We start from the raw sequence: 72,089 nt of genomic DNA on the forward strand, positions 1-72,089 counted from the left end.
TTTATTCTTTTATTGAATCACCATGTGGAAAGTTACAAAGCTTTCAGGTTTAAGTCTCAGTTATACAATGCTCGAACACCCATCCCTTCACCAGTGCACATACTCCACCACCAAGAATCACAGTATACCTTCCCCCCACCCCCCGCCCCCAGAGCCCCCCACCCTGCCTATGTCACTGTCACTGTCATCCCGTTGCTCATCGATTTGTTCGAGCGGGCACCAGTAACGTCTCTCATTGAGAGACTTATTGTTACTGTGTTTGTCATATCCAATACACACGGGTAGCTTGCCAGGCTCTGCCGTGCGGGCTCAATACTCTCAGTAGCTTGCCAGGCTCTCCGAGAGGGGCGGAGGAATCGAACTTGGGTTGGCCGCGTGAAAGGTGACCGCCCAACCGCTGTGCTATCGCTCCAGCCCACGCTGCCTGTGTAACTGATAAATTTCACTTTACTTTGATTACATCCAATATTTCAACAAAAAACTCACTATTATTGTTTGGAGTTTCTCCCCCCAAAGTCGGACCTGCTGAAAAGGAAGCATTTGATAATTTGTTTTCCATTGCTGAGAATGAAAAGATATGAGGTCAAGCGGCCGCACTAGCGGCCACACAGTTTTGGACAGTTTTGGATTGCTGTATTTTAGTATTTTAGTAACTAAGTCCAGAGAAATTTCTGCCAGAAGTTGCATCATTGCAAGCTTGTACATCTCAAGCTTTCAATTTTTTAAACAGTGGTTTTACCTGGAGAATTTGGAACTTATCAGAATTACAAACATGGTATTTGGTGTAAGCATACTTTCTGGGGTTGGTTGGTTTTAGACTTTGGTTGTGTTCTACTTGTTTAGCGTATAATCACTACGCTCAGAGGTGCTCAGGGCCACACTGTCAGGTGTGGCCCTGGGTTGTCTGCCTAAAGTGCTGTGATCTGATTGGTGGTACTCAGCCAGGATTTCACACCCTGTCATTTTCATGGGTCCGTGACTTGTTAGACATGTGTTACGCCACAAGTTATCTCCCTGAGTTCCTTCCCTAATTAGACTTATTTTATATATATTTAAATGGAGCGATAGCACAGCGGGTAGGGCATTTGCCTTGCACGTGGCTGACTAGCCCGGGTTCAATTCCTTTGTCCCTCTCAAAGAGCCCGGCAAGCTACCGAGAGTATCCCGCCTGCCTGGCAGAGCCTGGTGAGCTACCCGTGGCACACTCGATATGCCAAAAACAGTAACAAATGACGGTCCTAATTCCCCTGGCCCTGAAAGAGCCCCCAGTAGGCCATAGGGCTATAGTAGCACGTGACAGGGCCAAATGGAGACATTACTGGTGCCTGCTCGAGCAAATCAATGAACAACGGGATGACAGTGATACAGTGAAAAAGATAAATAGAACCTACTACCAAAATGAAACAAAACCAGTTTATTAGGCATGTCTATGTTTTATTTTATTTTTGGTCTTTTTTAAAATTACACTTTCAAAGAGTCAGCTCTTGCAAACAGAGCAGATAATTTTTCCAAAAATAAAATCCAGTATTTAGATTTTCAAAACTCACAAAACAAACGGAAATATCTATGTCAGCCAACAGTGTCATGCTTACATCAGTTTAACATCACATGGAATAATTCAGAACTAATTCCAATAGATAAGTTCCAACTCTAAATATTACTAGACACTACCATTGTTATCCCCAACCGTGTTGACAATTGTCTTATTGCTGAATTGTACATGATAAATTTTCTTTGGCAACTTTTTACACTCTCATTTAACACAACTGGACAAGTATAAAGGTTTCAGTTAACTTAGCAGTTCAAAAATTTCAAAACTTCATTGTAAGTATGTCTAATTTCACAATTCTAATGCTAGAATAAAAAAGCCTCCAAACACGCCTAGTGTGATATAATACCAAACAAAAGTTAACTACTATTACAAGCTTTTCAGTTGTATGTGTAAGCATATAATTCAACTTAAATACCAGTGAAATTATTATAGTGGTAATATTCTCTACCAATTTTCTGTGATAATGGACAAAAATTAAATGTAAAGACTAATGTCTGGATATGTGGCAAATTTTCTGGAAGGTTATTTCATATGGACTCAAATGGCCTAATACCAACATGAATAAATGAACTCTTCAGCACCTAATAAATAAAAGTGTAATTGATTATTCCATTTTATTCTTATTTCATGAAATAAGCTCATTTTGAAGGCTTGGAACAATATGCCTTCATGAAATTTAAACAGGAAGTCAGATACATAAGAAATGCTTTCTTCACATAACAGAATCACCATTAAATTATATTTTTCTTCTACTAAATATTACCACTTTGAAGTTCACATAAAGTAAACTAAGTATGGCAGAAAGTGCACACAGAAACAAGTTCGCACTACCAACATAACGATAAAAGTTAACCAGCCAAATTTTAAATACTTCAAATACTTGTATGCAGACTTTCATGAGTTAGGATATGACATGACTCATTTTATATACAACTTCTACACAACTAAAGGAACTAAAAAATGTTAAGAAAAAAACTGGCAAATGTAAAAAGTAATGTCTGGATATATGGAAAAAACTGGTAAATGTAAAGACTAATGTACAACAAATAGTAAAATTGGGACATTCTTAAACAAGGCTTAGTTATTTTTTCTGTTTGACGATCACTTATTTAAAACGACAAATTACAAAGTCCTCCTAAATTTTAACAGTCATACAAGCTGGTCTCTCAGCATTCAAGAGAATAGCTGAATAATATTGTTCTAAGAAATGCCCTCTTCTTGATCAATAATTTCTGATTTAACTGAAAAGACATCTGCCAGCATATGTTTTGGAATTTCTGAACCTCTGACTTTCAAGGCATAACAAGCATTCTCTACCTTAGCCAAACTTTGTTTTAAAGTATACAGCTTCTTAGAAACCTCATAAGGTCCAGTGTTGCCAATGAACGAAAACCCATCATATACCTGACGCAAAAACTGGCTCACTTCAAAGGGGGTGTCGATGTCCCCATTTCCCACACTATTAATGCACATCCGCATCAACTCTCCAGTCAAATCAGCCACTCCCAGAAGGTAATCAACAGGTGTGATTTTCAGTCTCCATGTACCACATGGTTTATTCTGTGCATCAGAGGCCTGGACAAAAACATAAAACAAATAGAACACATAACACATACAAAGAAAACACAGCATAGAAACAAGTGAATGTCCATACATCATATTTAAGGCATAAAGTTAAAACCACTGATAGTAATCTTCTATAAATAAAATGATTTGCCATGTTTCAATGACCATATTAAATGCCTAGCAAAATTTATACCCTGAAGTGGAAGTTGAATCAAATGACTTCAAACTAATGTTTAAATATAATATACTATACTTTATAAAATTATTTGCAATTTCATTTGACAAATAGTAAAGTTGGAACATTCTTAAACAAGGCTTAATTGTTCTTCTGTTTGACGATCACTTATTCAAAATAACAAGTTACAAAGTCCTCCAGGTTTATGATCCATACATGTTTTCTTAAGTCACTTCTAAGTCCATTTCTGGCATTTCCTATTCACACTCAGCTCTGACCATCATGACTTCTTATTCCTGACTGCATTCTGCTCAGTTCCTTTAGATTCATTCTTTTCCTATTGTACTTGTCCAGCAAACTCACAACACTGATATAAACTAAAATATTCTTCCTAGTGCTTTATTCAAACAGCTGAGTACTGAGTTAAGTAGTCACAAATATATGGTGTTTGTATCCCCTTTACAAATTATTCACTTTTATTCTTAAGACAGATCTTCCTTCAGTCTCCTCAAACACTTCCAAATCTTTACCACTCGCCTCAAATCCCTACTCAATCCCAAACCCCTTCGCTCTCAGTATACAATCTTGCCTACTTTCACTTGTTTGCTCATTATCTGATACAAGGCATCCCAATTACTTTACCCCTACCAAAACACAAACAAACAACATAAAACTTATTTAGAAGTCCACATCCATCTTTACCTTCTATCCTCCAGTCTCAGATGATGAGATGTCCCTCCTCTTGTCTGAGGTTAACTCTTCCAAATGACCTTGACCCATCTCCTCCCACCTCTTCCAGGACCTTGCTTCATAAGGTGTATGCCCTTGGGCAAGATATTTCATCTCTCTCTAAACCTCAGTTTCCTGATCTGTAAAATGGGATAACAGTACCTACCTCAGAGGTTTATTTTAAGGATAAGATTTACCAAGTTCTTGGCATAATGTCCAACAAAAAGTATGTACTCAATAAATGTTATCTGCTACCATCATTACCATCATCATGACAATCTCCTTATGCCACATCAATTTTTCTCTATTGAGTTCTTTCTAGAAGAGATGATGCCTAAACTGCTATTAAAAGTCTGCACAGTGGCAAGAGAGATAGCTCAATGGGCTGATAGCATAGTTTGTATGTGCAAGGCCTACGCTTAGTTACCAAAACCACACAGTCCCCGGCAAACATCACTGGGAGTTACCCTACTCCCAGCAGAGCCAAAAGAATCAGCCCTGAACTATCAAGTGTGACCCAAAGCTAAATAAAATAAAAGCAAAACCAAAAGTTACCAGGTGTGATAAAAAAAAAGTTGGCTATGAAGTACAATTACACTGAAGGACATTTTTTTTTATAAATTAACATAATAATAAATGCACTTTCTTTTTTTTTTTTTTTAATTTTTTATTGTGGAAAGTTACAAAGTTACAAAGTTTTCAGGTTTAAATCTCAGTTATACAATGCTCGAATACCCATCCTGAAGGACATTTTAGACACAGGGAATTGTAAAAGGTGTCTAGGTGCCAGTTAAGAACTGTGTTGTACATTGGAGGGATTAGTGAAGTGTTACAAGTATGAGCCACACCTGGCATATTCACAACCATGGTGCTGAGCGAGAGATGTAGTATTGGGGATCAAATGAAGGGCCTCATACATCCTAGGCAAGTGTTCAACCCTTGAGCCATATCCCCAGCTCAAGAAATACTTAGTCAAATTTAGAGTAAAAAATAGCACAGGATAAATCTAAAAGACAGACAGGCAGAAAGCTCATTAAAAATCTGAATTTCACAGTTCACAAAATCATTGAGAAATGAGGTCCAAGAAACACCCTAGGGAAGACAACAAGTTAACTTCAGAATGGAATAAATCACCCAAAGTCAGCTTAGCACCAATTATTCTCCTCCTCTTTTATTCTACTGAATCACTGTAGGACAGTTACAAAGCTTTCATGATTGAGTTTCAGTCATAAAAATGATTGAAAATCCATCCCTCCACCAGGGTACATTTTACACCACCAATGTCCCTAATATCTCTCCCACCACCCCCACCCAGCCCCACACTCCCTGTCTCTATGGCAATTTCCCCCTTTCACTCTCTACTTTTGGGAATTATGATTTGCAATACTGATACTGAGAGACCACCATGTTTGGTCCTTTATCTACTTTCAGCACATATCTCCCATCCCAAGCGATCACTCCAGCCATCATTGACTTAGTGATCTCTTCTCTATCCCAGTTGCCTTCTCCCCCAGCTTATATGAGGCAGACTACCAACTGTGGAGCAATCTTACTGGCCCTTGTCACTACTGTCCTTGGATGTTAGTCTCATATTATGTTACTTTATATTCCACAAATGAGTGCACTCATTCGATGTCCCTCCCTTTCTGACTCATTTCACTTAGCATGATACTCTCCATGACCGACCATCCACTTAGAAGCAAATTTCATGACTTCATCTTTTCTAACAGCTGCATAGTATTCCAATGTGTTGATGTACCAAAGTTTCTTTAACAAGTGTCTGTTCTTGGGCACTCGGGTTGTTTTCAGATTCTGGCTATTGTAAACAGTGCTGCTATGAACATACATGTGCAGATGTCATTTCTACTGTGCTTTTTTGCATCCTTAGGAGATATTTCCAGAAGTGATATTGCTGGGTCATATGGAAGCCCAATTTCTAGTTTTCTGAGGAATGCTCAGTTTTCCAGAGACTGGACCAGTCAGCATTCCCACCAACAAAGAGAGTCCCTTTCTCTCCACATCTGCACCAGCACTTGTCATTCTTGAATGTTCTTTTTGATGTATGCCAGTTTCTGTGGTGTAAGATGATACCTTATTGTTGTTTTGATTTGCATCTCCCAGATGATTAACAATGTTAGAACATTTTTTTCATGTGTCTTTTGACCATTTGTGTTTCTTTTTTGAGAAAGTTTCTGTTCATTTCTTCTCCCCACTTTTTGATGGGGCTGGAGTTTTTTTTCTTGTACAATTCTACAGTGTAATGTATATCCTGGATATTAAACCCCTATCTGATGGATACTGGGTAAATAATTCTTCCCATTCCATGGGCTGTCTCTGTATTTTGGTCACTGTTTCTTTTGAGGTGAAGAAGCTTCTAGATTAATGCAGTCCCATTTGTCTATGTTTGTTTCCACTTTCTTGCTCAGTGGTTTCACCCTTAAAGATGTCTTTAACTTCAATGTCATGGAAGGTTCTGCCTACATTTTTCTCCCTCCAATTATTCTTATACCTCTGAAACCATATCAAGATATATAAAAGTACCTACTACATTTTATTTCTCTTTACCATCACAGAACTGGGAACATTTTACAAAAGGCGGATTGTAAATCTGGTTACTTTATTTTAATCTTTATTTTTATAAGTAAAAATAAAACTTTTGCTTAAGAAAATATTTATCATTGGGGCTGGAGTGATAGCACAGCGTGTAGAGCATTTGCCTTGCACACAGCCAACCCAGGTTCAATTCTCAGCATCCTATATGGTCCCCTGAGCACTGCCAGGAGTAATTCCTGAGTGCAAAGCCAGGAGTAACCCCTGTGCATCACTGGGTGTGACCCAAACGAGAAACAAAAGAAAAGATCTATCATTAACATCAGACAGAAAGTTCACTTTGGAGATAAAAACATACCAAAAAATTAAATTTCACATTAACTATCAAGGAAATAAATTTGTTTATCAATACTTAGAGAATGAAGAAAAAGCTATTAAACTGCCGTATTTCAAATGCATCTGATTCAGAAGTAAAATATCATTACATCTATAAGTACTTAATAAGAAATATGTAGACAAATAGTTTTCAAATGTTTTATAACTACAGACAGTACCACACTTTAAACATGGTTGAAAAACTGGTCTAACTATAATGTCATTTAGTTTTTTAATGCCTATAAACCGGCACTTGCCTGCATACCAGCATTCAAAAATCACTGATTCAGAGTATGCAAATAAGGAAAACTGTTAAATATTGAATCCACATAGTGGGTCTCATATGTTTGTGTTATAATTATTTTCTACTTTTCTGCATGCCTGAAACTTCTCATAATAAAGTTTAACCAACCCATTTACAAAAGTTGATCCCTAGACTCATACCGCCGCCCTTGGAACATAGTGTGGGTCAACAGGGAAGGGGTATGGCATATGAGAAATGTTAAGAAATAATTCCCAGGTTGTAAAATACTGTTTCAGACAATATTCTTAAAAGCAAGTCAGGGCCATCTTGCCATATTCAACAGAGAAGAGGCCAGGCAGTCTGGTGAGCAACTCGGCCGGAGAGATGCTCCGGTCCTGAAACTGGGCCAGCAACACCGGGGATCCAGACAGAGGAGGTACAGCTGGTACACCTTCTCCAGATGGAGCCCTGGCGACACTGAGCAGCAACTAACACGGCTCCGGGTTGCGGGACTGGAACACATCCGAACCTTTTTTAGACCTTTTCTAAAAACTGAAAACATACAATCTTTTAATGGAAAACCAATTATCAAATGCTTCCTTAGCAGAGCTGTCTTTCTTGGGGGGAAACTCCAACAACAATAGTGAGTTTTGTTTTGCAATATGGAACGTAATCAAGGTAAAGAGAAAATGAAGTGAAATTCATCAGTTATACAGTTGGGGGTGGGGGGCGGGGGGTGTACTGGGGTTTTTGGTGGTGGAATATGGGCACTGGTGAAGGGATGGTGTTTGAATATTGTATAACTGAGACATAAACCTGAAAACTTTGTAACTTTCCACATGGTGATAAAATAAAAATTTAAAAAAAAAAGCAAGTCAGATCAAAATAACTTCCCCAAATGAATTTCCAGAATTTTCAGCATACATTTAATTATTAAATGTATATCCTGGAGCTATATACTTAAAATAGTTTATCACCTAAATTATAAAAATAGTGCACTTATTCCGTTTCTCCTTCCTTTTTTTGACCTGACATTCCTGTTCTTTTGTTTGTTTTTGAACCACAATGGTAGTGCTCAGGGCTTCTTCCTGGTTCTGTGGTCAGGGATTACTCCTGGCAGGTTCAGGTGACCTTATGAGGTGCCAGGGATGGAAACCCGGTCAATCACATGCCCTACACACTATAATATCACTCTGACCCCTGATAGTCCTATTTTAAATTAGAGAAAACCTAAAAGTAATGTGTGGTTTCTTCCCTAACATATTTAAGCAGATTTACTTCCCATCTATAATTTAATCATCTAACCAGACTCTGTCCCTGAAGAGGAGCACAGATGGCCAGTATGCATCCTGAAAAAGTGTTCATCATTTATTACCAGAGAAATGCAAATCAAAAGAACAGTAAGATATCATATCACACTAGTAAAAATAACATTTATCAAAAAGATAAAGGTGAGGAGGGATGAGATAGAAAAGAACCCTCATGGACAGGAACCATTTCTGGAATGTATCTGATTTAGTCTCTAGGGAAAAAAAAAAAAGGATGGAGATTACTCAAAAAATGAATAGAGCTTCCACATGACAGTGATTCCACTCCTTGGTATCTAACCCCAAGACACAAAAACATTAATATGAAAAGATATATGCACACCTATATTTATTAAAACACAAGTACAATAACCAGGACATATTAACAACCCAAATTTCTAATGACAGAGGCTGGGATAAAGTATATCCAATGGAACATAACAGCTATAAAATGAGATAAACTACAATTCACTGCAATTTGGATGGAATTGGAGGGTATCATGTTAAGTAAAATAAATCAGAGAAAAGGGCAAATATGGAATTATCTCATCCATCTATAGTACCCAGAGAAACAATGCATGTGAGTACACAGAACTCAATGAGTATAACCTTAGCCATGGGTACAAACTAGGATCACCAAGCAATATGGGTGATACTGGTGTTGGGGGTGGGAGAAATGAAGAGGTGAAATAGAAGGACATATAGGGACTAGAGAGATATAGCAGGTAGGGCGCTTGCCATGCACGCAGCCAACCCAGGTTTGGTCCCCCGCATCCTATATGGCATCCCTTCAAACAAAGGAATAGAAGGAATATAAGAAGTTGGTGGAGGGTATTTTGGTGATGGTGAGGTGTAATAATTGTGTACATCAAAACAGTGTAATACTACTGCAACCACGTTACCTATAAACTATAATTTAAAAAAATTAGCCAACCACTACATTAGTTAAAAAAAATACTTCTGCTTAACTTCATGTATTTTAAATATTAAGAAAATACACTGCCTCCTCCAAATTTTATGTATCATGCAAAATTAAGTATTCCTTTTTACTATTAATGTTTTTAATTACCATGCATGAAAACATTTCTACAATTTGTCTTATCTCCTGCATACGTGTCCTGAGAATTTAAGTGGTTTGGAAATCATAATATAAAAAAAATACATGATGCTTACAGAAATGCATCTAGACTGTGAACTGTGCTACAATTCCGTGCCGCCCGGGGATGGATTTTTCCTCTCCACCCTGTTTTTCTGCACGGAAAATGGCGGCGGCAGCAACAACATCCACATGATGAGAGCCACCTTCTAAGACTCCCAACCCAGAGGTATGAATTTTGCAGTTTTGTGGCTTATAGGTGATCATGGGAAGAGGGCGTTACCGGCACGCCCTCAGCCCAGATAAGATCTGGAGCTGCCCTGCGTGAAACGGACCCTCTGCTCCTAAAAGCTATGATCCAAGAGGCCTTCTAACCCATTTTGGCACCCAGAGTAGCTTCTTACAGAAATGCATCTAGACTGTGAACTGAGCTAAAATATCAGAAATCCAAAAGAGCCGCTGAGCTCATAGAGTCTTCATTGTCAGCAATGGAAAGAAATTATTAAATGATGCCTTTTCAGCAGGCCTGATTGTTGGAGGAAAATTCCAAACAATAATAGTGAGTTCTCTATTGAAATATTGAATGTATACAAAGTATAGAAAGAATAAAGTGAAGATCACTAGCTACTTAGGTAGGGGCTGGGTGGGAGGGTATTTTGGGGTTCTTGGTTGTGGAACATGTGCACTGGTGAAGGGATGGGGGTTCAATCATTATATGACTGAGACTTAAAACTGAAAACTTTGTATTTTTTCACGGTGATTCAATAAAATAAAAACTTAAAAAAAATACATGATGAAAAATAAAGAGAAATAAACTCTTTTAAGTCCACATGTATCTCCAGTGGTACCTAATACTCAAAATTCATCTCGCTGCCTGAATATTTATCTGGAAACACAGCAAAAACCCCAAACAAAACAAACAAAAAATATTCATGTAACAGTCAAATTGGCGCTGAAGAGATAGTCCAGAGGTTAAGGCGCTTACCTAACCACATGCACCCAACCCTGATTCAAACGCTAGTACTACATGCCACCCTGAGCACTACCAGATATGGCCCAAATCCCTCCATCCAAAGAAGAGCAATGGCCAGAGGCAAAGATCAAGGGGTCTGAGTGCATTTCTTCCACGTACAAAGTCTGAGCTTCCTCCCAGGCACTGCACATTGCTGTGCTGAGCTCTAATACTGAACTGACAGGCAATTTCAGGTACAACGTCAAGCATCAAATATCACCAGAAGTAACAGCTTGCCCCCAACCAATGCAACAGTGTAGGGGAGCCCCTTCACAAAGTAAAAGTGCAATCTTTTCTCTTAATTCAGAAAAGTTACATACATTTCAGATATAAGCATTATGAACTGAGTGAACATTTCACTATATGATTATTTTACATTAGCTCTATAACAATTATTACATACTTATATGTCATATATATATTGCCTAATTTGAAACCTGTATATCAAATCCTTTAAAACATTTCTTTGGTAAATACTGGCAAAGTGGACAAGAGTAGTAATGTGGATTCCAGATATCTGGTTTCAAAACTCAGCTCTGACATACTTAGTCATGTGACTTCTGATAAATTATTTAAGCCCTTTGCTTTACATAGGTAATAAAGAAAATAAAACACTGCATACAAAACACAGTGCATAGCAAAATCAAAAGCAGACTTATAACATTCATTTACTCAACATGTGTTAGATTAAGTATGATTCCCCTTTTCTACACCCATCATTATTCTTGTTCTATCTTTTAAAATATTTTCTCTGGGGATCAGAGTCAAAGTACAGTGGGTAAGGCATTTGTCTTGCACATGGCTGACCCAGGTTCAATCCCCAGCAACCCAGAATCCCAAGTCCTGCCAGGAGTGATCCCTGAGAGCAGAGACAAATTAAGTTCTCAGCACCTTCGGCTATGACCCCAAAACAACCAAAAATTTTGGTTTGGGCCCCACACAGCAGTGTTTAAAGGTTACCCCCAGCGATACCCAAGGGTTACTCCCTGCAGTGCCTAGGAACCAGTGCAGTGCTAGAGTTGGAACCCAGTCTTCCAACACATAAAGCATGCATTCATTCCTCTAAGCTATCGCTCCACCCTAAGTAAAATATTTTAAAGACCATTTCCTAGCTGTAAACTCAGAAAACCACACTTCACAAACGGTATTTCTATGTCCACGTTCTTAGGATCACGTGTATTATAGTTGTATCATAATCAACATAGTTATAACTTAGGTGATAAATATGAAATGATTTTAAATTCTTACAGTCTTATTTTCTTTCCCATTATCTTCTGCTGTAAATATCAACTGCTTATTAATTTCATCCATATTAATCAATGATCGTGTTTTGATGAAGTGTTGAAAAGAGACAGCTTCCACATATTCCTGTAGTCCTGAAACACCAAAAAAGTAAATTACTAGGAATAAAAGGAATAGACACTAAATTAACAAGTATGTCATAATAAAGAATATCATATTATCACCCCAACAAAAGTTTAATGGATGACTACTATTATGGTAACATTCAGAATGTAAAGAATCACCTGGTCTTAGATTGCAAATATCTTTAGGAGGGAAAACTATTAATGTGTCTATATCTGTCACATGTAATATTCTTTTACATTGTTTCACTTATTTTAATATATAACTCAACTTAAAATAAAAATTTAAGATTAAAAAAAAAAAAAAGAATCACCGGGTGACAGACAGATTGTGGGGCACAATCAACACTTCTGAGTGAACTTTGCACACAGCTAGATTATAAATCTTTCTATTTCTTCTTTGACGAAACATTTGAAGAAATAGAATGGTACAATATGAACCATGAATCTAAAAAACTTTTCTCTTTCCGGATCACACCCACATCCCACAACCACTACCTTGTGAAATCATAAGCCCAGTCTTACATATTCATGACTAATCTTAGAAAAGATACAGGCCAAGTCACACAAAATTCAATTACACTGTTGTTACAACTATAATCTCTGGGGTGTCTCTAGGAAAGGAGTGGGTGAGTTCCCACTTTAAACCCACATCCCAGAGCTGTCATGACACGCCAACAGCCCAACTACACTCTAATGAATAATCTCTGCAAAGACACCAAAGTGACGAAAATTCCAGGTACATGTTTTTAGATGGAAAACTCTGGGGTTTTCTTAAAGTGGAGGCGGGTAGTCTTCCCCCACACACATTGCAATGCAAGCCCCCAATTCTGGAAGCCCTAATAGCCATAACCACATCCCACCTGGGCCACCATGTAAACTCATCAGTCCAGACCCTGGAATTCCTGGAGCTTGCTGCCACATAAGCAGCCCCACAACACTTCCAAAGGAGATGGGAAAGTAACAGATGCCAACTAAGCTCAATAAACAAAAGCAGTAAGACAGAAGGCACAACTAGGAACACACAACTTAGTGAACCCTCAGACAGGGATTTAATGCCTCCATGGTAAGATGCAACAAATTTCACAATTTTTTTTTCACTAAAATATTTTTGGTAACTCCATTCTTCGCTTAGTTCTAACAAGCAATATAAAATAAATTATTTAGTGCCTGTTAAGAGGATAGGCTTGGTAGGTGGGTAGCAAACTGGGGACAGTGTTGAAGGAAAGATCACACATTACAGTGGTAGAATTTGTTCAACACTGAATGCCTGTAACAATTGTATTATGAACAACTTTGTTTAAATAAACACCATTTATTTTACTTAAATAAAGTAAAAACTAAAAACCTATTGTCTTTCCTACAGAGAAATGTTACAGAACTTTCTGGTGGGGAATTCAAAGCATTCAAAGACAACCAGAAAAGTTCTGTCTAATAGGGTCTAAGCGATGATACAGGAGGTAAGGTGCTTGCCTTGCATGCGACTGACTGTGGTTTGGTCCCTGGCATCCATACGGTCCCCTGAGCCTGCCAGGAGTGATATCTGAGTGCAAAGCCAGGAGTTACCTCCATGCACCACTGTGTGTGGCCCAACAACAACAAAAATATTTAATTCTATAAAGATATATTATTTTGTGTTTCCACAGTCAATGACTCAACCAAACTTGATAAAATTAGAGATCATTTTTATATCTTAGTGATAGAGCACATGCCTCATGAGGTCCTGGGTTCAATCTCCAGCACTACATAGCTAGTCTACCAAGTATAATAGTCCTGGTTTTCACTCAACTCCCCTAGCTCCCTCCCACCAGTATCACATTCTTTGACCCCAGAGTTTAGGGTATTGTCTAAGCAATAACAATAAAAATCAAATTATAAAATACTGCGTTGCTCCTAATACTTCCAAATATATCTAAGAATAGAGCTTCTGTCTTAGTAGCTTAAGTTAAACATATACATAACAATAATGAAATACCAATTTTGTACGAGAAGTAAATTCTATGAAAGTCACAATGAATTAAAAAAAATTTTGATGGGGCCGGAGTGATAGCACAGCGGGTGGGGCGTTTGCCTTGCACACGGCCGACCCGGGTTTGATCCCTGGCATCCCATATGGTCTCCCAAGCACCGCCAGGAGCAATTCCTGAGTGCAAAGCCAGGAGTAACCCCTGAGCATCGCTGGGTGTGACCCAAAAAGAAAAAAAAAAAATTTTTGATAAAGGTCAAAAATAGTACTATAAATATTTTTCAACTGTTTTACAACAATGAAATTGTACTGTCACATCATTTTAGTATGTCTTAAATCTTTTAATACTCAGAAAAAAAACTATTTCTTAAAATGATTATCATAGGGGCCGGTAATTAAGTGCTTGTCTTGCATGTGACTATCCTAATTTGATCTTCAGCACAACATGTGATGCCCAGAATACCACCAGGAGTGATCCCTGAGCAGAGTAAGAAGCTCTGAGCACAGTTGGGTGTGTCTGGTGCTACCCCTACCTCCACTCTGACCCCCAAAATGATTAGTCACTGTCTGGTTTAAAAAAAAAAAAATCTCTCCAAGACTTCTTTTGAAGACTTTAATGTAAAATATAGAGAATTCATTTATTAGGAAAAGAAAACTCAGAACTCAGTATTATGACTGGCATTTAACTTGTCAAATATCCTTATGAAAACATCCTACAAATCTACAACCTCCTAGGAGCTGACAATAAAAAACAGGCATAGTACCAATAGTAATAAGGAGGCTGACAACTGTATTATTATCACATTAAAAGCAACAGAATCAAAAACACAAAGGAAAATGAATGGCCTTGGTTTTGACAGCAATAAGAGGAAATAACTAAATAAAAATATCCTGACTAATTTTGAACCACAAATGACACTAAAGTAAGGTCACTAAAATTGGTGTCTTTTTTTAATTGCTTTTTGTTCATGAGGGATGGGGGTGAGGGGAGATGAAGGCAGGGGCACACACCCGGTTGTGCTCAGTACTTACTCCAGGCTTTGTCAGGCTCAGGAGATGATACGGGGTATCAGGGATCAAATCTGGTCTGAAAGTATTGCAAGGTCCTTACTGTCTGTACTATCTCTCCAGCCCCAGAAAATAGATGTCCTTACTGAAAGGACAATTTGTTTAATAACATATAAAAACTAAACGTTAAAAAAAGATTTACATTTTTAATAATAACATTTACCAAAATTTTAGTTTTATGAATAGGTGATCAATTACCCAAGTTCCTTCATTAAAGACTCTATTTCTCAGTTTAAGACACTTGATAAATACAAAAGTAAACATCGAAACTTAAGGACCATTCATCACATCTCTAAACCTGCTTTAATGTGATTAGTTTTGTGAGAAACAAGAAACATGTACACAGCTTTCTAATAAAAGATGTAAAAGAATATTTATGCTATAGAAAAAAATGGGCAAAAAACTACTTAAGATCAGTAATACAAGTGCCACTTGGGGTGTCTGTCTCAGCATCATTATTTCAGGCAATGGAAGCACGGTCTATTTACAAAAGTTTAAAACATTACTCTTTTGCCAGTTTGCATGGTTTTAAGCTTTTATAAGTAAAGGGCACTAGAATGACTACAAAGAAGGAAAAAAAAATTTTTTTTATTCCAAAGTACATCTCAGAGCAGCCTTTTAAATGTGAGGCAACCAGTTGTTCCTGCCGGTCACTGAGGGGAGAGAGATTTCCTTTGAATTCCACAGAACAACTCAGAAAGTATCTAGTCCAAACAAGGAGACTTTCACAGCACAGTACCTCCCCCAAGGACAGCATCCTGGGGAATTTCATCAGTGCAACATCTCAGCATGCATCTCTGTCATACAATGAATAAATCTTCAAGTGGTGAGGAAGGGTTGGGGTCAAAATGTGTGTTTTTTTTTTTTTTCAGATTTGTTCCTTCTTTGGATGGTCTGTCTCGTCCTGAGTAGAGCCTATTCCTTCTATATAATATCTCTATACTCCAGTTTTACTTTTCCTCTTACCATTCAACCCCCTACATAGTTAATACTTTATATTCAAGTTATATGGGCCAGGGAGAAAGGAAATACATCTGGCTGGGGCAAATTTTGCATCCAAGAGGCCCAGGTTCTACTCACAGTACTGCATGATTTCGCAAGTACTAAGCCAGGAGTAGTCCCCCAAGCACTTTACCACTGGGTATACACCCTCCCCCGACCAAACCCAGAAAACTAAATGCTCTAGTACCATTTACCTTTTCTTTGTAGTGGTAATCAATGCTATATTTAAATAATGTATAATTCCTCTTTGAATGTCCAGCTGGACACTATTATGACTATCCTGCATATCACCACATGCCTAAAATACCCTTTTTAACAGAGGTATATGATAAAATGTGGCAGATCTATTTTTAAAAACTAATTAGTAATATACACTGATTATAAGTAAAAGTCACTGTGATATTTCATTATAGTTACTTCAGATAAGTTGGCAATTTCTGTTGGCATGGAAATTAGGTTTCATGGTATGACAAAGTTCAAGGATACTGGGTCCAAAACACTGAAAAGCATTTTTGGTGACATCTAGGTAATAGGATATTTAAACAAGTCACATTTCAACTTGATGAAAAGAACATCCGATATTTTCTATGAATAATCCTCAAGGTGAAAGTTTTCAATCTACTGCCATATTTCATCAAACAATGTCTTCCCCTTTGCCTTTGCCTTGGATGAAATCCAGTAAGAATTATTTACAGAATCAGCTCCCAATAGAACAGAAAACTATAGGTAGCACTTATATAATTTGTTATTTTTCCCCTTGTTCTTCTACTAGAACACATATAAGGAACCCAATACACAATTGATTACTTTGCTTATTTTTATGAAATTTTAGCAATATATAACTAGTTCAAATTTCCACAAAGGCCATACATAAACACTTAAACAGGCAAAACAGAATTTTATTAAAAAACTGTCATTTCAGACATCAACTTTATTTTTAGGCTTCTCATGCTTTTTGTTTGTATGTTTCTTTTTTTGCTTTTTGGGTCACACCCGATGACGCACAGGAGTTCTCCTGGCTCTGCACTCGGGACCATACAGGATGCTGGGAATTGAACTCAGGTCGGCCGCGTGCAAGGCAAATGCCCTACCCACTGTGCTATCACTCCAGCTCCAAGGCTTCTCATGTTTTTATAAAATGTTTGTCCTATGAATAAATATTTGCATTTCTAGGTATATGTGGTTGGCTGAGCATTACTGCTTCCCATAAATTTCAAAACAATCCATGAGATAGCCATTACTGTTTCCATATTACAAGTGAGAAAGCTGAACTTCAAATAGATTGTATATTCTATTCTAAAATGACAGACCTAAGAAATATTAAGAGTAAACATGAGCTCAAGTCTGCATGACAGCAAAGTCCCCTTCTCTTTAACCTCACTGAGTAAATATTATTTGCTATAAGCAAAACCAGAATGAGAAGTTAATAGTAACCAGAGACACTTCTAATTCACTCAGGTGATTCTCATAAGGTCAAAAGATCACATTCTTTTCCTATCTTAATTCCTCCAGTAATCCTTTTGTTATTTTTCTCAACCTTTTCCAACTGTGACCCCACTTTCAATCTTGTTTCCTTCCTGTAGCTGTCCTGTCCTACCAATTGCCCCCTAGACTTGTGCTATGTGATTTACCTAATTTTCACTTCTTGCCCTTTGGAATACTTTATGTGCCCACAAGGAACACTTTGGTGATTTTCACCAGTTGCCCCCTTAGAATTATGTGTGCATCCATAGAACCCGTTTGAGAAACCCTGTCTTAAACAATTCTGTTGTTTCTTTGCCATACCTCAAGGCTTACTCCTGGCTCTGTGTTCAGGGATCACGTCTGGCAGAGCTCAAGGGACCAAACATGGGTTGGCCACATGAAGAACAATCACCCTACAAGCTGTATATCACTCTGGCCCTAACAATTCTTGTCAGCACCTTCAACTCCCTTGTCTCTTTGACTGTTACTCAAAAATTTTAACAGGAATATAAATCAATATGAGCTCTTTCCATATTGATATAATATAGTATAAATTATTCCTCATATTCTAGAACTCAAATAATTTACTATTTTTGAATGCATTAGAAATCATTCTTTTGTCTTTAACTGAATGATGCTCTTCTCGGAGTCATGATTTGACACTGGGCATATCATCATCGAATAGTTCCCATTGCTCCCTATGACTTATGCTCTACATAAACACCTGTTTATACACCCTGATTTATAATTATCAAGGACTTCTCACAAGCTATTTCTTTTGGAGGTTTAGATTAGAACATAATATAAACTAACCAGGGACCCTAGGGTGCCATGTGGATGTCTAGAAAATTCCAAGGATATTCGCCACAGACGAAATAGTGTAAATGAGGGTTACAGCAAAGATTAGAGGACCAAAGGGTAGGACAGAGAAGCCACAGGAAGAAAACAACGTCAGAAGGGGGTCAAAGATGGAAAAAGGTTGAGAAATTCTGAACCAAAGGACCACAACAACTTCACAATCTACTTCTTCCCTGGATTTGAAGCAACTCTTCCCAGTCTCCCAGCCAAAAATAATTTGTGTAGTTGCAGTGCACAAACTACGAAGTATCTGTATGATTATCACAAACTGACTACTATTGATCTGAGATTTGATAATTCTATTTGCCTTTGTGTTGCAACAAACAAGATGAAGTAAATCTATTTGTGCCTGCAAGGGAGTAGGCTAGGGTGGAGGGTGGGTAACAGGGGACATTGGTGGAGGGAAGATCACGCTGGTTATAGGATTCATGGTGAGATTGACATTGGAAAATGTAAGGTCTGAATCAACTGTATTATGAACTTGGCAAATCACAGTGTTATAATATTTTTTTAAGGAATAAATGAGGCAAAAAGTAATAACCAAAGTATCTGTATGGGCTGAATTATATATGTCTCCCCACTCCATCCAAAATTATTATATTGAAGATCAAGTACCTCAAATTTGACTATATTTAAAAATAGGTCCATTTAAAAGTTTAAATGTGGGGCAAGAGCAATAGCACAGCGGGTAGGGCGTTTGCCTCTCGATTCCCAGCATCCCATTACTCCTGAGCACCGCCAGGAGTAATTCCTGAGTGCAAAGCCAGGAGTAACCCCTGTGCACTGCCCAGTGTGACCCAAAAAGCAAAAAAATTAAAAAAATAAAAATAAAAGTTTAAATGTGGACTTCGGGGGAGGGGTGTCCCAATTCATCTTGTGTGATATCCTAAACACCAAGGATGGCCATACACCGAGGGAAGACCATGCTAGCACACAGAATTAACAGCCTTAAGAAAAAAAGAGGGATGAGGCCAGAGCAATAGTTCAGTGGGTAGGGTGTTTGCCTTGCACGCAGCCAACCTGGGCTCAGTCCCTGTCATCCCATATGGTCCCCCAAGCACCATCAGGAGTGATTCCTCAGTGCAGAGCCAGGAGTGACCCTAAGCATCGCTTAGTGTGACCCAAAAAAGGAAAAACAAAAACAAAAACAAAGAGGGACTTCACAAGAAACCATTACTGCATTGTAAATCTCAAAATCCTAAATAAAAAGAAATAGAGGGATTTCAGAAAAATACTGTTTTTGTACTTCAAATCTCCAGAACTGCAAGAAAATTAATTTCCATGGTTTAAATCACCTTGTCTGTGGCATTTTATCATAGTCATCCTAGCAAATTAATACAGTAATGTGCACCTGCCGCCAAGATGTGATTCCAGGGGCCTGTCCCTCCCTTCCCCTCCCTTCCCCTCCCCCCCTTTCTCTCTCCCTCTCCCTCCCTCCCTCACTGCTGGGGGTGAAGGGCGTGGTGACCACCATATTATGACGACCACAGATGGGATTTACAACTGCAGCAATAAGACGCGAGGGTGCTCTTGGGAAGGTGGCTGGCACCGGCCCCACCCGCCGCCAAGATGTGATCCCGGGGCCAAGACCACAGATGGGGTTTACAAGCTTGCAATGATCCAATATCTGGAAGAAATCTCCCTGGACTTAGTTGCTAAAATATAGAAATCCAAAACCGCACAGCCGCGGTAGCGGCCATGCGACCTCATACCTCTTCACAACAGGTCTGACTAGTGGGGTACTCCTAACAATAATAGTGAGGTTGTGTTGAAATATTGAATGTAACCATAGTAAATAGAAAGTAAAGTGAAATTTATCAGTTACATGAGGGGGGGTGCGGGGGGTGCAGGATGGAAGGTGTGCTGTTTGTTTTTTCTTTCTTTTTTTTTTTTTGGTGGTGGGATATGGGCACTGGTGAAGGGATGGTTGTTCCAGCATTGTATAACTGAGACTTAAGCCTGAAAGCATTGTAATTTTCCACATGGTGATTCAATAAAATAAAATTCTTAAAAAAAAGATAATACAAAATAAAAGATAAGTAATGTGAAATCCAAGTGCATATTTGACTTCTCAGATAAATAGATAAGCTGAATTTGTCCTACTAAGTTTATCACTTGTCATAGTTAATATATTCTTTACTAACACACATAAGTACGCTAAGTACGCTTTTATTTAACAATTAAAATAGCACCCAACTTTATTATTTTACCCTATTTGTCTACAGATAATTAGCAATATTCTTTTTGTTTGTTTCTGGGACATACCAATTAATGCTCACGGGTTACTCCTGATTATGTACTCAAGAATCATTCCTGGTGGTGCACAGTGAACCATATGAGATACCGGGAACTGAACCTGGGTAGGACATGTGCAAGGCAAACTTTCTAACCACTATACTATCTCTCCAGTCCCTAGTAAAATTTTATTTTATTTTTTATTTATTTATTTATTTTTTGCTTTTTGGGTCACACCCAGCAATGCACAGGGATTACTCCTGGCTTTTCACTCAGGAATTACTCCTGGCGGTGCTTGGGGGACCATATGGGATGCCGGGGATCGAACCCAGGTCGGCCGCGTGCAAGGCAAACGCCCTACCCGCTGTGCTATCGCTCCGGCCCCCTAGTAAAATTTTAACCATGAATTAATCTAATCCACTTCAGTCCCACTGCTATACAAAAAAGATGATACTTATTGATCAGGTAATCTTTCGAAAGTGATTAATAAAACAAATACTCCCTTAGAGGATAAAAGTGATAATACTGTGGGTAGGGCATTTGCGTTCCAAGCAACTGACTTTGGGTTCAATCCCTGGCATCCTGGATGGTTCCTTGAACCTGTCCGGAGTGAATCCTGAGCACAGGGCCAGGAATAAGCCCAGAGCACTGCTGAGCCAACAAAACAGACAAAATGTTCCTGGTTGTTTTCACACTTAATCTTTTATTTTGGGTTTTTTGTTTTGTTTTGGGCTCACACCCAGCGGTGCTCATAAATTGCTCCTGAATTAGTGTTTTCTTTTTTTCCCCCTTTGGTTTCCATGCACACCTGGCGATGCTCAAGGCTTACTCCTGGCTCTGTGTTTAGGCATCACTCCTGGTAGGGCTCAGGGGACTATATGGGATACAGTGAATTGAACCCTCGTCCACCATGTACAAGCAAGTGCCCTATCTACTAAACTATTGCTCATGCCCCCTAAAAGTTATTTTGTAACTCCATTTCCCTAGCAATTCTAAACAGCTGCCTTACCTTTCTCAGCACAAGAAGATACTTAGCAAGAATTTTCTCAATTGCCTACCCACTTGAGAAGAGGTTGCTTTTCTCACTTTCAAAGGCTATCAATCCACCTAAGCTCTGTATCCCATCCTCTCTCGATTCTTTGGAGATGCTGTTCTATAAAGACTCAATCTCGACTTTTTTTCACACACTATACTCTTTCCAAATACTACTCATATTTACAATTCAAATTACTGGTAATAAGCTTAACTGCATAAAAGGCTGAAGCTACATACAAGGTTTGTACTTCATTCTCAACACCATATGCCCAAACACTTGTTACATAGTTACATGGATGCTTCACAAGCTCCAATTAATCACATCCAAAATCACAGCTTCTCCCTGTTTTTCTTTCTTTTTTTTTTAGGAGTGGGAGGGAGGTGCACACCCAGTCACTCCTGACCATATGGATGCCAGGGATTAGGGATCAAATCTTGGTTGGCCACATGTAAGGCAATACCTTACCTCTGTATTATCTCTTCAACCTCCTTCTGTTTTCTGTTATATTTTTTTTGCTTTTTGCTTTTTGGGTCACACCTGCCAAAGCACAGGGATTACTCCTGGCTCTGCATTCAGGAATCACCCATGGCAGTGCTCAGAGGACCATATGGGATGCTGGGAATTGAACCAGGGTCGGCCGCGTGCAAGGCAAATGCCCTACCCGCTGTACTACTGCACCAGCCCCTCCTAATCCCCCCCTTTTTAGAAAATATGTAGAGTAGGTACAAAACCTACTCTAAGTAATGTGCATGAAACATTTATCTAGAAAAAAGTCTACAAATAATACTTTCTTTCATCTGTCACTGTCATCTCAAGCGGGCACCAGTAATGTCTCCATTGTGAGACTTGTTGTTACTGTTTTTGGCATAGTAGGTAGCTTGCCAGGCTCTCCAAGAGGGGCGGAGGAATCAAACCTGGGTTGGCCACGTGCAAGGCAAATGCCCTACCCACTGTGCTATTGCTCCAGTCCACTTTCTTTCATAATCACAATATTCACAGAATTTTACAGCATGATATGAACAATTAAACTGTCACAAAAATACTAATAAAAGCTGTTTACCGCATCATTTTGCATGTAAACTCAAATCCAAATTCAAATTTTACTAGGTAAGCAGAATGTAGGGCCTTAGATTTTTAAGATCTTTGGGTCTAGAGGATACAACAATATAAAGCACCAGATACTAGCTATATGAGAGGTGTTAACAGTAATAATTTTAGAGACGATGATGCTAGTCAGATTCCAAATCCAAAGCACTCCAAGTTCATTTACGAAATGAGGCAGTGGAACTAGATATCTGTTCTGACTCATTCAGTGGTAAAATTAATTTCAGCTTAGGTTCAAACAAAATGAAACTATATTCAGGAAAGATGTTTAGTTCATCAACAAGCACATACACGAATTTCCCACTAAATCAAGTATCAAATTTTCACAGAGGAAAGAAAATATTATTCATCTAACGTAGTTCATTGTCATTACTACAGGCAGAAAAGAGCCATAAATTCCAAGTCTCCACTGGATTAAAGTATGGTCATGAAACTCACAAGAAAATATGGGTAAAAATTGGGGGCCGGAGCGATAGCACAGCGGGTAGGGCGTTTGCCTTGCACGCGGCCAACCCGGGTTCGATCCCTGGCATCCCATATGGTCCCCCAAGCACTGCCAGGAGCAATTCCTGAGTGCAAAGCCAGGAGTAACCCCTGTGCATTGCCGTGTGGGACCCAAAAAGAAAGAAAGAAAATATGGGTAAAATTGATGAGTCTCTTCATAAACTCAGTACCTCAGGCATCACCCTGCATTTCTCTTTTCAACACCAGCTATATGTTTATGTCTTGGTTTGTCATGGAAGCTATGGACTGGTAACAGCAGATGGCCATGATTCTTGGTCCTTAATTAAATGATTAAGTGGGCAGAACATACTCTACTACCACAAAGTCTGGACTGGACTTTCAGTGAGAAAGAAATAACTCTATTTTGTTAAGACTCTAAAAGTTTATTTTTTCCCAGCATTTAGTTTTATCTTAATTTAATTAACATCTCTGATACATGTAATCTCACTCATAAATGAACATATTTAATTTTTAGTTATATCATTCTCCTCACTAAATACTTCTAGTATTCTAAAAGACAGACTTTCACAGCTTATTCCTTTTTTTTACATAAAGTCTTCTCAATTTTGCTAATATGTTGAGCTTAACTTCCCTAAATATTTATACTGATCCTATTTCTGCTGTTATATCAAAGTAATAATCCCTGGAAACTTTTTTGTTTCTAAGAATAGAAACAAAATTTTGCAAAATTAAATAATCAGATAAAGGATATGAAAACGACTCCAAAATTGCAGCCATGCCCCCAGTCAGACTTCACTGTCTCAGGACAGAGGCTCAGTCAGAAATTAATCTGTTGAAAAATTCAGGTATGCGGGTTTTGTGACTGAAATCTCCAGGCTATTGCGGAGTCAAGGTGGGCTACTTCCCCCCAGAATCTGGTACTTCTGGAAGCACCAGCAGTCACACTCACCCCAAAGGTGCCACACAGTTAAAAATTGAATTCCAGCTGTACAACCCTGTTAAAAATTCTGGACTTCTTGGAACTATCAGTAGTAACACCAGATTGGATGGGATGTAATGCAGAAGGTAACCAATCTCAATTAACAAAACATAACCCAGAAGGCTTAACCTAACGGCATCTTAGTAATCTCTTATACAAGGACTTTATGTCTCCATGGTGAGATACAACGATTTACACTTTCTTCCTTTCTTAAAGAAAGCTTTTTTTTATCATTCTGTTAGCAAATTATTGATGATAAGCAATAACAATTATTAAGAGCCTGCTATGCGTAGGCTTAAGTGGTGGCCTTGATAATTAAAGACAATGGTGAAAAGAAGGTGCAATTCTGGTGGGATTGGTTTTGGAATATTGAATGTCTGTAACAAATTATCATGAACAACTTTATATAAATCACAGTGTTCGTATAAAGTGTAGGGAAAAATTTTACATATGCAGGCCTTACCTATTCCATGTGAATTCCAAAATACATTAATAAAGAATGGCTTTAAAAGTTTAAGTAATGACAGGTAAGACATGGTTACTACATGAGATACGAGTATAAAATAAAATTTAATGTAATATACGTAAGATCCCAGAGTTAAAAACGTATGTATGTAAATGAGAATAGACATTTTGTTATATTGTATTAAATGGTTTTAATTTTCTTACTTATCTAGGTCAAAAATCATATAGTAATCACAAAATGACTTTTACTGATTTTTTTTACTAGTCATTCTATTTGCCATTTCTTAGAGATTTCTTGCAATAGAAAGTAAATTTGTAATATGCCTAAGGGGCAGGCTGACACTCAGAGGGAAACTGGGGATATTGGTGGAGGGAAGGTCACACTGGTGGTGTTGGAACAGTAAATACTTAAAACAACTGTATAATGAACAACTTTGTAAATCATGGTGTTTTTAATAAAAATTAAATTTTAAAAATGAATATAAAAAACAAGAGCCCCCTTAAAAGGATATATTACTGTCAAACCCCTTAATAATGTCTGGAATACATCAGTGAAGAAAAGAACTTTGGTAGAGACAGAGTCTACATTCTAGTGTAAGAAAAATAACAAGAAAACTCTATATAAGGATACAGGTGCTACTGGGAAAAAAAAAGTATATATACCTGGTTCATAAAAAGTCTTAATATGTAAGGAAAAAAAGAGATTAAGCAAAGTAAGGTTTGTACTAGAACTACAGTTCTAAGATCAACTGTATCACTGTATCCCTGTCATCCCGTTGCTCATCGATTTGTTCGAGCGGGCACCAGTAACATCTCTCATTGAGAAACTTATTGTTACTGTTTTTGGCATATCCAATATGCACAGGTAGCTTGCCAGGCTCTCCGAGAGGGGCGGAGGAAGCAAACATGGGTTGGCCGAGTGAAAGGCGAAAGCCCAACCACTGTGCTATCGCTCCAGCCCTTAAGATTAACAAGAAAACTAAATCCATTTAGTACAAAAACAATAGCTTTAGGGTCCAGAGAGATAGAACACTGGTAAGGGACTTGTCCTGCATGCAGCTGACTTCTATCCCTGACACCACAGGTCCCCCAAGAACCACCAGGAGAGATCCCTGAGCAAAGCCCAGTGTGACCCAAATGAAAAACAGAGCAAATGATAGTTTAAGACCTTGTCAAGTTGATTAATTTTGAGTCTCAATTTTCTCACTTGAGAAATAGTAAAAATAATGTATCTATCATCGGAAGATACTGCAAAGACCAAGGAAGATCATAAAATTAAAAGAATAGATGGCTTAAGAGATATCTTTAACCATCATTTATATTCTTAGATAAGAGGATAAAAATACTAGGGTCTTGGTGCGGGAGCAACAGTACAGCGAGTAGGGCATTTCCCCTGCTCGTGGCCGACCTGGGTTTGATTCCCAACATCCCATATGGTCCCTCTGAGCACCACCAGAAGTAATTCCTGAGTGCAAAGCCAGGAGTAACCTCTGTGCATCGCCAGGTGTGCCCCCCCCCCAAAAAAATAAACCTAGGGTCTAAACTTCTTTTTGTGTATAAAAATGTCTTAAAAATAAATGGCAAATATTGTCATTACTACAGTGATATAAACTAAGCTAAAAAAAGGAAGTCACTTTCCTTAATTTTACAAGAAATAACCAAAAGCATGATGCTGTACAAAAATTTAAGGGCTGGAAATAGTACAAGGGTTAAGGCACTTGCCCTGGATGCAGTTAAAACCAGTTCAGTCCCCAACACTGCAGATGGTCCCGAAAGCACTGCCAGGATTGACCTCTGAGCACAGAGCCAGGAATAAGCCCTGAGATTACTCCATCAGGTGTGTCCCAACACTCCTCCTCCAAAAAATTTTAAGTGATTTATTTCAAGCAACTAATTACTAGTTCATTTGTTTAACCATCCCTTGAGACAATCTGTAATCTATTCTGATAAGAAATGTGTGGAAAACAGACTGAACTTTTTGTTGTTTTTCAATTATTAGTAAGATACTCAATGTTTGAGCTCACACAAGTATCCCTTAGGGAAATGCTCTGCATGCCATTAGCACTATTCTTAATGAGGAAAAACACAGAACTCCTTTAGTTCAATGCCAGAATTGTTTTATCTTCAAGTCAAAAGAACAACTATTTGGAGTAACACCAAAACAAGCATTTAGCAATTACAAGCAGAAAACTATTCATAAGCATCATATTGTTAAGACTATTCAAATTATAAATAACCTAATTTTACTTTTAAAAAAATGTCAGCAGAGGTCAGAGCAATATTACAGCAGGTAGGGTGTTTGTCGTACACGTGGCTGACCAGGGTTTGATGCCTGGAATCCCTTATGATCCCCCACGCCCACCAAGAGTGATTCCCGAGTGCTGAGCTGAAATAACCCCTGGTGACCGCTGGGTATAGCCCCCAAATAAAAAATTAAAAAATAAAGTAAAACTGTTAGCAAAATTTAAATCTAAACACATCTTTATTTGATTGCAGTATTTCTTAAAGAAAAAAAAAAAGAACTTCATTTTAAAGACTTCTTACACAAAAGTGAAAGCAGGCACTCTAAAGAAAAGAAACAAATCATAAACAAAAATCTCCAGCAGGTGGCCTCCAGGGCGGCATGCCAACGGAGCAGCAACAGTGAGCTGAAAGATCCTTCCTCGGCTAAGGTGCTCAAATGAGCACCCCCCAAAAGCCAAGTACATATTCCTCTCCAGTGCACACAAAACATTTTCCAAGATATGCTGGACCATAAACCATACCACATAACATACCTCTATAGAATCAAAAAGATAGAAATTGTATTAACTATCTTTTCAGAACACAATGCACTGAAGACAGAAATTAATCACACACAGATAAAGAGAATCAAATTAAACACCTGGAAATTAAACAGCACATTTCCAAACAACCAACGGGTTAGAGAAGAAATCAAGGAAGAAATCAAAAGATTCCTAGGAACAAGTAAAAATGAGGACATGAACTACCAGAACTTGAGGGACACAGCTAAAGCAGCGTTAAGGGGAAAGTTTATAGCTCTTGCATTTATCAGGAAGGGAAGGGCTCACATAAATGACTTCACAGCTTAAGATCTAAGAAAATGACCAACAAAAAAGAGCCCAAACCAGGCAAGAGGGAAAAAATTAAAAAACTTAGAGCAGAAAATAATGAGCTGGATTTGAAAAAAAAAAAACACTCGCAAGTATCACAAAATGAGAGGGAAACCTAATAAACCAAATCAGAAATGAAAAAGGGGATATCACAACAGAAACCACAGAAATTCAAAAAGTCATCAGAGATAAATACTTTGAGAGTCTGTATGCCCTGAAACAAAAAAACTAGAAGAAATGGATAAATTCCTGGATTCCTATAACCTTCCACGGCTAAACTAAGAAGATTTGGAATACATGAATACTTATCACTATCAAGGAAATTAAAATAGCAATCAAAAGTCTTCCCAGAAACAAAGCCCAGGTCCAGATGGATTTACTTGTGAATTCTTCCAAATCTTTAGCGGACCTACTGCCAGTCCTTTTCAAGTTTCCCAGGAAACTGAAGAAAAAGAAACACTCCCAAACAGTTCCTATGAGGCATAATACTACCGTGATACCAAAAGCAGACAGAAACACCACAAAAAGAAAATAACAGGCCGATATCCCTGATGAACACAAACGCAAAACTCCTCAACAAAATATTAGCAAATAGAATCCAACATCTCATCAGAAAGAATCATACGCCATGACCAAGTGGGATTTATCCTGGGGATGCAAGGATGGTTTAACATTCACAAGCCAATCAACATAATTCATGTCAGTAAAAGTAAAGATAAAAACCGTATGATCATATCAACAGATACTGAGAGGGCATTTAACAAGATCCAGCACCCGTTTGTGATGAAATTCTCTCAACAACATGGGAATTGAAGGAACTTTCCTCAAAATAGTCAAAGCCATCCACCACAAGCCCATGGCAAGCATTATTTTTAATGGGGAAAAACTCTAAGATCAGAAACAAGACAAGGATGTCCACTCTCATCTCTTCTATTCAATATAGTACTGGAAGTACTTGGCATAGTAGTTAGGGAAGAGAAAGATATTAAGGAAGAAAAGGAAGAAGTCAAACTCTCGCTGTTTGGAGATCACATGACACGATACTTAGAGAATCCTAAGGCCTCTAGCAAAAAGAACCCTTTAGAAACAATAGATTTTTATAGTAGAGTGGCAGGCTACAAAACCAATACCCAAAAGCCCATGGCTCTCCTATACGCAAATAATGAAGGAGAGGAAAGTGATATATTAAAAAAAAATAATAATCCCATTCACAATCGTGCCTCAGAAAATAGTGCCGGGGATTGAACCCAGATTCATCGCGTGCAGTGCAAATGCCCTACGGCCAGACAATGTCTCAGCCCCATTTTTTTTATTTCTTGCTGATATGTAGAAATTCTTTATATACTGTCTTTTTTGGGCTGGAGTGATAGTAAAGCGGGTAAGGCATTTGCCTTGCACATGGCCGACCCGGGGTTGATTCCTCCCCCACTCTCGGAGAGCCCAGAAAGCTACCGAGCGTATCTCGTCCGCACGGCAAAGCCTGGCAAGCTACCTGTGGCATATCTGATATGCCAAAAAAAGTAACAAGTCTCACCATGGAGACATTACTGGTGCCTGCTGGAGCAAATCGATGAGCAATAGTGATACAATCTTTTATTGTACATATTTCAATGTCATCTATCAGATTTCAGCTTGTTTTGTACTTTCTTTTTTGGGGTTTTTTAGTTTTTGTTTTTGGGGGCCCTACCCAGCAGTGCTGAGGGCTCACTCTGGCAGGGTTGAGGGAATGGAATCTAGATCAATCACATGTAAGGCAAGCAACCTACTCACTGTACTAGTGCTCCAGCCCTTAGTTTTTGCTTTCTTAATGCCTTAAGAAAGACATTTCTTAATTCTGATAAGTAGAATTTCTTAACTTTAAAAAAGTCAATTGATACATTTTTTCCTTTAGCAATAAATACTTTTTGTCCCATTAAAAATATATCTTCCTTGTATATGGCTGACCTGGGTGGGATCCCTTGTATCCCATATAGTCTCTTGAGTAATGCCAGGACTAATTTCTGAGCACAAAGCCAGGAAAAACCCCTGAGCATCGCCGGGTGTGGCCCAAAAACCAATGGTAAAACAGAATCTATCTTGAGGGCGGAGTGATAATACCGTGAGTAGGACACCTGCATTGCACACGGCAGACCCAGGTTCAATCCCCAGCACCCAGTATGATTCCCCCATGCCCACTAGGAGAGATCCCTGAGCATAGAGCCAAGAGTAAGCCCGAAGTATGGCCAGAGTATGCCCAGGTGTGGCCTTAACACAAAACAAAACAAGAAACATCTTTTTCTGAGATCCTGTAATAAGATTCATGGAGATGTCTGCCTTGCAGGCCTGGGGCTGTGAGTACAATCCTAGCACCAAACAACAGAATACCACAAACAAATGTGTGGTCTCCAGTGAGAGGTGTGTGACCAGTGAGGCATGTGAGTGAGCATCACAACTTAAGTTTGCAATCTCTGGTAAGCAGAGCAACCAAGTGTGGGAGCACTACAAGTATGCGCAGTACCTAGTCACTGCAACAAAGGAAAGAAAAACATAAATTCTTTTTGTGGGGGCTGGAGGAATAGCACAGCGGGTAGGGCGTTTGCCTTGCATGCGGCCAACCCGGGTTCGATTCCCAGCATCCCATATGGTCCCCTGAGCATCGCCAGGGATGATTCCTGAGTGCAGAGCCAGGAGTAACCCCTGTGCATCGCCGGGTGTGACCCAAAAAGCAAAAAAAAAAAAAAAATTCTTTTTGTGGTAGAGATATGAGCTAAATGCATAGGGGACTAGGTCTAATCCCCAATACCACATGGTTCCTTCCTTCCTTTTCCTTTATTTTGGGGAAAGTAGCGAGAACACACCTGGTTCTATGCTCAGGGGTTGTTCCCATTAGTGGTCAAGAGTCATGAGAACACTCCTAGCAAATCTTGGCCAACCTGGCCAGAGATTCAATGGAAGGACGCAGCAATGCTCAAGTATTACAGTGCTGGTGGCCTCCACAGTCAACCCAGCAAGGCTTGGGGAACATGTGATATTGAAGATCAAACCAAGTCAGCTGTAGGCAAGGCACGAACCTTCACTCCTGTATTATCCTTCCACTTAAGTGCAATTTTTAAAGGCAATAATAGTCACCAAGCTTCACACATAAATCATAACACACTATAAAAGAAACACACTGAAGTAAACTTACCCATAGTAATGGCTCTATGGAATTGATGCATGTCTTCTCCTGAAAGTTCCTGAGCAACCTGAAATATCTTCTGTCTGACACCATCCAATTTCATTTCTGATTCAGCTAGTATTTCTTCCATATCAGGCTCACTAAAATCAAAATATTGGGAACCTTTAAGTACATTAGCCAGGTGTTCTGAGAGTGAAACAGTAAAATAATCTAAATACCAATTAACACAAAGCTTTACACAAAATTATAGCACAATTTTATTCAAGCATGCAAAACAGAAAAGATGCCGTGATATGACACACAATAATGTAAAACTATACAAAACTTGTATGTAGGGCCAGGAAGACAGCTGAACAGGTTGAGTGCATGCTTTGCACAACAACCACCATACCCAACTGCCAACACTTCATATGATCCTGAGCAACAACCTAAGAGCAACTAAATTGCTAAGAGCAACTACTGAGCATAAAGCTCAGAGTATCCCCTAAGCACCAGTGACTCAAAAAAAAAATTTCATATATGCTTACAAGTGGATGGATATGGAGAGTACCATGCTAAGTGAAATGAGTCAGAAAGAGAAGGACAGACAAAGAATGATTCTTTGTGGAATTTGTGGAATACAAAGAAACATAATATGAGACTAACACCCAAGGACAATAGAGACAAGGGCCAGGAAGAGTGCTCCAAGGTTGGAGGGCTGTCTCTTGAGCTGGAGGAGAAGGCAGCTGATATAAAGAAGAGATCACTAAGTCAATGATGGTTGAAGAGATCGCTCAGGATGAGAGAGATATGCTAAAAGAACCAAACATGATATTCTCTCAGTATCCGTATTGGAAACCATAATGCCTCAAAGCAGAGAATAAGAAGGAAATTGTCTGCTGTAGAGGCAGGAGTGCAGTCAGGTGAGGGTGGCAGGAGAGATACTACAGACATTGGTGGTGGAAAATGTGGAAAATTGGTGGAGATGGGTGTTCGATCATTTTATGACTGAAACTCAATCATGAAAGCTTTGTAACTATCCCATGGTGATTCAATTTAAAAAAAAACTTTCATGTGTATTATTCTAACTATAATAAAAACTATGTTCAAATGTAAATGACATCTGTTGTGTTTTATTATTTTAAAAAATAATAAATATATATGTACATGTACAAACAATATAAAAAAGTATTTTTAAAAAATGGTTTTCAGACACTGGACTAAGAAAAGCTGTCCGTCTACGTAACTGTCCTTCTACCTGTCCAGACAGTTTTCAAGTGACAGTGCAGGAATGAAAAAACATTAGAGTTTGCATATCTCCCTGATGATGGGAGTTGGAAGTTCAAGGGAATAAAGATGGCTACAATTTTCAGGGAAAGGGAAGGGGGAAGGGTAAAGAGCAAGTGAGAGATTGATTTTTCAGAGATATACAAAGGGAATTTACTAAAATCTTTATCTGAATTCTGATAAAGGTAGGTCTCTGAGGAAGCTACCCAAGGCTGAAAAACAATCCACTCATCCCAGTAAGTAACAGGATAACCTTAATAACTAACAGAAATCGAGAAATAGCTGATTCACAATCAGTAGTCTAACACTATAAAAATGCTAAAGAATATTTTAGATTAAAAAGAGTAAAAGAAAAAAAAAAAGACCATGGCGCCCTTGTTCTGCATGCAGAAGACTTAGGTTTGATTCCCAGCACCCCATTCTCAAGTCCCATGAGCCGTGTTTGGAGTGATCCATACAACAATCTCCACACACTTTCATCTAAGGAAACTTCTGGGATTCTTTTCAGTGGATTATTCACAACAAGCAATATAAAATAAATTTAGGTTCTGCTTTGGGGGAGGCCTGCTTTGGGGAGAGGAATGGAAACATTCAAAGTATGGTGGTAGGAAGGTGTAATGGTGGTGGGATTGGTGTTGAAATATTGAATGTCAAATTATTGTGAACAAGTTTTAAAAAAATTTAAAATAAATAGCCAAAAATACATACCCTTGGGTATGAGGAATGGATAGAGCATTAAACTCAAAATTAAACTTTGATGATAGATGTGACTACTTACATATACAAAAAAGTGTAAAGTCATACACCCAAAATTCTATAATACTGCTAAAATATCATTTGAAGAAATATAACCCTGCTCTTTCAAAAGAAAACCAGTACCTCCATGAACAAAGCAGATTTTAGCACAAATGATATTTCCAAGGAATAATATCACAATGACAAAAGGCCAAGTGAATGCAGAAATCCTAAACAAGTACATCAAATAAGAGGCTTTCTAAATTACAGGCAGATAAAAATATAGAGACAAATCCACAATTCTAGCCCTCTCAATAACTGATAGAACTATATAGAAAACTATGCAGACAATGTATAACCTACCAACCTGATATTTATATACAATAATACACACAAGAGCCCGGCAAGCTACCAAGAGTATCCCCCCCACACAGCAGAGCCTGGCAAACTACCTGTGGAGTATTCGCTATGCCAAAAACAGTAACAACAAGTCTCACAACGGATATGTTACTGGTGCCCGCTCGAGCAAATGGATGAATAACGGGACAGGGACGACAAAGCTATCTATCTTTGATCTCAGCTTCCATCTTAAGAAACTAGAAAAAGAACATTAATTTTAAGTGTAAGCATAAAAAGAAAATAGAAATACATGCAACATAAAACCAAAAATACATAATGTAAATGAAACCAATTGTTGATCTCAACAATTTATCAACATTTAATAAAACTGTTAAATGTCTCACCAATAAGGAAAAAAGAGAGAATACAAATCACTAACATCAGAAATAAAAGGAGACATCATCAAACATCCTACAGAAGAAAGCACTATGAAATAAAATTAAAATTCCGTGACAAACTATCAAAGTAGGGGTTGGAAAGATAGTACAGTGATTTAAGGCATTTGCCTCACATCTAACCAACCTGGACCAGCACCACATACAGTCCCCAAACCCCTTCGGAATAACCCATAAGTACAGAGCCAGGTGTGGCCCCCAAACAATAACAAAATTATTGTCACTGTCATTGTCACTGTCATCCCATTGTTCATAGAGTTGCTCGAGTGGGCACCAATAACGTCTCCATTGTGAGACTTCTTGTTACTGTTTTTGGCATATGGAATACACCACAGGTAGCTTGCCAGGCTCTGCCGTGTGGGCGAGATACTCTTTGTAGCTTGCCGGGCTGTCCGAGAGGGGCGGAAGAATGGAACCCGGGTCGGCTGCATGCAAGGCAAATGCCCTACCGCTGTGCTATCGCTCCAGCCCAACAAAAGTATTAAATCTACTAATAGTGGTTATCATGTACTCCAGCTGATTTTATAAAATTTTTATTTTTCTGTAGTTTATTATTTTTCTTAAGTTTATTTCTTAGTAATCAAAAAATATTTGTGTAGTATGGTCATAACTATGAGAAAGACAAAGTAAGAAATATAAAATTCCATTCATAAAGGCTATCTTTGGTTATTATGACTGATTCACTCAGTAGCTTTACTTTTCTAATATTTTTTGATTTATTATTTTTTTAGGTTTAAAATAACGAGTGCAATTTTTTGATTGACAAAGATTTATACGATGACATTATGAAAGTAACCTCTCCTAAAGTATTTTTTATTACAGTTCTATCTTTAAAACTGTTGAAGAGTAATGATTGTTTGAAAATTCTATTTTTTACTAAAAGAAAAAAGACATTTATGCAGAACAATTATAAATAACAACTTTGCTTCTTTCCATAATGTAAGCCTGAATCCAAGTTTAAGCTTGCTTTATTCCCATTCAGTATGGTTCCCAGAGCATATTCAAGACTGTTCAGGAATGACCTGACAGCAGAGTCAGGAAGTAAGTCCTGAATACTACAGGGTGAAGCCCTGGCAGCCAACCTCCACTACCCAAACACAATAACAAAAAGTTAATTTTGCTAAATTAAAAAACACTGCAGTAATATTTTATTTGTTTAAAGGTCACACCCAGCAGTGCTTAGGGAATCATGCAGTGCCTGGGGGCCTTCCTGTATGCAAAACATGAGCTCCAGCCCTGTGATGTTTTAGTAAAAATATGATAAATTATAATTAGTGTTCCTTAAATACACTATAAGATACAGAATGTAAAGCAAATCACAGGTATCATTCTAGAGGATTTGAAATTTGTAGTATGTAATTGCAGTGATGACAACTTCTTCCTTCATGCAAACAGAGAAACAAAGAAAGCTAGTCAAAGACAATATATAGCAGCAAACAAAGAAGCAAAGATGAAATAAAATATTCCTAAATCTTGTCTCATTCACTAACTCCTCTACTTATTTTAGATTAATTTCTTTTATACACACTATTAAATATACAAAGCCTAGACATAAAAATACAGTAGTAAAATTCTAGAAAAACAAAATCTCAAAATCATGTGACAGAACTGAGAGAGAGGAATTTTCAAAAATTTATTCAAAAAGTGTAAAATAATGTAACAGAAATGTAAAATAAAATTTAGGGCAAAAGAGTGTACTGAATTTTGCAAATATGTCAGTGTTTCATGAGCTGGGACACAGAAAGCAAGGTTGCAATGAGAGGGAAAATAAATGGGAAGGTAAATTAATCAGATTTATCCAATATGAAATTTTTACATAAATTATTCAAGAAAAGTTGTAAAGACAGACAGTAAGAAATTTAACATATTTTCAGTGATCTTAATCTTAACAGAACATAAAATCACTGCTTCAAAAGTATGAATTTTCAAAATCTACCCACTGTTATGTTCTCTAATCCCAAACTTCACAAAATATTTTAACATTATTCTATATATGGGACTCGAGCCAGGCTGTTTTCACTTGGGGCACTCCAGAGGGGGCAGGTGAGAACACTCCCTGCCCCAAGGGACCTAGCCCTGGCAGCCAACCTCCACTACCCATCTGCCACCACGCTCCAGGCTGCTTTCCGAACACATTATAAGACACTCCTACCCATTTTCCATAATTACCACACCATATTTGATGGAGTTCACACATACCTCTCAGAGAGCCCAGCAAGCTACCAAAAGTATCCCACCTGCACAGGCAGAGCCTGGCAAGCTACCTGTGGCGTATTTGATATGCCAAAAACAGTAATGATAGGTCACGTTCCCCTGACCCTGAAAGAGCCTCCAATCTTCAAGAAAGACAAGTAAGGAAAGGCTTATGATAAATCTCAGGGCTGGGAGGAAGAGACGTTACTGGTGCCCACACGAGTAAATCGACGAACAACAGGATGACAGTGATACAGTGATTCTCTCTCTCTCTCTCTCTCTCTCTCTATATATATATATACATATATATGTGAATACACACATACAATGCACACATAAGAAAACACATTTCAAATAAAATCCAACTATTAATAATTTTTTTTTTTTTTTTTTGCTTTTTGGGTCACACCCAGCGATGCTCAGAGGTAACTCCTGGCTTTGCACTCAGGAATTACTCCTGGCAGTGCTTGGGGGACCATATGGGATGCCGGGGATCGAACCCGGGTCGGCTGCGTGCAAGGCAAACGCCCTACCCGCTGTGCTATCGCTCCGGCACCAACTATTAATAAATTTTAAAGGTATTCACTTACCTTGTAATCCTGTGAAGAAGAAAAATTGTCCTTTTACTTTCAACAGTTATATCCCGACTTAGTTTCACAAGTCTTTCATATCTGTCATGCCTTGCATCAAGTTCCTGCTGAAATGCTAATAATATATTATTAGAACCATAAGAATATATTTATATATTTAAAGCCTATCAATCAGTATTACTTCTATGAACAATAAAACCAATTTAATCTACAGGAAAAGAACAAATCATCTTATTTTTAAAATATTTAGCAATTACAAATTGTTATAAAAAATTTTTTTTAAAAAAAGCTATGTACTAAATACAAGCACTCACACACACATAGACAAACACATACACATATATATGTACATATGACAAGAAATAGTTGGTATAGTAAACATGAGTAAAGGAACAAAATTATAACACATAACTACTTACAAAAATTGCCTCTAGGGAGGCTTGAGCATTTGTACAGATGGTAGGGCATTTGCCTTGCACATTGCAAACCTGGGTTCTAACACAGCATCCCAATCTGCCCCTAAGCCTGACAGGAGTGATTTCTGAGCACTGAGCCACTGAGTGTGGCCCAAAAATAAAGTATAGAAACAACAGAAAGACTGCCTCCAACTAACTCCTAAGTTATATAAAGGTTTTTGTTTTTGAATGTTCTTACTACATACTATATAAATATCTCCGAAACAGAAACTGGGATTTTTTGAGTAAAAATCTGTAATTTTAATTAACAACTCCCTGAATTTTTCAAATCTTACTTGTTAAAATACCCAATAAACGCTGAACTCTCATAGTACCTACTTTATTTCAGATATTGTCACTCCAAAAACCTAACAAGTTGCATGTCCTACAAAGAGAACCCAATAGATGTATTTTATATGCTTTTTAAAAATAACACAATTTCATGAACTATTAATCAAATCAATGCCTAAATGCATCTTTTTAAAATTACTGAGATAACCAAGCCAGAACTTCACCTAGTATTCAACACTGAACACATACTCAATATTTTCACGAACATGTTAATGATTATGAATTAGGTCGAATTAAATAACCGTAAGATCAATCTACTGAGATGTAAACAAATACTTAAATGTGCATATGCTATAAGCAAAAGGCCCAATAAAGCAATAAGTAACATTTTTCTGTCCATTACTAACATGCTAGAACTTAGTAGATATTCAATATTTTATGACTAAACAGATGAATGGACAAAGAATGAATACAATGTTTTTCACTAAGCTTGCCTGAAGAAAATGTATCAGAAAGACTTCTAAGGAAAGCTCTACTTGAGCTAGATCTTAAAAAATCAATAGCTCACCAGATAGGTAATATGGGCACCACACTAAATGCAATTTAATGTTTAAAGAAAATATGTGGGCAAAAGCAGGCAGAAAAACAGAAATCATTGAAAATATACTTAGAAACAAGCAGCTCATTATAGGAAGTCAATGTTTAAGTCTGGGGAGTAGTTGAGCCACTGCTGTTTTTCCACTGAACATACAGCTGTTATCAATATCCTCTACTGAAAGGCTAGTCTTACTCTTCTGAAGATCACTGTAGGTGCTATGGTTTTAAAATGTCTACATACTGCTTAAGACTCTTCCCTTCAAAAAGTGGAATCCTTGTAAATTTAGATAGAAAGCAGGGGTTTCGGGGTTTTTTTTGCCTTATTTTTAATAGAGTGTAAGACTATCAACTCTTGAGAGTAGGACACAGAGGACTGTTTTCAATCTTTTTCTCAGTCCGGACCAAGGAAGATGCCAAAACATGAGATAAAATAACGGAGGGGTCCATTTGCGGACCAACAGTTCCAGATGACTCAGCACCAAACAAGGCTTCATATAACTTCACTTAGAATAAAAGCTGAGCCCTTTCAGATTTCTGAACTACAGAAATTACAAGGTGTGGAAGGGGTGATATAGAACAAGATAAAGAAAAAATGGAGGCTGCAGTCACAACCAATGGTCCTGGGTCAACTTTCAGAGATGCTCCGGGGCAATGTGGTGGGATGAAGACTCAAAACACTCTGCTATATATTTTGCTTTGTAATGAGGCACAACTCCACCAAAGTAACTATATGAGAAGGGGGGAGGGAGTGTGTGTGTGTGTGTATCTTGCTTTGTAAAGAGGCACAACTCCACCAAAGTAACTAAATGAGAAGGGGGGGAGGGTGTGTGTGTATGTCTCTTTTATAAATTCACATGTGATTCACTATTAGATGTACATTCCCCACACTGTGCAACGGGCAGTCAAAACAAACGCCCCTATCTCAAAATCTAGGTGAGCCAACAAAATCAATATACATTTTAAAAATTACGTGTGCACATCAGGTACACACAATTTTTCAGCCGTGTGACATGTCTGACATTAAGGTTTGCCTGTGAAACGATGCTTGATTACAAACTTTCTGTAATCAGAATTTTCATCGCAGGCCCAGTCCCATGGCCAAACCCCCAGGAAAGCGAAAGGGTTCATGACGCGGACATCCTAAATCCCTGCGGCTGCTGTCTCCTCTGTACACACGACTAAACGATACTCTTTACAACCCGTTTTGATCCCTTAGCCAACCTTAGGGCGCACTTACATTTGAAGGTCAGTATCACGGGTGAAGATGAATTCACATCCTTCCCTTCTCTCCTCTGGTTATGTGGAAAATTGTCATGCTTCCTTTTCCTGAACCCTCCTGATCCTTACGTAGAGGAGGAAAAAAAATAAAATAACGTTGGCGAGAGTTCTTCCATCACCGAGTTGACAAAACACAGCAAAGGCAAACCCTTTCCCTTAAAACCAGATCCCGACAGGCCCTGGGCTTACACGCTTCCTCAGCAGACAGAAACGGGGGTGGGGGTGGGGGGCTTGCCTTTCTCCCCAAACCTTAGGTTCCTCGCCTCACCCGGGCTTCCACCACTGGGTTCCTAGCTAGATCCAACACAAGGTGGAGCAATTGTGGAACGAAGATCAAAAATAGATCTCGAGGTTCTGAGAAAAATAAGATGTAAATCGGGCCAACGTAGCTGGGGGGGTGGGGGGAGGGGAGGAATCTCCAGGACCACCGTCCTTAACGCCCGTGAGGAGAGCGCGCGTCTCTCAAGAGCCAAAAGTGGAAAACTCGACCATTTCAAGTCTCCCACCCCGGGACGATGTGACGCCCCGTGTATGAAGACGCCACCTTCTTTGTTGCTCATGTCGTCACAGCGGAGATGAAAGAAGACGGTGTAACCCTTGGAACGAGCCCTCGCGCGCGTCAGGCGGCAGCCGGAGGAAAAAAAAAAAAAAGGCTGCCGAGAAGTGGCCTCCCGCGACCGGGCGAAGTCGACGCACTGGCCGGAAACGGACGCGCGCAGGCTCCCCGGCGTCTCCCTGCGCCGCAGAGCGCACTTCCGGGCCGCGTCCCGCCCCGCCGCTTCCGGCTCCTCCTCACGCGCGTCCCGGGGACCCCGCGCTCGCCCGCGCGCCGCCGTCGCACTTGCCCTCCGCTGCGCCTGAAGACAAAGGCCGCCCTACCGGCTACGCTGCGTGCGCTGAAGAGAAAAACATGATGCTCCTACTTGTAGGGAATATGTTTTTAAAGGTGGAACGTTAAGAAAAACATGATTTCCCTCCCCCTCCACCCTCCCGCCCCTCAGGGCACCTTTGTAACCCCCTCTGGCTTCCTCAGCATGGACCCCGCCTCCCTCTCGGTGCACTGTGGGGGTTGTAGTTCACTCTCAGGAGCGGGCCTTGCGGGCCTGTCCACCGAGTCACGAGGGACCTTGTTCCCTTGAGCTTCCTTGAGGGTCTCCTTAGGATCTTATAGAGTTAGGAGGTATTTTGTGTTTGTTTGTTTGTTTGCTTCGCTTTTAACTTTTCGCTCCTGCAGTAGAGACCGAGAGCTGGAGGGGTGGCGCTATGCAAATGAAGAGGGCGGGGCTACGGGAATATAAAAACTGACCCGCTTCGCTTCCTTACCCGCTGTCTTAAAACGCCTTCCTCTTATCTCCCAGTCCGTTCTCTTGCTCTACTCCCCAGATTCCTTGCTCCGTGAAACCACAGTGTTATTTGATGGACAAGTTGAGTCCATCCAACGCATAGAAGAATGCGTGTTCACGTAGCAAATGCTCGATTACATATTAGCTTTCGTTCCCTCTATCTCGATTTTAAAAAATTAAAGAGGAGTCAGAGAGACTTCAGCAGGTTAAAGCGCTTGCCTATGCATACATCTGATCCTTTGCACTAGGTAGGGTCTCCCCCACCTCCCATCCCCACCAAGCACAGCCAGGCGTAAACCCTGAGCACAACCAAGTGTGGTCCTAAAGACAAAATAAATAAATATGAACAACAGAGAGGTTAATAATATTGCAGGTTGGAGAGGTGAATTCCACCAGAGCTAAGTTCCTAGGATGACTTGTGATTTCTGTTGCAGATCACCGGATTCTTGGCTATCTCACCAATTGTTTGCAGATGACTTGGGTGAAATGGGGATCAAGACAGATGGCCTCAAGGAAAGAGGGCTTCTACCTCTCTTTTCCACCCTTCAGGCACCCAGGGGAATGCTTGGTGTATTTTAATGGCCGGTATAGTCATGCAAGCATCTGCGCAGAGGCTACAAGGCAGCTGGCAGCCGTGCCAAAAGTCCACTTGTCACCCGAATTCTTGGGGAGCCATGGACTGAGGCTGGAGTGAGGAATTGTTCTTGGCAGGAAAGGGAATGTTATCCCTAATCTCTGCCCAGGCTTTCCAGGAACTCCACTTTCCCCTGCAGAAAATAATTTCAGGAGGAGAGGAAATAGTCAAGTAAAATAGTTCTATTTAAAGAAATTTACTTTGAAAAATGTAAGAAGAGAAAGAGAGAATTGTGTTATAGAGAAAACACGGACATCACCTGAGGGGAGAAAAATCTCAGAATACACATCCCAGGCTGAGCTGTGAGATAGTGGCCAATCTCCAAGGGTGGAAGATGAATAATAAAGTAAAAGAAATAAATTAAACCTCTTCTGTTGTGATTCTGGCCAATCGTGATTCTTGCCAATCATCTGAGGTGGAGAATAAGACTCTCATGCCTTTATAAAGTTAATTTTACAGTAGAACTTCTTTTAAATGCCTCCGGCTTTGAATTTTCTAAACATAGAAAATGTAATCTGAGTATTATGTCAGGAAAACAAAAAAAGTCTGGGGTCTTGGTGGTCATATTACATTTTCATGATCTCTAGAAGTATGTCCTTTTCTGAGAGAGTACACTTTTTCTGGATGCTGTCTCAATTTGAGCACCTGGGTTCATTTTCCCATCTCCAAAGAGCTCAATATTTGCTTCTCAAAGGATGTGGTCCTCATGCCTTTGAACTACTTCAAGGGAGGCAATTTCATCCTAGTTTTATTATTTTCTCAAACTTATTACCACCCTGCACCCCATCTACTGCCTGCAATAATAACAATAACTGATATGCACCACAAAATTCTGAGCTTTTTTCTTATTTTTCCTCTGCTTCCCTTTCCTTTGTTGTTGCATAGAAAAAGGTTAAGCATCAGATTGGTAACTTGGCCAAGAGGGGGGTGGTTGCAATGCTGGCATACAATTGTGGTGATCACACACTATTGGGGCTGTGGTGATGACACACACTGTGGAGCTGTGGTGATCACACACATTGTTGCAGCTCCCCACCCCCAGCCCCAAATACTATTTCAAAAATGGTAAACCTACTTAAATATTGAAAACTAGCATTCCCATTAAGATAGGAATCCAACATCCTCGAGTTAGAAATTTGGTCTAAGGCCTGGTGAACTAGGTAACCTCAGTTTAATAGGGAAAACACAAATATATTTTACTAGCCCTTCCTTAACCTCCATGTTTTGACATTCTTTGTACACAGTCTTCCCTGCTCCTTCATGTGGGAGTAAGAGAATGATGAATGCAGACCTGTTGCTGTTGCTTGTAACCTTGTATGAGATCTAACCCAGCTGACATCCACCAGCATCCCTCTCCTTTTTGATTAGAGATGTTTTAACCATTGGAAAGAAGAAAGACAACTCCTACATAATTGTTTTAGTGTATTCTCACATTAAAACAAAAACATTTAATGTATTCTCACATTAAGACATTATTCATAGAAGCTACTAAGTTATAAATATTAATAAATTAATTTACCATATGAGTAAGGTAAAATTTTCCATAACCTTACTGGAATGGCAGCTCCTGTCTTTTCTTCCCTAGTACTTATTGAGAACACTGTTTCACAATCTGTAATGATTTCTCAAAAACACTTAATGGAAATGAAACTCAGGTACATTTTCCCAGCATTAATTTGCAGCTGTAGTTACCCCAGGTGTCGGGATGGTAGCTTTTCCCATATTAGGGAATACTTTCAACTTCTGTGCTATTTGTAGATGGAATCTCCACCCTGTCTCTTTGCATTCATTGTTTCAGATGCATAGATATAGTTTTAGTATTTGGCAAAACATGTTTCTGTTTTTGAAGGAAAACTACCACCCTCTCACCTTTTGTGGGAAGAAGGTAAAGATTTTCTGTAAGACCTTCTGGAATAGTGTTCTTTCCTTCTCCTATTGTTGCCTTCTAAGTTCCAACATTTGAGTCTGAATAAATCTCTAAGCCTTTCAAGTGCACCCATTTTTGTTCAATTTATAAGTCTTACTTTTGTCACTTTTACCAAAAAAAATCACATAAATTTAAAATTTTTTTAATTTTAAAATTTTAAATTTTAAAAATTTACATAATTTTTAAAATTATTTAAAATATATATATGTAAGCAAGTATAGGAGAATATAAACCTTCAAGTAACGTTCTGCTTCAGCATTTATCTATATAGATATAACATAAACTCAGGTAGAGAAAGTTAGGGACCCGTGGGAAATTGCTAGGGTTTTGAGTGACTATTTTAAAAATGATAACTGTTGGGACTGGAGTGATAGCATAGCGGGTAGGGCATTTGCCTTGCATGCGGCCGACCCGGGTTCAAATCCCAGCATCCCATATGGTCCCCTGAGCATCGCCAGGAGTAATTCCTGAGTGCAGAGCCAGGAGTAACTCCTGAGCATCGCCAGGTGTGACCCAAAAAAAACCAAAAAAACAAAAAATAAAAATAAAAATGATAACTGTAATATTTAAAAGATACCTATATGATCAGAAGTAGTATTGTAATGTACACACATATCAGTTTCAAATTTTTAATTGATAAATATTAGGATATAATTGAAATTTGTGTTCTAGTTTTTTAGTTAATTAGGAAGCTAGTGCATGAGGAAAATTGGAGGGATGGGCAAAATCACAATGAGATGCTACTTTTGCCTGCATTAGAATAGCAATTTAAAAAAAATAACAAGTGTTATTGGGATAAGAGAAATTTGAGTTTTCACCATTAACCACAGGAATGTAAAAGAGGTACAGTCACTGTAGAAGATAGTTTCACTGTCTCTAAAAGTTGCACTCTAGCACTGTCGTCCCACTGTTCATTAATTTGCTTGAGCGAGCACCAGTAATGTCTCCATTGTGAGACTTGTTGTTACTGTTTTTGGCATATCGAAAATGCCATGGTAGCTTGCCAGGCTCTGCCATTTGGGCGTGATACTCTCGGTAGCTTGCTGGGCTCTCCGAGAGGGGCGGAAGAATCGAACCCAGGTTGGCTGAGTGCAAGGCAGCAACATCTCTAAGAGTTAAACATAAAATAACCATATCATCCAATAATTGCACTTTTAGATATTTACCTTTTACATGAATGTTTCTATCAGTACTACTTCACAATAATCATAACATGGAACTCTGAAAAAATATGGTATATCCATTCAATGCAATATTTAAAAGATTAAATACAACCTATGCCATAATACAAATAAACTTTAGAAAATACTAATTGAAAGAAGCTACTGACCAAATGACACATATAATGTATTTCCATTTACTTGAAATGTTTGTATCACTTGTATACTTCTCATCCCGTTGATCTTCGATCTGCTCGAGCGGACGCCAGTAACGTCTCCATTTGTCCCTGTCTCGAGCTATATATATGTAAGCAAGTGCAGCCCAATGATATTTGCTCGCTCCAGGAACAGGAAGAGACTCAAATCGTTCATTCAGGGATTTGACGAAGAAATCTGACCATCTAGTTGGTGGGCAGTCATGAGGTCTTCTGACGTCCCATGAAATCCAGTCGGTAACAGCTCTAGTCCAGCGGTCCTCTCTGAATCACATTACATGACCGGCCCATCTGATTTTTGATGCCTTGGCAAACAAGACAGAGTCCCTGATTCTTGACTGTCGACAGAGGTCAGAACTCCGGATTCCTTCTCTCACTTGAGTGAGACATGATACTCCTAGCATAGCTCTTTCGATTCCTCTTTGGGATACCCTAATAGCGTTCTCATCTTGTTTGCGTAGGGCCCAGGTCTCTGAGGCATATGTTAGTGCAGGAAGAACGGTGGAATCGAAAAGATGTGCCCGGAGTCAGAGGTTCTTCGTTCTCTTAACCACTTCTTCGACGCTCTTGAAGGCATTCTACGCTGCTCTCTTCCTCCTGCGCAGTTCTGGCACCAAGTCATTCCTCATGTTGATTTCTCGACCCAGGTACACATAGCTGCTGCATTCGGATATGTTTGTTTCATTGAGAGCAAATGGAGCTTCAGGGACCAGTTCATTTTTCATGAACATCGTCTTGTTGAGATTCAGCTGCAATCCGACCTTTCCATACTCATGGTCGAAGTCAGCCAGCATTTGTGCTGCTTGGCTAATGTTTGGTGTTATAAGAACGATGTCATCAGCAAAGCAGAGGTGGTGTAATTTCCAACCGTCTATCTTCACTCCCATTCCTTCCCATTCCAGTCATCGCATGATGTTCTCGAGGGTGGTACTGAAGAGTTTCGGTGAAATGGTATCACCCTGCCGCACCCCTCTCTTTACATCAATGATCACTTCCTTGTAGAATGGTGAGATTCTGGTGGTGAATCCACAATACAGCTCATGGAGGATTTTGATATACTGAGTTTGAACGCCCTGTTTGGCCAGGGCTTCGATGACAGCCTCAGTCTCAACAGAATCAAAGGCCTTCTTTAAGTCGATGAACATTAAACAGAGCGGCATCTTGAACTCTCTCGAAACTTCAATGAGTTTGGTCACTGTGTGGATATGGTCTATCGTGCTGAATCCCCTTCAAAACCCAGCTTGCTCACATGGTTGTCCTTCATCTAGTGTTCTGCCTATTCTATTCAGGATGACACGAGTGAACAACTTGTAGACAACAGACAGCAGGCAAATGTTGCCGATGTCTGGATGTCTCCCTTCTTGTACAACAGAACGGTCCAACTGGTTTTCCACTGAGATGGAACCTTGCATTCAGACAGGTAGCCTGTGAAGAGTCAAGCCAGTGCATTGATGAGTACTGGCGGCAGATTTTTCAGGTGTATGGGTCTGACCTTGTCCGGGACCAGGTGCTGTACACGTCTTTACCAACGAAATGGCGTGTCGGATTTCCGAAGGGAGAACGTTGGGAACCACGTATCCATCCTGCGGAATTTGGTATGTGGGCAGGTGGACATGGCTGTCAAAGAGATCCGAGTAGAAGTTGTGAATAATCCTCTCCACTGCCTTTCTGGAAAATGTGATAGATCCATCGGGACGTCGGAGGCGTCCCGATGAAATGTTTAAATTAGTCAGATCTATAAGGCAAATAGATTTATGGTTGCTAAGAGTTGAGAGGCTTGGGAAAGGTGGATGGGTTGATAACTAAGAGTATGGGGTTTCTTTTTTTAAAGAATGATGGGATTGAACCCAGGTCTATCACATGCAAGACAAGTACCCTGCCTGCCCCAGGTCCCTATATGGTCTCCCCAACCTGCCTACAGTAGTGACCCCTAAACATAGAGCCAGGACTCATGAGTCAAAAAAACCTAACAGGAAATTTAATTATGTATAAATATATATCTATATAAGGACACATATGTAATATCAATTAAACTTGATATTAAGTATAAATATGTTACATATATTCATACTTCTGTGTTAGGAGAAACATTAAGAATGTGGCTCAACAAGGAAAGCCTCTTTAACAAATGGTGCTGGCACAACTGGACAACCACATGCAAAAAAATGGGTTTAGACCTTGACCTGACACCATGCACAAAAGTCAGATCAAAATGGATTAAAGACCTCAACATTAGACCACAAACCATAAGGTACATTGAAGACAAGGTCGGCGAAACCCTCCACGATATTGAAGATAAAGGTATCTTCAAAGGTGACACGGAACTAAGCAATCTAGTAAAAACAGAGATCAACAAATGGGACTACATTAAACTAAAAAGCTTCTGCACCGCAAGAGATACAGTGACCAGAATCCAAAGACTATCCACAGAATGGGAAAGGATATTTACACAATACCCATCAGATAAGGGGTTGATATCAATGGTATATAAAGCACTGGTTGAACTCTACAAGAAGAAAACATCCAACCCCATCAAAAAATGGGGCGAAGAAATGAACAGAAACTTTACCAAGGAAGAAATACGAATGGCCAAAAGGCACATGAAAAAGTGCTCTGCATCACTAATCATCAGAGAGATGCAGATCAAAACAACTTTGAGATACCACCTCACACCACAGAGACTAGCACACATCCAAAAGAACAAAAGCAACCACTGTTGGAGAGGATGTGGGGAGAAAGGGACCCTTCTTCACTGCTGGTGGGAATGCCGACTGGTTCAGCCCTTCTGGAAAACAATTTGGACGACTCTCAAAAAATTAGATATTGAATTCCCATTTGACCCAGCAATACCACTGCTGGGAATATATCCCAGAGAGGCAAAAAAGTACAATCGAAACAACATCTGCACATGTATGTTCATCGCAGCACTGTTTACAATAGCCAGAATCTGGAAAAAACCCGAATGCCCCAGAACGGATGACTGGTTGAGGAAACTTTGGTACATCTATACAATGGAATACTATGCAGCTGTTAGAAAAAAGGAGGTCAAGAATTTTGTAGTCAAGTGGATGGGCATGAAAAGTTTCATGCTGAGTGAAATAAGTAAGAAAGAGAGAGACAGACATAGAAAGATTGCACTCATCTATGGTATATAGAATAACAGAGTGGGAGACTAACACTCAAGAACTGTAGAAATAAGTACCAGGAGGTTGACTCCATGGCTTCGAGGCTGGCCTCACGTTCCGGGGAAAGGTCAACTCAGAGAAGCGATCACCAACTACATTGTAGTCGAAGGCCATGTGGGGGAAGGGAGTTGCGGGCTGAATGAGGGCTAGAGACTGAGCACAGCGGCCACTCAACACCTTTATTGCAAACCACAACAGCTAATTAGAGAGAGAAAACAGAAGGGAATGCCTTGCCACAGTGGCAGGGTGGGGTGGGGGGGAGATGGGATTGGGGAGGGTGGGAGGGACACTGGGTTTACGGGTGGTGGAGAATGGGCACTGGTGAAGGGATGGGTTCCAAACTTTGTATGAGGGAAGTATAAGCACAAAAGTGTATAAATCTGTAACTGTACCCTCACGATGATTCTCTAATTAAAAATAAATAAATTTTAAAAAAAAAGAATGTGGCTCAAATTATTTGTGATAATCTGTGATGAAATTATATGCCAAGTAATTTCTTTTTTTTTTAATTTATTTATTTTTAATTAGAGAATCACCGTGAGGGTACAGTTACAGATTTATACACTTTTGTGCTTATACTTCCCTCATACAAAGTTTGGGAACCCATCCCTTCACCAGTGCCCATTCTCCACCACCCGTAAACCCAGTGTCCCTCCCACCCTCCCCAATCCCATCTCCCCCCCCACCCCACCCTGCCACTGTGGCAAGGCATTCCCTTCTGTTTTCTCTCTCTAATTAGCTGTTGTGGTTTGCAATAAAGGTGTTGAGTGGCCGCTGTGCTCAGTCTCTAGCCCTCATTCAGCCCTATGCCAAGTAATTTCACTTTAAAGATTCGTTTATTTTTCAACAAATATTTCTATGCCTGGTTCATGTCTGGCAAGGTGATGTTTGTGTCATGTAACAGTATTCCTCAATCTATATAGCCCTCTGTGGGACCCCAAGATGTTCCAAGGATATCACAGGTAAAAATAAGGTAAATGGAAACCACGGCACAAGACTAAATGCCCAACTAGTAGGACAGGGGACCACAGGAAGGAAACAAGTTAGAAGAGGGCCACATCAGAAAAAGTTTAAGAAGCAATGCCATAGAGTACATAGCGATCTTTTGAAAATCCTTGTCATTTTCTTGTTTATTTAATACATACATATTTCTATCACTTACTATGTTTATAAGTACTATCTAATGCAGTCCCAGTTTTCATGAAGGCAATTCTCATTTTCTAATGAGAAAGAACCTAACTCAAATATCATTGTAATGGAGTAATTTTATCCTTGTAAGCCATATGAGATTAAAAAGTGATCATTACTATAGATAAAATAAATTGAAGGAAAGAAAAAATATGGAGGTTAAGATTTCCTGGGGTGGAAATGAAGGTTGCAATTGCAACTGCAATTGCACAATAAAATGGTCAGAAAAGACTAACAAAGGGACTTGTGGATATCAATCTGAAGGAGGTGAACGGATGAACCATACAAGTATTGGCCATTTTCTCTTCTCTTTCATTTCATTTGCTCTCTTGCATCATTTCCATCATCATACAGACTTATTGTTATATTGTTCATATTCAAACACATCTCCAGCGTCCACTTGTGTCTCAAACTGACATAACATTTTTTTCTCTTTATAGTAAAACTGACTCTTGCTACTTCTTCCATTCTTTCTTGTGCATATCTATTAAGTTATCACTCCTAAGAAATTTCACTTGTTAAGGTCTCCAACTTCCATATTGGTAAATCTGATGATGAATCTTTATTTACCATTTCAGTTAACCTAAAAGGAACATTTGTTGAGTACTAACTCAATTATCATTTTTGTCGCATCCAGATAGTACATTCTCTTAACTTCCTTTCTGCATCCTTACCTAATCTCCTTTAGTCCTTTGTGTTTCATTTACATCTTCTCAAATTCCCAAACACTTGTTTCAAAATAAATCCTCAAAGAGATTCACTGTTCTCTTCTACACTAAACTCTCTTGTTGATCCTATTCTCATAGTCACAGTGTCATATATAATATTCACCTACTTTATATCTCTAGTTAAAAAAACTCATATCTAGTACTCAGCCCTGGGTCCCACACACCTGGGTTCCTCTGCTGCTTCCTTTATGCATGAGGCTCGGTCTGGATGGGACTTTATGCATGAGCTTGCTCAGATCGGGACTGGGGCTCCTCCACGCAGATATTCCATTTTCCAGTAGCTTGGCAGCCACACCCACAAACTAACCCCAGAGCCATGTAATCCCATCAATGACCAAGATCCAGAGACTATAAAACAAAGCTCCCAGAAGCATGCTGCTGCATTTGTGGCTGCACGACCTCTTATAGCCTAGTTCTCCCTCTCAGAGAACCTGGCAAGGTATCGAGAGAATCCTGCTTGCATGGCAGAGCCTGGCAAGCTCTCCGTGGCATATTCGATATGCTAAATATAGTAACAATGATGGGTCTCATTGCCTTTACCCTGAAAGAGCCTCTAATGTGGTACCGCTGGGAAGAACAAGTAAAGAGAGGCTGCTAAAATCTCAGGGTTAAGACGAATGGAGAAATTACTGGTGCCTGGTCAAGCAAATCGATGGTCAACAGGATGACAGTGATACAATGATATCTAGTACATCACATTTCAGATACCTACTTTATAGCTCTTGTTGTGTGACTTATAAGTATTTCAGAACCAGCATTTCCAAAATTGAATATAATCCCCACAAATCCACATCTTCAGCATTATTCATTATTTCAGTTAGTCTTAATTCAATATTACTGATGGCCTTAAAAAAGGAAGAATAATTTCCTTATCCATGTACAAACATTGAGGAAATTTTTGAGGGAAAACAGCAAGAAGATGACTATCTTCTGGACAGGAAATAAGATCTCTATAGAAACGATTACTTTGGTGCCCTGATCCTAGACCTACAACTTCCAAACCACTATTCCAAGACACTATTTATCACAAAGTCTTATTGATACTAACTTCAACATATTTTAATGTCATAAAAAATATCCCCCAAGTCAATTATTATCCTGTTAGTCGAAGTTATTATCATCTTTAATATTGCTGTGAAAGAAGAGTCAATATATGCACAAACTTCATTATCTTATTTTAAGTAATTGCCACAGCCATCTCGGCTCTCAGCAACTGTCACCCTTTTCAGTCAGCAGCCACCAACCATAAGACACAATTTTCAACATCAAAAAGATTATGAGTTGCTAAAGATCAGACGATGGTGAGCATTTCTTTGCAAAAGTTATGTTCATTGTTTATTATTGTGGTATATTAAAATATATATATAGTAGAAGACTAGATCCATGGCCAAGGAATATAGGGGCTAGGAGAACTGGTCAACCACACATTATGGAGTTGAGGGTAGGTAAGATAGAGAAGAGACTAGTATGACAATAATATCTGGGAATAATCATGCTGGACAAAATCTGAGTGTTAAAAGTAGGTAAGGGATAATTTTGATAACCTTTCAGCATCAATATTTCAAACCACAATGCCAAAAAAGAGAGAAAGAGAAGCACCTGCCATAGAGGCAGACTGGAGGGTGGGGGTTGGGAAGTGATGGAAGGGAACCTGGGTACACTGATGCTGGGAAATGAACACTGGTGGAGGGACGGGTGTTAGAAAACTGTATGACTGAAACCTAATCATGAACAGCTCTGTAAGGATCTATCTCACAGTGATTCAATAAAAAGTAAATAAGTAAAAAGTTCAAAGGGAAAAAGTACAAGGGTAGAATTTAATAATCATACAGCATATAATAATACAGGCTTACCAGACTAGTACTAACCCCTCTTTGCTAGTAAGTAGTATATTCACAGCCAGAACAGGTAATTTTAAGAATGCAGTCTGTGTACATCTCTGTAATACTTCATTAGGAGAAAATATGGCAATAATAAATTATTCTATTCCTAGTTCTACAGCTAATTGAATTACAAAACCATTTGAATCAGACTTCTAAGAGCAGACATTCACTTACATTACTTGTAAGTGATGAAATTTCACAAAATTACTGAGGCCTATTTTAAATTGGCCCTGAAGGACTGCTCACTGGTAGAAATTTAGTTAAGTATGACATTTGATTATAGTTACCAAAGATTTAAATTATTATTACCATTTACACCATAAATTTATATGCTACAAATTTCTAATACCACACCCTTCACTAGAGTGTCCACTGTCCACCATAATCTCAGTGTCCCTTTGCACATCCCCTGCCCTTGGTAGGCTCAGTTCTGTAAACTAGTTCTCAGGTTCTGTTGCCTATAACCATTAGTTATCCTCATACTATGTTTATTTATACCCAACATGTGATATATTTTTTTCGATTTTGGGGTCACACATGGCGATACACAGGAGTTACTCCTGGCTCTGCACTCAGAATTACTCCTGGCAGTACTCAGGGGACCAGATGGGATGTTGGGAATCGAACCTGGGTTGGCCGCATGCAAGGCAAATGCGCTACCTGCTGTGCTGTTGCTCCAGCCCCTGAGAGAGATTTTTATATTGAGTTCACAGATACTTGTTGTACTCTCACTTTTGACTTGGAAATATCAAGCTAACAACAGCTTTTGCAGTTTGTCGGTAGTCAGTCTTCTCTTCCAGTAGATTCTCTAGATCTGATATAGTCTCTAGTTTCAAAGATAACTTTATTGGAAATCGTTGTGATTTTTAAAATTTTAGTGAAGTAGTAGAGTTCTGTGTCTGGAGAGGTGGGCAGTGCGTGGAGCTATCGGGGCTTTGATGAGGTCAGTACATGGCCCACCCACCTTCTGAGAGCACCCCAGAATTTTTAACTCAGAGTGTGTCTCTGATTTTTAGCTCTTTGGTGTGCATCTCCTCGAAGATTTAGCTGTAAATAATAGAGCAGAACCTGTGGGTGAGTCAACATAGTGGCGGATGTGGGAGGCAGCCTGATTTTTCAGTTTTGGAAGAGGCACTCATTTGAAAGCTCAGTTTTGTTTTATTCACCGTTAGAAGGGCACCAGTGACTTGGACTCTTTAAAATAGGGCTTCTTGGAAATATGACGAAACTTCCCCACTTCCTCTCTCAGAAAAGATACTTTATTTTATGTACATTAGAGATACACATAAATTTATATAATGGAGCCATATTTAGTGGTGCTTAGAAGTCCTGAGGCCACATCTGGCAATACTGGGGTCATGGATGCATGTGATGTCAATGTTAGAACTAGAATTCAGGGATTTTCCCATGCTAGGCTATAGCACTTGATCTATATCCTTGACCCTTTTTATTTTCTTATATATTTTTAGCACAGTGACTTGCACATAACAGGCAGTTGTAAAATATAGGTTGACTTTGTTTGTATCTATATCTGACTCTTGTCATGGTATGTTCTCAAATGAACTGATTAGACTATAATACAGATTTCTGCATTTATTTTCTTAAATATAAGTCTGAGTAACTGAAACTTCTGATGAAGGGTGTGTAAAAGTGTAGAACAAATTCCTTATGGGATTATTCAAGCTACTTGACTTCAAACACTTTTTATTTTTGTCTCTATTACTGGTAAACTGCGTGGCCTACATCTGCTTGGTGCAGATCAAGTTTGATCAGCATATTATGCCAAGGTAAATATGTAAATCCCTAAATAAATTAACTTGTTTGGGCAAAACAAATGAATCCATTATGACATGAACAAGCAGAAACTTCCCCTGCAACTTTTCTATAAATATGACACAAAAACTCAATGTCTAAAGGTTTCGCCCAGGACTGTAGGAAGCAGAGTTATACCTGCCTCAGTGCACGTTGAAGATTACACAAGTTTATGGGTCTGAGTCATACTGACACTTTGGCTCAGAACTGAGTGATGGGATGATTAATATTACCTGGAGAGCACTTGATCTTAATTTCAAGCTGCCTCTGGTTTTGGTGAAACTGTATAGAATTCTGATAAACACAACAGAAATGCTGTCATATTTGACATATGAAAGATAAATTAATATCTACCTTTAATTTTTAACAGTTTTCCTTTGAACATACCCAGAAAAGTGTGTAAAAGTATAAATCTTTGCAACATGTGTGGCTTTCAAGTTTACTGAAAACAGTTTCTCATACCTCATACCTAGTGTTCTATAATTAATTATATTAATGAGATCAATAAGTACCTGTACATCAAGAAAAATTGTGACTTTTTCATTGACCCAGTGTGAGATACACAGTTACAAAATTCTTCATGGCCAGGAAGACTGATCCATGGTTGGAAGCTTGCCAAAGTGGGGAGGGCAGTTAGGACAGAGAAGGGACCGCTATGACAATGATAGTTAAACAAGAACTGAGTGCTGAAAGTAGATAGAGGGATATACATGAAAAGTGCCTGCCATAGAGGCGGGGTGGAGTGGGTGTTGGTGAGGGAAACTGGGACAGTGTGGTGGGAATGTACACTGGAGAAGGGATGGGTGTTGTAACATTGTATGGCTGAAACCAAATCATGAACAACTTTGTAAAAAATTGTGGCTTTTAATAGTTTACGCATAACCTCAGAAATCCTTGCAAGATTATAAATATTTGAGATGAGAACTGGCAGCAAAAGTGTGTTCTTGGATTACAGTGGAAGTTATGTTTAGAATCATCACTGTGGAGCAAAAGAACATTGCAGAGTTAAGCTTGGCTTTGCCATCCATTGGAAACTTCATGCTACTAGGTATATAAAAATCATCTCTCTCACTGTGAGTTTCATAACCTGCATATGACAGATAGTTAATTGAGAATATATATGTAAAGTATCAGTTACATGAGAGATTAAATGGGGATAGTAGTATGCCATTAAATTGACAATATTTGGTAAACATTAATTTTTGTGCTTATTTTGTGTAATAATAATTCCCAGTAAGGAGTAAAACAGCTGTTTTCTCTGCCAAACATGCACATTAGATGTAGGAGACACTGGGACAGTGGTGGAGGAAAGTAGACACTCTGGTGGAGGGTGTGGTCCTGGAATGTTTTATGTATGAAACCATGCCATTAGCAGTTTTGAAAATTACACAAAGACTAAACTTTTAAAAGAAAATTAAATGATGGCATAATAGGCATAATAATGCTATATCCTATCAAAGCATGATAAATACAACACCAAAAGAAAAACATTTATTATAATCAAATTTTGCTAAGAATTTTAAATACAAGTACAGTCAATGTAATTCATTAATGCATTTATCTAATAGCTTTTAAATGCTAAGTGGAGATTATTGTAGGAATATAAGAATAGTGCAAAGGGCCCAGAAATGGGTTAATGGGGGAAAAAAACACATAGCATGCTAGAAAAATGCCTTAACTTTGATCCTTAATGCTGCCCATCTGGTCTCAGCAACTTTGCTATTCAGGACCCCTTGTGACCTAACACAGTGAAGTGTTCAGGGCATTGCAACCAGGTATGTGTGAATACCACAACTCATGTGTTCAACCCCCAGTGAGCATGTGTGTAAGCACCACAGTGGCCCCCATCGAGCACTGCAGTCTGGATTGTGCAAACACTCAACTAAAAGAAGGCACCCCCCAGGGAACATGTATGTGAGTTCCACAGCTTGATGTGTAATCCCCCACTGAGTACCACAAGTGGTATGTAAACATAACCAAGCATGTTTGCAACTCCTGTTCATCATAATAGCAAAAGTAAAGGGGAAGAAGGTGGAGGGGAAGAGTCTGGTACAGTATTAAGAATTCAATAAATGTGGTTCACTCTATTAGAATATTAAAACCATATGACATTGTTGTGGCTTTGTAACATGTCCACATGAATATGCTAAACAAAGTTCCATTAACCTTCCCATTATCGAGTCTATTGACATCATGAAAATGTTGACAACTATGAATAATTTGTGCATACAATAGCAGCATATTTTTCTTCCAGCCAAGAGCAGGAGTAAAAAACTATCATTATGAGGACATTCTGATTTCAGAAGTTTTCAGATGTGCGTCTAGGACTTTAGAGATAGCTCAATAAGCTGAACCATGTTTTGTATACAAGAGGCCTGCATTTGATCCCTAGAATTGCATGAATCTCTGAACATTGTCAGAAGTAGCCGAATGTGATAATGGATATTAAGCCAAAAGCAGATACTTGCAAGGCATGCCCCTGACCAAAATGCTAAATACTCAAGCCCTCAACTGCGCTCTTAATTATAGAAATTCCAATTGAAATGCTATACTGGTCAGATTTTGAAATTTTTTATTTGAGAAGCCCAGAGTCACTCCCATGTGTGCAGAGGTAGCAGTTCAGGTGTGAGTCTGATGGTTTGATATTCAGGACCACACAGTGGTCCAGGCACCAGAACTACACTTACTAATTTTTAGGGAGCTGTGATTTTAGGATTATAGCTCAGGGCCTTGCTAGATGCTCTATATCTTGAATTATCGCGTGACCCTGAGTATCAAATGCTTTACATTTGAGAACACCCAATGTTGCCAAAAGTAAGGGAAAACAAACACATTCAGTAGTTATTAACTATGGAGGTAAAATTGCACATTCTTTACGGAGACAAGTTACCATGATATAGCAAATTGAGCTGAAATTTACTGACCCCTTGCTTCATAATTAACCCAATCTAGATGAACAATGAACCTTCGGCATTTATATAAATAAGAGGAAACGGTGAGAGTTAACATAAATCTATATACAATTTTCTTTCAATCCAAAATTCCATGTAAGTAATTACATACACAGTCCCACCAAGTTATGATAAGAATGCAAGGACATGCTTCTTAGTGACACCATAAAACTTGAAGCTAAGTAGTTCTCTAAGTGCCTCTCATTTCTAGAACTTTTGTGCTGTGGGACTTGAATAATGTATTTTCATTAAGACTTGGAAAATATAATAGTATATATTCTATTTATTAGATCGCATGATTTTTTTCTTCTATCACAGCCAAGTATATATACATACATATGTATATTGTATATATAATAGAATAATATCAATTCTATCATCAAGTGAGTTATAAAGATGGAATGAGATCATATATAGACCTCTTCCATGTGGTTACCTGAAATATAGTGTACACTGAATAGATATAATTATTGTTTTTAGTAACTGACAACCATACATATTAATCCATTTTAAAATACTATCTTTTGGGAGAGGGAAACACCTCACAATGATCAGGGCTTACTCCTGGCTCTGCACTCAGGAGTCCTCCTGGCAGTGTTCTGGGAACTATTTGGGATTCTAGGGATTGAAGCCAGGTTGGCCATGTGCAAGGCAATTGCCTTACCTGCTATACTATTTCTCTGACCCCAAAATAATATCTGTTAATAAAAATTTTTAGGGGGTGGTCACACACAGCAGGATTTAGGGCTTACTCCTGACTCTGTGCTCAGAGCCCTTCTAGCAGGGCTCAAGGGATGGCTCAAGGGATTGAATCTGGGTTGACTGCATGCAAGCTCATGTCTGAGCTGATGTGCTATCTCTTCAGCTCTATGACCACTCAATACCTCTGTTGCAAACCACAATACCCAAAAGGAGAGAGAGAACAAAAGGCAATGCTCTACCACAGAGGCACGGTGGGGTGGTGGGGTGTGGAGTGGGGATGGTGGGAGGGTTACTGGGTTCATTGGTGGTGGAAAACAGGCACTAGTGGAGGGATGAGTACTTGAGCATTGTATGACTAAAATACAAGCACAAAAGTTTGTAAGTCTGCAACTGTCCCTCACAGTGATTTAACTAATACAAATTTAAAAATAAATAAAAATAAATAAAAATACCATCTGGTCTTAAAAGGATTCTGGAAAAATCAAAATTACTTAAATTCAATAATTCATCTGTAGTGTATTTCTTGTTTAGACATCCACACGCATTTTGTTGTCTTTGTTTTGCATTTTTTTAAACTGGGGCTACACCAAATAAGGACAACTTCTGGCTTAGGGGTTGGGTGTGTTCTTGGTGCCACTTAGGAGATCGTCTGGTATCAGTCATCAAACCTTGGCTCTATCAGAAAGAGAGAGACAGACATAGAAAGATTGCACTCATCTATGGTATATAGAATAACAGAGTGGGAGACTAACACCCAAGAACTGTAGAAATAAGTACCAGGAGGTTGACTCCATGGCTTCGAGGCTGGCCTCACGTTCCGGGGAAAGGTCAACTCAGAGAAGCGATCACCAACTACATTGTAGTCGAAGGCCATGTGGGGGAAGGGAGTTGCGGGCTGAATGAGGGCTAGAGACTGAGCACAGCGGCCACTCAACACCTTTATTGCAAACCACAACAGCTAATTAGAGAGAGAAAACAGAAGGGAATGCCTTGCCACAGTGGCAGGGTGGGGTGGGGGGGAGATGGGATTGGGGAGGGTGGGAGGGACACTGGGTTTACGGGTGGTGGAGAATGGGCACTGGTGAAGGGATGGGTTCCCAAACTTTGTATGAGGGAAGTATAAGCACAAAAGTGTATAAATCTGTAACTGTACCCTCACGGTGATTCTCTAATTAAAAATAAATAAATTTAAAAAAAAAAAAAAACCTTGGCTCTACAGCAAAGCATATCCTCCAGTCATCTTATTTTTTTAAATTTTTCAAATAAATTTTTATTTTATAAAGTAGTTCACAATATTTCATTATATTTAATATTCAAACACCAATTCCACCACCATTATACTTTCCCACCACCATATTTCAGGTGTTTTCATCCCAAACCCTTATCCCTGCCCCAAAACAGAACCGAAATAATATTTTTTGTATTGTTTGTTATGAAAAACCACTGAAAATGCTACAAAAAAATGTATCCTTAGAGGAAAGAGGATTTCACACAGGGGCTATTAATCCCTTCTATAAGTGATCACTAACATGTTGTTAGCGGTTGAGCCTTGTGTGCTTTTATACATATCACCGTCACTGTCATCCCGTTGCTCATCGATTTGCTGGAGCGGGCACCAGTAGTGTCTCCATTGTGAGACTTGTTAACTATTTTTGGCATATCAAATATGCCATGGGTAGCTTGCCAGGCTCTGCTGTACAGGCAGGATACTCTCGGTAGCTTGCCGGGCTCTCCAAGAGGGACTGGGGAATCGAACCCAGGTTGGCCGAATGCAAGGCAAACGCCCTACCCACGGTGCTATCGCTCCAGCCTGAAAAGACCCAAAAGATGGTGAACTATTCCTGGGCAGGGCGAAGCCAGAGGAAACTCTAGTGGAGATCCGTAGCAGTCCTGACATGCAAATCAGTCATCCGACCTGGGTATGGGGGAAAAAGACTAATCAAACCATCTAGTAACTGGTTCCCTCCGAAATTTCCCTCAGGATAGCGGGCACTTTCACATGACCATCCACGCAGTTTTATCCAGTAAAGGGAATGATTAAAGGTCTTAGGGTCAAAACACCAAAATAAAATAAAATAAAATAAAATTTCTGTAAGTATCTTATTTAATCATCCAAGATATTCTTATATGTCAAATGCATTCACAAATGATTATTTACAAGCACAACACCTATCAGAAACATCATATATATATATATATATATATATATATATATATATGATCTGTAAAAAAAGTATTTCCCTCTAAGATTGGTTGCCTCCTACTTTGAACTCCATCAAATGTGGTGCAGTATTCTTTCCTCCAGTAATTGTAGCTACCTCTCCAAGCCCCTTATTTTAATTCTTGCCATAAAATCCTCATGTCATGTCTTCAGTCAACATCAGGAATTGTCTTAAGATTCACTCTTATTTTGTGGTGACTTTAAGTTAGAATAGCCCTGTGAAAAACTTTTTTTGTATCTCAAAAAGTTTCAGTTTCTTTGTATAGGTCAAGTTAATAGAAGGAACAGCTAGCTTGAAAGAATTTCATAAATTACTGGTGTTGGATTGGTCGTTAGAACTATAGTAGTATCTATTCATAGCATTCCCACGGGTGATGTTATATTCGTTTGAGAAATTATCTGAGGAAAAATCACTTACTATTCTTTTGAATTGAAAAACCTGCAAGTCAAAATCAGTTGTAGCAAAAAATTTATTCAGAAATACAGTTGATGGGGCCAGGGAGGTAGTTCTAAGTACTGGAGCACTTGCTTTACATGCTTACATGCTGGAACCCTGAGTTCCATTCTTGGCATAGCATGGTCCTCCAAGCACAGCACTGCCAGTGATGATCCTTAGGCACTAAGCCAGTAGTAGCCTAATCTCATCACCAGTGTGATCTTCCCTCTACCAGTAGCTCCAGTTTTCCCATCCATCTTCCTAAACCTGCCCTCCCAAGCCTGCCAGGCACATAACAAATTTACTTCATATTTCTTGCTCCAAAAATGTGGCAAATGGAATTATCAGAAAATAATTCAATGAACGTCAATTTGTTAGAGTTGATTGTTATGGTTGATTGCTATAATGCTTTAAAAAACTATATAAATTGTCACTGTCATCCCATTGTTGATTAATTTACTCGAGCAGGCACCAGTAACATCTCTATTAAACTCAGCCCTGAGATTTTAACAGCGTCTCCTTACTTGTCTTTCCCAACGATTTTTTTCAGGGTCAGGGGAATGAGACCTATTGTTACTGTTTTTGGCATATCGAATACACCATGGCTAGCTTACCAGGCTCTGCCATGTGGGCGGGATACTCTCGGTAGCTTGCTGGGCTCTCCAAGAGGTATGTATATATCTGTTACTGTATTTTGGATATGAATATGCCACGAGAGAGCTTTCCCACTTGGGAGAGCTTGCCAGGCTTTCCCAAGTGGGAAATGGACTCTCGGTAGCTTGTCAGGTTCTCCAGAGAGAGAGTGAGGCTACTAGATGTCTCGAGGCTGCAAAGCGGCCACAGGCTTCCAGGAATTTGGTCTTATAGTCTCTGGATGTTGGCTGTTGATGGGATTATATGGCGCCGGGGGCAGTCTCTGGGTGTGACTGCCTAGCTACTGGAAAATGGGGGATCTGGGTGGAAGAGGCCCAGTTCCTATCCGAGCAGCCTTGTAGATGGAGACCCAGGTCCTCACACCTGGTTTCTTCTGCTGGCTCCTCCAAACATGTGGAGAGTGGCCCTGAGCATGGCCGTGGCTCGGTTCCAGCGGTCCCAGAATTAAAATATTTAATTTTAATATAAATACAAAATTCAAATAATTTACTATAACATAATCAAATGCCTATTCTCATTTACTTAAATAAGTTTTCAATTTTGGCATCTAAAATATTAAATTTTATTTTATATTTGGGTCTTGTCATGATTTCCCTGTCATGAATAAAACTCTGCTTTTAATTATTTGATAATATGTTTTTGGACCTTACATAGATTAGGCAAAACCTACAAATGGAAATTTTAGAGTAAATAAAGTTAAAAAAAATTAAAGGGGAAAATATGAATAGGTCTGTAAAAGTATAGAGTTTTATCATAAGAAGGAGCATGTTGTTTTTATAATAAAATATTATACTGGAGCAATAGCACAGAGGGTAAGGCATTTGTCTTACACATGGCTGACCCAGGTTTGATTCCTCCATCCCTCTTGAAAAGCCCAGCAAGCTACCGAGAGTATCCCGCCTGCATGGCAGAGCCTGGCAAGCTACCTGTTGGTATTCGATATGCCAAAAACAGTAACAAGTCTCACAATGGAGACGTTACTGGTGCCCGTTCAAGCAAATCGATGAACAACAGGATGACAGTGCTACTAATATATTGTTTCTGCCCCTGCACCAGGCTGTCTTCACTGGGGCCCCCTCAGAGAGGGGCAGATTGAGTTTCCCTCTCTGCCCCAAGCAGAGCCCCAGCAGCCAAAAACCTCCAGAATCCAGCCACAGCCATGCTCAAGGACACTCTTCACACACTCCAATGAGCCTCACACATAAAGGAACCAGCAGAAGAACCCAGGTATGTAGGACCCAGGGCTGAGATCTCCAAGCCTGCTTGGATAGGGACTAGGCCTTCTCCACCCAGATCCCCCATTTTCCAGTAGCTTGGCAGTCACACCCACAAACTGCCCCCAGCACCATGTAATCCTGTCAATAGCCAAGATTCAGAGACTATAACACAAAGCTCCTGGAAGAGAGCAATGCAGAATCTCGAACGGCAGAACCTGGCAAGCTACCCATGGCGTATTCGATATGTCAAAAATGGTAACAATAATGGGCCTCATTCCACTGATCCTGAATACGACAGGGACGAATGGAGACGTTACTAGCACCTGCTCAAGCAAATAAATGAGCAACGGTGATACAGTGATACTGAGATACTGATTAAATGTCTACACTAATATAAGTAAAAAAAAAGCAATAAAAACTTCATGGATTTAAAATTGATAAGACTTATAAAATTCAATAAATGAGGTATTAATTCATTATTGAAGGTGTATAAAATTCGTTGGCAAGCTAGAAGTAAACATTCTTTTCTTAATCTAGTAGATTATGAGTCTCTGGCCTGCGTGCCTGGCCCCTTGGAGGGGATGGGCTCCAGCTTCCCTCCCCGCCCCGAGCAGAGCTCCCACGGCCAAAGACCTCTAGAGCCTAGCCACAGCCATGCTCAAGGCCCCTCTCCACACGTTCGGATGAGCCTCACGCATGAAGGTACCGGCAGAGGAACCCAGGTGTATGGGACCCAGCCTGAGACCTCCAAGCCTGCTCAGATCGGGACTGGGCCTCTTCCGCCCAGATTTCCCATTTTCCAGTAGCTAGGTGGTCACACCCAGGGACTGCCCCCGGCACCGTGTAATCCCACCAACGGCCAACATCCAGAGACTTAAAAGCAAGCTCCCAGAATTTATAGCCTACTTTTCCCTCTGGGAGAACCAGCAGGCTACTGAGAGTTTCCTGCCCACATGGAAGAGCCTTGCAAACTCCCCATGGTGTATTCATATGCCAAAACCAGTAACAATGCTGGGTCTCATTCCCCTGACCCTGAAAGAACCTCCAATGCGGCACCATTGGAAAGGATGAGTAAAGAGAGGCTTCTAAAATCTCAGGGCTAGGACGAATGGAGACGTTACTGAGACCACTCGAGAAATTCGACGATCAATGGGATGATGATGATGAATCTAGTAGATGATAACTACAAGAACTATGAGTGAGTACCATACTCAATGCTATGTCCTGTTAAATTTGTCCTGTCCTTTGAGGAAGCTCCTTTACTGCTCCTTGTAAACTGGATTTTAGGCTATAAATTCCCTAATCTGTTGCCTGTCTCTGAAGCTTTATATCATTCTTTCCAATCTGAATTATAATCTAACTAGATATTCTTGGTGATGTGTTTATTTTATTGAGTTTTTCTACCCCATTCTTTTATGGCTTATGGAGTCCCATTTATATCTGCTATAAATATCATGGGATCACTTTTTTAAATAAAAATTTTACTTTATTGAATCAGCATGTGGAAAATTACAATGCTTTCAGATTTAAGTCTCAGTTATACAATGCTGAAACAACCATCTCTTCCCCAGTGCCCATATTCCACCACCAAAAAAAAAAACAAAACAAAACCCAGTACACCTCCCATCCCGCCCCCTCCCCCCCTGTTACTGATAAATTTCACTTTACTTTCTCTTTACTTTGGTTACATTCAATATTTCAACAAAAACCTCACTATTATTGTTAGGAGTTCCCCACTAGAGTCAGACCTGTTGTGAAGAGATATGAGGTTTTGGATTTCTGTATTTTAGCCATTAAGTCCAGGGAAATTTCTTCCAGATATTGGATCATTGCAAGCTTGTAATTTTCATCTGTGATCCTCATAATAAGGCGGTCACCATGCCCTTCGCCCCTAGCAAGGAAGAGGCAAGAGAGAGAAATACCTTTCCCCTCCTGGGCAGGCATGGGGCCGTGGCTTAGTTCTCAGTCTGGAGCCATTCTGCAAGGAGCTGCCCATAGCAAAAGTAGTTTAGCTGGCCTCTGGAGTCATGCTCGTGCAGCTGCGGAGAGGCTGCACATGTGCGGCACCCGGGATCACATCTCGGCAGCAGGCGGGGCCCTGGGATCACATTTGAATGTCACTGTCACTGTCACTGTCATCCCGTTGCTCATCGATTTGTTCGAGCGGGCACCAGTAACGTCTCTCATTGAGAAACTTATTGTTACTGTTTTTGGCATATCCAATATGCACGGGTAGCTTGCCAGGCTCTGCCGTGCGGGCTCCATACTCTCGGTAGCTTGCAGGGCTCTCCGAGAGGGACGTAGGAATCGAACACGAGTTGGTTGCGTGAAAGGAGAAAGCCCAACCGTTGTGCTATCGCTCCAGCTCCATTTGAATGTAAGTTCCTTTTTGTTCTTCTGCTGTCAATATCTATGGAATTTCTTATTTTGAGTACAGTGTGTTTTGGAGTTTTCCTAGCTTAGTCTATATTCACTGGGATCCTTATGGATTTGGCCTTATGGATTATGGTGCAAGTCTTCAACTCTGGGAAATTCTTATTGATGACTTATTGTCTTTTGTTGCCAGAGTGATAGTACAGCAGGTAAGGATGCTTGCCTTGCACTTGACAGGCCCAGTTTCAATCCCCAGAATATCATATGGTCTCTTGAGTTCACCAGGAGTAACTCCTGAGTGCCACTGGATGTGGAAAAAAAAAAGAAAAAAATCAACCCCCACCCCCCAAACCACTATTGTTTCTTCATAGACTTTGCCTACCTATTCTTCAGGGACTCTAGTTGTTCTTATATTGTTCCACTTGAACTCTTCTCTTGGTTCTCTGGTATGCTATTCATTTCTTTTTTATTTTATTTTATTTTATTGAGTCACTGTGAGATAGTTACAAGCTTTCATGTTTGGGTTACAATCACACAATGATCAAACACCCATCCCTACACCAGTGCACATTCCCAACCACCAATATCCCCAGTATATCCTCCTCCCTTTTCCACCCTCCCCCTGCCTCCATGGCAGACAATATTCCCCATACTATCTCTCTACTTTTGGGCAGTATGGCTTGCAACACAGACACTGAGAGGTCATCATGTTGGTCCATTATCTACTTTCAGCACACATCTCCTATCCTGACTGATTCCTCCAGCCATCATTTTCTTAGTGATCCCTTCTCTATTCCATCTGCCTTCTCCCCTCTGCTCTTGAAGCAGGCTTCCAGCTATGGGCAATCCTCCTGGCCCTTGAATCTACTGTCCTTGGGTGTCAGCCTCATGTGATGTTATTCTATACCCCACAAATGAGTGCAGTCCCTCTATGTCTGTCCCTCTCTTTCTGACTCATTTCACTTAGCATGATACTCTCCATGTCTATACAGCTGTTAGGAGAGATGAAGTCGTGAAATTTGCTTATAAACAGATAGACATGGCCGCGCGTTCTTTTGACGTCCCGTGGAATGCAGTTGGTAACAGCTCTAGTCCAGCGGTCGTCTCCGGATTCCTTCTCTCACTTGAGTGAAACGTGATATTCCAAGCATAGCTCTTTTGATTCCTTTTGGGATACCTGAATAGCATTCTCATCCTGTTTTGTAGGGCCCAGATCTCTTATAAGTGGATCTGGGTTCAATCCTTAGCATCCCATATGGTCCACCAGTCACCACCAAGAATGATCCATGGTTACAGAGGTAGTGGCACCTCCAAGACAGATTTTCCTCAGATTATCTCCTTCCTCATGGATTTCTTCACTGCATGTCCCTTCATGATCGCCATCTGACGTCGGTGGGCCCTATGAGTGACTTATGTGAAGAAGGAGGAGAAAGACAGTCACTTTCTCTCCAACCGCTTCTGCCACCCAGGACCCAGGGTTACTAGGTTCTTATCTCACTTGCAGAAAGGAATTTCAGAAGTAGACAAGCAGTGAAGTAAAACAGGTTTTATCTGGAGGGCTTTAAGGTGTGGAGGGAGAGAAGGTGAAAGAGAGAGTAACGCGCTTAAGAGAGAACGAGGGCTTCTCCAAGGGCAGAGAGAGCCCCTACACACATCCCAGCATTAGACATGAAAGTACACATCTCAAAAGGGGAGATGCACGCGACACATGTGCTCAGGTGCCACATGTGCTCAGCTGCGTGGGTGCAAGCAGCACATGGGCTTAGGCAGCATATGCGCCTGCTATTCATTTCTTTCTAGATTATTTTTTCACCTTCTACTGTTTTCTAGCAGTTTCCTCCATCTCATCTCAGAGTTCCTTGATCTTTTGCTCAGCTGATGTCAATCTGCTGTTTAGCACTTCTGTTGAGTTTTTAAAATATAACCTGCCATACTTTTCATTTCTGCCTGTAGTTTTCTCATTTCAGCACTCATTTACTATGCTTTGCTAGCTTTGCTGACTACCTGTGGCATTGTTTCTTTGGGTTCATTGAATATCCTCAAAATGATGTCACGAAAGTCATCATCTGATGATGTACTGAGCTGGTTGATGCTGATTGAGCCTTCTGTGTTATTATTTTCATTCACTGATTTTGGTGAGCTTCTACATGTCTTCCCCATAAGACTTGCTGTGCTACTACTGAGCTGTTGGTACTGTGAAATTTTGAGGCTCTTAAGTGGCTGTGTATGTGACCACATATTTCAGGAGCTGTGGAGCAAGGCCTGTCTATATGGCAGAGGAGGTCAGGTGTGGTGTGAAGGCTGCCAGGCTTAGTAGGAAGGAAGTGGAATCCACTTGCCCCCATTCCAAAAGGCCTCAAAGCTTTCAGCCAGAGATCAATATACCTGGAAAGGTTTAATGACTTGCTGAGGTTGAGAAATTGTTTTAATTTCAATACTAAACATGAAAATTATTTTTTTTTTGGGTCACACCTGGCGATACACAGGGGTTACTCCTGGCTCTGCACTCAGGAGTTACCCCTGGCGGTGCTCAGGGGACCATATGGGATGCTGGGATTCGAACCTGGGTTGGCCGCGTGCAAGGCAAACGCCCTACCCGCTGTGCTATCGCTCCAGCCCCTAAACATGAAAATTATTTCATAGTTAACTTTCCGAGAATGACTGGTGTGTATAAATTGACCATCATGTGTATGAAAATTTGGCCCTTACCTTTAAGTTCCTCTAATCTGTACCTGTGTTTGTAGATTAAAATCTACTTTATTATTTCATAGATTTTCTAAGTTTATAAAAAACTTGACCTACAGGACATTACAAAAGATTAAAAACAAAGTAATGTGAAGTTATTACAGTCTAAATGTAGTCTTGATGTCACATGGGTTTGGTAACATCTTAAATTCTTAATTTAGAATTTTTTATTTGTTTGTTTGAAGGCCACACCCAGCATTGCTCATGGCTTAATCCTAATTCTGTTTAATCCTAGTTCTGCACTTAAAGATCTCTTCTGGTAATGATAAGGGATCATAAGAGGTGCTAGGGATCAAACTCGGACCTACTGCCTGCAAAGCAAGCATCCTACATGCTGTACTATAACTCAAGCCCTAACTTGGAACAGGCTTTGGAGGGTGGGGGCACACCTACCGATGCTCAGGGCTTCTGATTCTTCACGCAGAGATTACTCCAAGTGGGGCCCAGGAGACCATATGGGGTTCCGTTATATTGAACCCAGTCAACTGCAATGCAAATGTCCTACCTGCTGTACTATTTTTCCAGGCTCCCCGGAACACATTTTCTGTTGTTGTTGTTTTGTTTTATTTTGCAACCACACTGGGCAGTGTTCAGGGCTTCCTGAACTTCCTGACTTTATGCTCAGGAATCACCCCTGGTGGATCGAATCTAGTTGGCTGTATGAAAGGCAAATACCCTACCTGCTGTACTATCATTCTGGAGCCTGCTGAAACACTTTTATTTATTTATTTTTGCACAATATATGTTTTATTTTTCAGAAGTTTCATTAAATTTCAGGCATTTGAAATTTATTCACTGAACGATGCACATTTTTTTTCTTTTCTTTTTAAAAAAATTTAAATTTATTTTTATAAATTTGTTCACAATAGTTCATTACAGATAATATTCAAATACCAATCCCACCACCAAGCACCTTCCCATCACCATAAGAGGAAAATGTGTGGAGATTGCTGTATTTCATCCTGGAGCCATGTAAGCCCTTGTGTGAGAGATTACAAGCATCATGTATGTTAAACCAAAGTAAATGGTACTACTTTTTTTTTAATTCTTTTATTGATTCACCATGTGGAAAGTTACAAAGCTTTCAGGTTTAAGTCTCAGTTATACAATGCTCAAACACCCATCCCTTCATAAATGGTACTACTTTTGATACATCAGTGGGATGGAGTATAAGAGGTCGCAGCCGTATGCTCCAGGACGTTCTGTGTTGCTCTCTTCCTGGAGTTTTCATAGTCTCTGATCTTGGCAGTTGATGAGTTTATATGGTGCTAGAGGCAGTTTGTGGGTGTGACTACCAATTTACTGGAAAACTGGGGAGCTGGGGGGAGGAGGCCCAGTCCATTTCAAGCAAATTTGGAGATCTCAGTCATGGGTCCTGCACACCTGGGTTTTTCTGCAGGGTCCCCCGTAGGTGAGGCTCGTCCGAGCCTATGGAGAGTGGCCTTGAGCATAACTGTGTGGTTGGGTTCTGGATTTTTTGGTTGCTGGGGTTCTGCTGTGGTCCAGAGGGAAACTCAACCTGCCCCCCTTCGAGTTGCCTGGTAAAGACAGTTTGGCATGGGGTCAGGATGCTCTGTCTGAAACACTTTTAAAGGATGCAATGTGTTTGCATTTATCTTTGAAGAGTATTTAAATAAAGTTTGTGCATGATTCATCAACATTAAACAAAAGAAACAGTGAAATATCATAAATAAGGAGGTCTCGAAAACAAGAGATATTTCATATTTGCTTGCCTTGGGTACAGCTGACACAAGTTTGATCCCAGGCACCTCATATGGTTCCCTGAGCCCTGCTAGAAGTGATTTCTGAGTACAGAACCAGGATTAAGTCCTGGGTACAGCCAGGTGTGGCCCTAAAACAAAAACAAAACAAAACAAGACAATAATCAAAGATTCATCAATGAATCCAGACAAATACTCAGATTTCTTAATAACAATGTACCCCAAAGATGGTAGAATAATACATTCAACATTTGGGGCTAGGGGTGGGGGGAATAAATTTTAGAATTTGCACCAAGCAAAGTATAAATAAAGATATTTTTCAAATAACATATAGATACTGTCATCAACAGACTTTCACTAAAGAAGCTTTTATTAAAGAAGAACTTCATTTTTTATCACTAAAAAATGATGATCTCAAGACAGCTGGGGATGTGGCTTTGTGGCAGAGCCCATACATGACTTTTGTGTCCTTTACTCGGGTTTGGTCCCTGACTCTGGGGACAAAAAGAAAACAAATCAAAACAAAAACTAAAAAAGGGGAGGGCAATTATTACCAAAGGATGGCATGAAATCTAAGAACTAGTTAAAATATAACATAATAAATAGGTAAATAAAAAGTGTTGTTTACATAAAATAATCACAATGAAAGCAGTGTTTACAACATAAAATTATAGACAAATGTATTTAATTTCTTCTTTTTTTTAATTATTTTTGAGTCATACTTGCTGATGCACAGGGTTTACTCCTGGCTCATGCACTCAGGAATTACTTCTGGCAGTGCTCGGGGGACCATATGGGATGCTGGGAATCGAACCCTGGTCGGCCTCGTGCAAGGCAAAAGCCCTACCCACTGTGCTATCACTCCAGCCCCGACAAATGTATTAAATTTCTTATGCAATACTTGAAAAACTAACAATAGTGAAAGACCTACTTATCCTAGCTTTTTTCCCAGCAATGCTTTATTTTAACTGTAATGGAAAGTGAGTCACTTTCTATTATCAGTTGACTTAAGTAAACCTCAACAATGATAGAATTCCACATAAAATTATGGAGGGTTTTTTCCCCCAGTCGATTTAGATATAGAAAGAAATTCTTTGTACTTAGATAAAAGTCTTAAAGATTAATGTGGCCTTGAGGAAATTACCTAAATGTTCTGCTCATTTTTGAAACATAAGAAGATATAATTATTACTTTCCAGCCTCATAGCCATGATAAGAGTATTCTTAAAATTAAAATTCCTGGAACCAGTGTCCAGGGATGTGGATGAGTGGTAAAGTGCCCTCTTGGCAGGCATAGAGTCATGAAATTAATCCCCAGTATAATGCTAAATGCAACCCTGGAAGCAGAACAAAAGGTGGGCAATCTCTGTCTTGTCAAGCATGTGTGTCTAGTCAAGCACAGCTAAAATGTGAAACCTCAGGTGATCACCACAACCAAATGTATGAGTATCTCAAGCAACTATGTGCAACCACGGTCATTGTAAAACAATAACAAGGGGGAGGGGAAATTAAATGTTTTTAAACTTCCTTGAATTGAACATGGAAATAGTTTTCTTAACAGCTTACCACTTTCATTGCGATAGAAATTATTAGGTGGTAATGATAACTAATGATAACTAATTTATAACTAATAATATAACTTTGTTATATTATTCTCCACTAACTTAGACATAAACAATATAATTAGTAAAGTGGTAAAAATTCTATAAATTTATAGGAACTAAGAAAATAGAAAAGATGATAGCTGATAAGAGATTTAAACAACTTTTGGCAATCTGTAAAGTGAAAGTAAGAGTGTAACTAATTTGGAATGGTTGAAAAAGATACATTTTATCCTGTGTGCCAAGGAAATAGTGAGAAAGCTGAAAGCTGACCACTGAAAATCTAAGGGTTTAAATCTTGAAAGCAAAAGTAAAAATGAGGTGTAGAACTGAAAATCTGGGTTTTTGAAATGTTGTATAAGAGTTCAGTCAATTAGTTCCTTTTCCCTGTCCTTATATATGTAATATATTATATGTTATATTTGATATTATATATTTATACAGATTAGCTAGGAGAAACATAATACCTTTTTATCTGGGGAATCTAAATAGAGAGAAATCAAGTCTTGAGGATATCAGATAAAGTGGACTGTAGAATTACAGTTTAAATCATGATTTGCAGAAACATTGAATTAAATTTAAAGGATGAATCTCCAATTGATTTTATTTGTCTAATAACATTGGCTGTGACCTCTAGTAATATTTTTATTAGTAGTGGAGATAGTGGATATGCTGGCTTTGTTAGAGATTTTAGTGGAAACAACTCTTGTTTGCCCTACTCAATGAGATATTAAAAATATTATATATGTAAAGAAAGTACCCCTTAATTCCTATATTCTTGGATTCTTTTATCATGAATCATGGTTTTTTTTTTGTTAAAGTCCCTTTGACATTGATAAAGACAACTATGGTTTTTCCCTTACATTTATTACTACTGTCATATTAATGGATTCCTGATATTGAACCTTTCTTTGCTGGCTCAGCCCTTCTTGGCCATAGTGTATTATTTTCTTAGTGTGGTATTAGATTCTTTTTGTTAATAAGTTGTTTAGAATTTTCTCATTGATACCCATGAATATTATAGACTTGTAGTTTTTTCCTTTATATTATTAATGATTTGAAATCAGTGTTGTTCCTGCTGCATAAAAAGAATTTGGAGGAGACTGGAGCGATATAGTACGGCAGGTAAGGTGTTTGCCTTGCACTTAGCCAAACCAGGTTTGATTCCCAGCACTCCATATGGTTCGCCAAACCCACCATGAGTGAGTGATCCCCGAGCACAGAGCGAGGAATGAGCCCTGAGTACTGCTGGGTGTGGCCCCAAAACAAAACTAAACTAAAAACAATTTGGAAGTCTTTATTTTCAGTGTTTTAGAATAATTTTAAAAGTACTAGGACTGTCTGACATTTGAAGACTTGGTAGAATTCATTTGTGGAACAATCTGGGTTATTTTTTTAAAAAAATGTTTAAATTTAGGCACCATGGTTTGCAATATTGGTTCTCATGTATAACATTTCATGTATAACACAGTTCAGGTCCACTCCCTTCCCCAGGGTATCCACTTCTCCACTGTTGTCTCAGCATCCTGCTCCACCCCCACCACCCTGATAAGCTTCCTACTGAAGGTCATCTCCTTGGGTGGGGGATATTGGACATATGTGGCAGTGTTCAGGTTCTACTTCCGATTCTGTTCTCAGAGATCACACCTGGCAGTACCTGGGGGATCATATGTCGTGTTGGGAATCAAAAAAGGGATCAGTGTGGTCCCTCATTTATTTATCTAGAGTGACTAGATTGGAAATTTGAGTAGCCTTTTATGACTTTTTAAATTTCTTCTTGGTTTTGTTTTGCAGACATCTTAAACCACTGAAAATCTTTTCAGTTTTGATCTAGTTATTAAATTAAAAGCAAAGCTGAAGTTTTGGTAATGAGAATTGATATAATATTTACATTAAGACCATTTTCTCCAGGGTTTTTTTTGGTCATAAATTTGTGTTAATTCTGATTTTTCAAGAATTGAACCAGCAGTATGATTGCAAAGACTCCACCAGGAGTCAAACATTCATATTCATAATCTAACATTGTTTCTGTTCTAAGCATTGATGTAACCTTGGGGAAATAACTTCAGCTGTAAATTGTTCATATTTAAGATGAAAACAAATAGGCTCTCTCTAACATAAGGAGGTATGGAAGATGAAATGTTGTAAAGCATTCCATTTTAGCCTAGGGCCTACAAAGGTAAGCATCTGTAGATTGTCATGCCCGTCATTCATTGTTTATGGCACAATGCAAATATAAAATAGTTGAATCACTGTATCACTGTCATCCCGTTGTTCATCTATTTGCTTGAGTGGTTGCCAGTGACATCTCCA

At 39.3% G+C, this 72,089-nt stretch overlaps 1 protein-coding gene across 1 annotated transcript; it reads right to left on the minus strand.

Moving 5' to 3' along the window:
- Positions 1 to 1,399: 1,399 nt before the first annotated feature.
- On the minus strand, positions 1,400 to 39,834 carry TSNAX (translin associated factor X). The gene is made up of 6 exons (XM_004620317.2): positions 39,626 to 39,834; positions 39,041 to 39,145; positions 36,461 to 36,575; positions 30,892 to 31,022; positions 11,855 to 11,982; positions 1,400 to 3,127 (listed from the first exon to the last, which is right to left on the minus strand). Exons 1-6 carry the CDS (start codon positions 39,639 to 39,641, stop codon positions 2,753 to 2,755), a joined length of 870 nt encoding a protein of 289 aa, XP_004620374.1. The 5' UTR covers positions 39,642 to 39,834; the 3' UTR covers positions 1,400 to 2,752.
- Between the last annotated feature and the right edge of the window lie 32,255 nt (positions 39,835 to 72,089).

This window comes from Sorex araneus, chromosome 9, assembly GCF_027595985.1.
Source record: "Sorex araneus isolate mSorAra2 chromosome 9, mSorAra2.pri, whole genome shotgun sequence".
NCBI lineage: Eukaryota > Metazoa > Chordata > Mammalia > Eulipotyphla > Soricidae > Sorex > Sorex araneus.

Coding starts and splice junctions, on each gene's coding strand:
- TSNAX (XM_004620317.2), bottom strand. Junction 11,983..30,891: donor CCATAGAGCCATTACTATGG/GTAAGTTTACTT, acceptor TTGGTGTTTCAG/GACTACAGGAATATGTGGAA. Junction 3,128..11,854: donor ATGGGAAAGAAAATAAGACT/GTAAGAATTTAA, acceptor GTTTTTGTCCAG/GCCTCTGATGCACAGAATAA.